Raw genomic sequence first — 72,089 nt, 5'->3', positions numbered from 1 at the left:
CTCTTTGGAGGGGTCCATTTCCTGCCATTTTATCCACCCTGCTACAGGCCCAGGTGGACCATGACTTCACCACAGCACAGTGAACCCGCTTCACAGGACTAAGGGGGCACTCCAGGTCCAGCTGCACAACACAAGGTGACCACCCAAAATAAGAAATCTGCATAGAGAGGACCCGAGGATAACCGCCCAGAGCTGACTAATCTACGCTCCAAAGCAGCCTGAGGAACTGAGAGTCCTCAAGGTAAGTGGGCTATGCTTACCTCCCTAGTCTTCCCACTGTAATGCTTTGCCCTGTCACCCTTCACCCCTCTGTTGTCATGGTCCTAGCCTTAATTTTTGCTTAGGATTAGCAGAGACTGCTCTGGCTGAGGGGCTCTGGGTTAAGCTTCTATTAGCAGTCTTGTACCTCCTCCTGACAGGGCTCCATGCTCTTGGAGATGTCTGATCTGGCTCCCGCTGTAGACTTTCGCTGCTCATCCTGTCACCCACACGTTCACATGACTCCATCAGGAGTCTGCACGGCCCCACTTTATCAGAGCTGCTCCTCCTGACAGGGACCGGTCTCAGGGACCTGCAGGTATAAGAAGACCACCTACTCAATCTGCCAACAAGGGGTCAATACATTTGTTTCCATCCACAGTGTATCCCAACAGAAGAATGGACGGAGGCAGATCACGGGAAGGGCACGTGGAACAGGCCCATTAATTTACAAAGTTCACCTCACTGATCTAAAGCAACCAGTGTCAGTACTGTTGTGCAAGTGGTGTCATGAGCGAGACTTGGGCACTTGTTGAGAGCTGTCATGTGTCCCCCACAACATGTGGAGACATATCTGGGGAGAGGAGGTAGAGGCTCAATGACAAGCCCATGTGCAAACAGCCTGCATGTGGCATGTGGTCCACGGGGGCTTAGTAAGCTGAGTTATTTTGTCCCTTTTGGAGTTGTCTCTCACGGGCCACTTGGCACAGTGAGAGAAAAACTGCCCCACTACAAAAGGGTGTCCCTACACCCAACTGTAATCCAGGAGCCTGGAACCCTTTCAATCTCACTATTCTTGACCCTGTAGATGGAAAAACTCACTGCCCAACTGCTGGACAAGGCACTGACCCCGGGACTGTCAGGTTCTTCAGAGGGGCCAGAGGGGTCACAACCTCGCTTAAGTCTTCCTGCCACCAGGGCTTTCCCTCCTTTTATGAGGAAATGAAGAAAAGCCCACCTCCTATCTCCACCACCACCAGAAACCTGTCCCTACCTTGGAGACTGCAGTCAACCTCTGAACGTCTCTTCTTGTTATGTGTGTGGAGGAACCAATGCAGGGAAGGCTGAAGAGCTGGACCCACATCAGTCCTATAGTAGAACCACGTCTCCCCATTCAACACTGGTGTTCAGTTCCTCAAAACCTCAATCTTGGAAAATATCTTCCTGCCTGAGAAGAACAAGAGTTTGATCATCTTGGTCCAGACTCTAACATGTCTGGGCCAAAAATTGTTAACCACCCAGAAAAAACAGCAGTGGCGATTCTTAAACCACACAGAACAGACCCCACCCCTTGTCACTTTTCTCTAACCTCAAACAGGCCTGGTCTAGAGTTGCCATAGAAATCGAATGACAGGCCCCAGGTGGACTCTACTGCCTGTGCAGAAAGGTCGCCCATGCTGAGCTGCCCCGATCCTGTGCCAGGGCTTGTGTACTGGGGACAAGTCGTCCTCCTTTTTCCTCCTTCCATTAGCTAGAGGGGACAATTGGAGGTCCCAGTACATGAAGACCAAGGGCCCCAAAAAGAGCAGTGAGCCCTAGCTATTGGTGACTGGAAAGAAGATGAACAGCCCCTGATAGCAGACAATTCATTATTATGGCTCAGCCACCTGGGCAAAGGCTGGGTCCTAGGGTAACCAAACTCCCACTGATGTGTTAAACTGTACCATCAGGCTACAGGCTGAGGCTGAAATCATAACTAACAACACCACACAAGCCCTGTTACTGGCCTAACAAAGTCCTCCAATGGGCAATGCTATCTATCAAACCACTTGGCTTTCGACTACTTGCTGACTTCTGAAGGTGGGCTATGTGGGAAATTTAAACTGAGCAATGTTGCTTACCAACCGATGGAGACAAGATCATAGAAGAAATTACAGATGGTATGAGAAAGATCGCCCACATCCCAGTCCAGACCTGGAACCCTGGAGCCCCAGGGAATTGGTGGGAGGATTCAAACTCTCCTAAGCATCGTGGTTTTAATGCCTGCTCCTACCTTGTTACTCCTGGTCAGAAAATCTGTCTCCATCCTCATGGAGGTGATGGTTGAAAGAAGGACGGCTGCACGCTTAACATTATGGAGACAGAAGCCGTTAAGTCACGAAGACACTCTTTGATCCCAAAGGGATCTGAGCATCAAAGGGGCTAGTGCAGCAGGTGCCCTCTTCAAACAAAGGCAGTGTGGCTCGGCCAGCACACAACAGCTGGATTTGACATGTCACAGCCAGCTCCTGTGTACCATGCACAGCTACAGTAACCATGTGTGCCTGCACCCATTGCCCAGACAAAGACAGGTATCAGTATTTTCTAGGCACAATTATAATTCTGCCCACACTCAGGAGGCATACACAACCATGCTGCACCCCATACCCTCTGCCCCCTGTGTATCTGTGCAGCTCTGCTGCAACATCCTTATGAATTTATAGTCTAGGAAAACATGTAAAAATGTATTTTTCCATATAAAGCAAATATATTTTTCCATGTAGACAAAGGGGCTGGCAGGGGCTATATAAGGCAAAGCCTTGCTGCATTTGGGGGCTCAGCCTTTAGATATAATCTCATGGAGTTCCTTGCCAGCACGAAATAAACACCACTTCCTATTGAAAGCCCAGTGCCCTGTCTCTCTGTTTGCAAATCCGACAACATCATTCTTACCAATGTAAATTGACCTTTTTGTTTTGGTTTTATGTTCTGTGAACTGAAAAGTCACTTGGATCATTAATTAAACTTATGAGTACTCATTCATAAGCCAATCTTGATACCACGTACATGATAATGGACACAAGCACATATGTAGATACACACAGGTGTGCACACGTCCATAAAACAGAAACAGAGATCCTGGAGCTTTTTTGCAGGTAGATCTCCTCAGGTAGGAGACAACGCTACAGACGTTTATTAAAAGTTCTATTAGATTTAACCCGTTAGAAGTTAGAACAGAGCCTATCAGACTCTCACACTACGACTTAAACACAGGGCAAGCTGCACAGCCAGAAACGTTAGGCACAGAGTCTGGCAGCCAGGGTGGACACCGACAGCATCAAACTGACTCCCATCGTCACGATCATGTCTACGCCCTCCTTAGGGCTCAGTAAAAGGATGTTTTTTCCCAATGTATTTGAGAGCTAACCCTTGAAAAACTGACCTCTGAATAGGAGAGAGCAGGGGGAAAAAAAGAATTAAAAACTACAGTAAGACAAAATAAGACCAATTGGAAATAATATACATGTATAAAGTAATTTAGGCACACAAAACCATAGGTGAATTTACCAGTAAAACTGACATTAAAAATTTTTCTTTTCCTCAAAAAATTAAACTGCCGTAACTACTCTAAGGAAGGAGCACACAGAACACCTTCATCAGATCAGCGAGCACGTCTGGGTGAGATTCCAGTCAGTCTAGATGCACAAAGAACATGGGAGCACGTGAAATCCTCAGGAAGAGGCTTCTTAACAAAGAAAAATTATTCATATAGGATTTTTCTGGATTTTTTCCTTGCGATCATCTAGAGAGAAAAGAAAGCCCCGGAAGAATTAGGGTGTCCCCTGATATTCCTGGGCCTTTGTGTTGGCTTCCTGAAGTTGGGTCCCTGCTGGATTGCCTCCACGTGGCCTCTGCAGTGCCCTCAAATGGCTTAGATTTGAGCAGTTGGCATTTTTAGATCCCTTTAGTAATTATTGAGAGCAGAATCCAGAGTACGAGGAAGTGCCACAGTGGTTTGGATTAAAAGGGACCCTTTTTCCCTCTGGTCTCGAAGTGCTCTGGGCAACTGCTCAGACCAGTTTAGCTGTAAGAGGGAGATGTAGGTCATGCTCCCCTCAAAAGTGCTCTCTCCCTGAGCCCCAACTAGTTTGGGGGCAAAGCTTTAATACATTAACCATGAGGCCTCTTTCCCCAGGGTTTCAAGGTCACAGGAACTCCATCTCAGAGTGCTGTGCCTGATGGCACGTGACCCATCTGACAAGGGGGAGAAGGCGTCCCTTGGCATCCCTCCAATGTCTGAGCCAGATCAAGGCATCCCTGACCCACCATGGACCTCAAAGTTGTTGGCGACCACCCCCTGAGGACTGACGGGACTCAGGTCAGTTGGATTAATCATCCCTCACTAATGCATCCCTCAAAGTCCCCTCATTCCAAGTTTTATCTCCTGTGATCCTCAAAATGTTCCAGACCACATGGTGAGGCTGGGCTAGGATTTGGGCAGGTTGGACTAACCCGCTCCTTACCAACAGATGACCAAAATCCCCTTTGTGTTCCTCCCCTCGCACAGGGAGAAACCCTGACTTCCCTGTCCTGGGTCTACCCTCACGTCAACTGCTCTAGGCATCCCAAAGGAGACAAGCCAGTGGCTTTTCTGCCATATTACTGAGACGGAGACAAGCTCCCAAGAGCCACACGTCCTGGGCCAGTTCCAAGCTTTCCCAGTGTCTGAACCTGCCAGTCTGCATTTGCCATCTTACTGATAATTAGAGGCACTAAAGCCCTGTCCTAGTTGTTGTAAAAAGGAATCTAATTTAGACAGCCAGTGATGATGTCCTCCCTGCAGAAGACCCAGTGTTTCAGACCCTCAACCTACCAGAGAGGGGGTAGTGGGGCTTTTCCCAGGGAAAATGGCATGATTAGAAATCTAGGGACCCGTTATTCTTCCAACTAGGATAAGATCATTTTTTCCTATAGTATGATAAAAGTATCAACTGGCAGAACCGAGTACTGGGACAGGACCTAAGCCCCAACTCCATTTTTCCTAAGGAGGTTTCTACAAGGCAGAGAAAGAGAACTCGCTTGCCCACAGGTAGATCGATGGGTGGGCTCTGCCTCAGAGCGGTCAGACCACACCGAGAAGTTACCTCAGCCGGGGAGCCAAGGAGCAACCGAGCTACCAAGCGAGGTATTTTTCATGCATCAGTTTACTGAATACTGTGATGTATCAATCACCTTGAACAACACGGCCTGTGGACAGGCCACCTCCCCTAATGGCTTCTGCTTCTGTAACACACTTCCTGCTACAGACCCCTACCCAAAGCCTTTGGTCAGGGGGGTTTTTTAAAGCCCCCAATGACAGAACAGGTCTGAGATGAAACCAAATGGCCTATCAATGTTGAGGAAACTGAATCGGTGTTCCGACTTTGGAGCAGAGACCCTCTGCGCCCTCCCCACCGCTGAGCGGCTGAGCTTTACCCAGCAGCTGTGCTATCAGTTTGTGACTGGCTGACAGTGTCCCGGTGACTATGATAGAGATGGTGTACAAGATGGTGTACAGGACCCCAGGAAGAGAGCAAAGTGACAGAGCACGCGTACGTCTGTTTCACTCACCCTTCCCGCGATCCCTCTGCAGGCCACCAGGAAGAAACCAGGGTTTCAAGATGAGCTTAGACCGCCCACTTCACCAATGTCCTCAGGGCTCCTGTCTCGAAAATTCTGAAGAATAAAATCTACAATCACTGAATAGAAAAGTAGTGGGCTGCCACTGTCGCCCTGTTCTCCAGGCGCCACTCCACTGCCACCAACCCACTTTCGCTCACCTGCCACCATTACTGCTGCCCCTGCATCCCAGAGGTCCACTGGCTTGGGGCTTGCAGGTTTGGTTGCACATGGCCACCTCCATCCTAGACATGGATCACTGGTCAGGTCAGTGCCTCGACGGCCAGGGTCTTCCAGCAGGTTTGCCACCACCACCATCTCAGGACGCAGTCACCTCTGTCGGGGGACACCAGCCAGGAACTGGAAGTCCAATGCCATGGGTTCCTACAGGTTTGGCTGCACTTGGGGTCTTCTTGTTGGGAAGGCTGGTGACCACCATCTCACTACTGCTTCACAGGGTCACTCCGTAGAGTGAGCATATCCCCAGTGATCTCTGCAAACTGGACCAGCACTGAGATCTTGCAAAGTGCCAAGCCTGGGGCATCTGAAACCCAGACCCATGGGCAGTGACTGGGTCTTCCTGGGCCGGTCTGGCTCTGGCAATCCTGTGAAAAGTCAAGACAGGCTGAGAAACTTTTCTACTCTGACAGGAACAGTTGTTTAGTGCTTCATCAGATTTTTCTTTTTTCTTCTAACATCTCTACCATATCTGAAACCATATATTTTTCATGCATCAGTTTACTGAAGACTGTGATGTATAAAATGGTATTTTTAAGTTTTGTTGTGTATTCTCATATTTTTAATTTTTGTTTCTTTGTACACATTTTTCCTCTTGCTTGCTGTTTTCCTAGATTCTGTCTTTTCTCCAGCTAATAGCCAATCTCTACCCATTCTTCTTCTACTTCCTATGGATTTTTACTTCTGGCTTCTCTCCTCCCTCATGGACATCAGATCCTATACCACTCCCCCACCAGTACAGAGGATTGAATGCAGGGGTGCTTAACCACTCAGCCACACCCCCAGACCACTATACCACTTCTGTCCTCTGTCCACCATTTGAAATTGTAAACCCTTTCAGCAAATTTACTGTATATATTATAGACAATAGTTGAACTCATAATTTATTGTAAGTAATCTGTGGACATCTTAATAGGAACTAGTGAGTTTGGGGACTATATTTTGTTTGGGTAGTGTTGATATTGGTCTCCCACTTAAAACAAGGCACTAGAAACCTTCAGGAATACTGTGAGTCTGTGCTGCCCCAGATTCATACTGCTAGGTGGGAAAACACAAACACGAAAACAAGGGGAAAAGCACCCCAAACAAACCAAGATGCCCCAATAACAGAATCCACTGACAACACAGTAGAAGAAATGCCAGAGGAAGGAGTTTAGAATGTACATAGTCAGACCAATCTGCAAAGTAAACCAGAGTATAAGGAGTGAAATCAAAGAGAAAATATAGAAAGTAAAAAATCATCTCAATAAAGAATTAAGGATTCTTTATTGAGATGATTTTTCATCTCAATGAAAAAAAAGCAGAAATCCTTGAAATGAAGGAATCAATAAACCAAATTATAAATTCAACAGAAAGAATCACCAACAGACTAGACTACTTGGAAGACAAGAACCTCAGGCAATGAAGACAAATATATAATCTTGAAAATAAAGCTGACCATGCAGAGAAGATGGTAAGAAACCATGAACAGAACTTCCAAGAATTATGGGATAACATGTTAAGACCAAATTTAAGTGTTATCAGGAGAGATGAAGGACCAGAGATACAAGCCAAGGGAATGTACAATCTTTTCAATGACAATATTTTCAATAATAATCAGAAAATTTGTACAATCTTTTCAATAATATCAGAAAATTTCCCAAACCTAAAGAACAACATGGAAAATCATATGTAAAAGACTAACTGGACCCCAAATGTACAAAATTACAGCAGACCCACACCAAAATACATTATAATAAGAATGACTAACACAAAAAGATAAAATCTTAAAGGCCATGAAAGGAAAAAATCAAATTCCCTATGGGGGAAATCAATTCAGATCTCAACTGATTTCTCAACCTAGACCCTCAAAGCTAAGAAGAAAGTCCTGCAATATATTTCAAGCTTTGAAAGAAAGTAGATACCAACCAAGAATTTTATGTCCAGCAAAATCTTCAGATCTTTAGATGAAATAAAAACATTCCATAATAAAAGTTAAAAGAATTCACAACTAGAAAGCCTGCACAACAGAACATTCTCAACAAAATATTCCATCAGAATGAAGTGGAGGGGAGTGACAACCAGCAAAGGGAAGAACTACACTAAAGGAACAGCCAATCAACAGAGAAACTAAACCAAATTTAAAGCCAGAAATAAACCAAAATGACCAGAAATACAAATCATATCTCAATAATAATCCTGAATGTTAACAGGCTAAACTCATCAATCAAAAGACAAAGACACATCAAAGAAAGAAAACTTCAGACTAATATCCCTGATGAACATAGATGCAAAAAATTCCCATTAAAATTCTAACAAATCACAGACCAAAAAAAAACGTTTAAAAGGGGCCAAGGTTGTAGCTCAGTGGTGGAGCACTTTCCTAGAATGTGTGAGGCACTGGGTTCAATCTCCAACACCACATAAAAATAAATAAATAAAATAAAGGTATTAATGCCATCTACAACTAAAAAAAAATTTTTTTAAAGATACTGCACCACGATCAAGTAGGTTTCATCCCAGGGATGCAAGGTTGGTTCAATAAATGGAAATCAATAATATAATTCATCACATGCAGAAAAAGCACTTCACAAAATACAGCACCCCTTCATATTCAAAACACTAGTAAAACTAGTTAGTAGAAACACACCTCAACACTGTAAAAGCTGTCTATGCTAAGTCCAAGGTCAACATCATTCTAAACAGAGAAAAATTAGAAGCATTCCCTCTAAAAATTGGTACAAAATAAAGGGCATGCCCTCTTTCACCACTTCTATTCCACATAGTCCTTGAAACACTGGCCAGAGCAGACTGGAGAAATGATACACCCAGGAAAGGAAGAAATCAAACTGTCACTATTTGCACCTATGACATAATTCTATATATCCAAAAAAATTCTACCAGAGAACTTCTATAACTCATGAAGGAATTCAGCAATGTAGCAGATTATAAAATCAACACCCATAAATCAAACACATTCCTGTGCATCAGTGATGAATATGTGCTGAAAAAGAAATGAGGAAAACAACCCCATTCACAATAACCTCAAAAAAAAAAGTACTTGGGAATCAATGTAACAAAAGAGGTAAAAGACCTCTACAATGGAAAATACAGAACACTAAAGAAAAATTGAAGAAAACTGTAGAAATGGAAAGAATATAGTCAAAATGGCCATACTACCACAGTGTAATACAGATTTTATGCAATTCCTATTAAAATCCCAAAGACATTCATCACAGAACTAGAAAAAGTAATCATGAAATTCATTTGGAAAAATAAGAGACCCAGAATAGTCAAAGCAATCCTTATCAAGAAGAGCAAAGCAGAAGGCATCACAATACCAGACCTTAAACTGTACTTCAGAGCTATAGTAAAGAAAATTGAATGGGATTGTTACCAAAACAGACAAGTAGGCCAATGGTACAGAACAAAGGACACTGAAGATAAATCCTTGTAAATAGTTATCTCTTACTAGATAAAGGCACCAAGATCATTCACTGCAGAAAGGACAGCCTCTTCAGCAATGATGCTGGGAAAACTGGAAATCCACATGTAACAACAAAATGAATTAAACCCCTATCTCTCACCCTGCATGAAAGTCAACTCAAAGTGGATCAATGACATAGGCATGAGAACAGAAACCCTGCGGGCTAATAGAAGAAAAAGTAGGCCCAATCTTCACCATGTTGGCTGATGATATGACTTCCTTAACAAGACTCCTAAACGGGGTGGGTTTAAACTAAAAAGCTTCTTCTCAGCAAAGGAAACAAGTAACAGCATGATAAGAGAGCCTATAGAATGGGAAAAAATCTTTACCACATGCACCTCAGAGAGCTCATTAATCCCCAGGATATATAAAGAACTCAAAAAATTTCACACCAAAAAAACAAACAACCCCATCAATAACTAGGATAAGGAACTGAACAGACACTTCACAGAAGAAATAAGACCCATCAACAAATGAATGAAAAAATGTTCAACATCTTTAGCAATTAGAGAAATGCAAATCAAAACCAAGATTTCACCTCACCCCACCTGGCATGGCAATTATCAAGAATACAGACAATAAGTGCTGGGGAGGGGGAGACACACTCATACATTGCTGGTGGGAGTGAAAACTGGTACAACCACTATGGAAAGCAGTATGCAGTAGTCCTCAGAAAACTTAGAATGGAACCACCTGACCCAGCTACCCCAACTCCTCAATTTATAGCCAAAGGACTTAAAATCAGCATACCACAGTGACACAGCCACATCAATGTTCACAGCAGCTCAATTCACAATAGCTAAGCTATCTTCAACAGATGAATGAATAAAGAAAGTGTGGCATATATACACACAATGGCATATAACCTTAAAGAAGAATGAAATTTGCCTGTAAATGGATGGAGCTAGAGAATATCATGCTAAACAAAATAAGCCAATCCCAAAAAACCAAAGGCCGAATGTTTTCTCTGATAAGCAGATACTAATTCACAATGAGGTAGAGGCTGGGAAAAACAAGAGTTCCTATAGATTAGGTAGAGGAGAGTGAAGGGAGGAGAGGCGGTAGGGATATAGGAAGGCTAGTAGATTGAATCAGACATTATTACCCGCTGTACAAACATAACTATATGACTGGTGGGTTTCTACATCATGTACTATCCAAATAATGAGAAATTATACTCCATCTACATATGATGTATCAAAATACATTCTACTATCACGTATAACTAATTACAACAAATTTTTAAAACTTGGTTAAAGCATTGTGTATTTAAAATTAAAAAAAAAAAAAAGTAAACAGAGCAGGATTTACTTAAGTGAGAAGTGCTAGAACTCCCACCACGCGGGAGGGGGCCTGATAGCAGAAAAACCCATTTTGGTGTGCCAGCTTAGGAGTGTAAGTATGGTTCTGAGTAGGCCACGGAGTAAAACATGTATTGAAAAAATATCAAGGCTTCCATCCAGGGTTCACCCCACCTTCCTCCCTGTGACTTCCATCTGGGTTCACCCTACCTTCCATTTTTCACCTCAGGGACAAAGGAGTTGGCTGGAGGTATTCCAGGTGAGCCTCAAGGTCTTTTTACATTTAAAATAGGCCTTGATGGTTCTTGTGTTTGAATAAGACTAACCATTGATAATTCACCATTTTCTCCCATCAGAAAATTTTTTTTTTTTTTTACAAAAACACCGCTGCGTGTAGGGACTGACGTATTGTCCTGATCAATCTATTGAAAGGAAAATGCATGCCAGCTTTACAGGCGAGACCAATGCAGTTGCACAGGGTTCCTGCTTTTAAAAAGGTCCTGTGCTTTAATTATCTGAGGTTCCTGATTTAAAATTCAGGAATTTACCAAAAAAAATTAGCTTGAATTAAGTTGCACTTGGTTTTATGTCTTATAAATGAAGTCTGATGGGAAAATGGAGGCTGTGCCAGGAGGCCTGGAGCCTGGGAACATGCAGTTTGACTTCCCCCACCCTAACTGGATGAGTGTTGACATTTATTTTTGGTTTGGTTTTGGTTTTTCTGACAGAAGATTGGATTTAGGAGTGCTTTACCACTGAGCTAGATCCCCATTCCTTCTTTTTTTTTTTTTAGACATGGGTTTCATCCAATTGCTGAGGCTGGCCTCAAAGTGTGATCCTTTTGCCTCAGCCTCCCAGAAAGTTGCTGGAATTAGAGGCATGTGCCGCCATGCCCTTGCAACATTGATTTGTTCTTTAACCAAAATTACAAACTGGTCATTTCAATCATTAACAAACATTAGAGCACCAACTATGTGCCCAACATTGTGGATACAACTGTAAAAACCCTAGTCCCTGCCTTCTGTCACACTTACAGGGGTGTAAAAAAAAACACCATATTTTAAACCATTTCAAAGTTTTAAACACAGGTTTTAGAAGAAACAAAGAACATGCATTGAGGCATTCAAAGTCTTAGCATATTACCAACATCACCTACCAAATCCACAGGGAGCAACATCAGTCGTGCACAAAATTTTAAAGCAGTTCTAACACCATCAGGGACAACACAGGTGACCTATGATCAGCCACCAACACAGTCCTCTAATCCCAAGTTGACTTAGAATGAAGGAAAAAATGCAAGGTCTAAATACTTTTTGACGAGAATTATGTTGTTATAAAGCCATAACAAAAACCTTAGCAGAGAAAGGGAAAACGGATGATGCCCCTCTGAAACCGAACGCAGCCTACAGGAAAGGCACGAGCAAAGTTCCCTGGAGGAACATCTCATCTGTGCACACTTGGGCCACCAGGAAAGCGTCTTGCTACTGCGTGAGAGGACTTTCGAGGTCCTCACGACAGAAAAAAAGGCTTAAAAGGAGAACCGGCTAGAGTGTACACTGCTCCTCTACACCGAAAACTATCCAAACCCTCCAGTGAACACGACAAACCCTCAACTCTTAAATGCAGTAACAGCAGCAGGACCCCGCCCTTCAGAGCACAGAGTCCCAGGGGCTGTGACCACCACCCCGGCTCCTCTGACAATAAGCCGTCTGGGAAGAATGGAGAAGCACTTTAGGCTGAGAAAAGTCCTCCCGAATAAGGAAAAGCCCGCTTCAGCACCACAGTCATACCCGAGAAGCAGACCTTCCTGCTGCGGTCACCCCGGCCCTCTGGTTCCCGGCTTCGGCCTGATCTCGGACCCAGCGAGGTTCAGCACACACCGGACCACGCACGGGAAAAGACTGGAGAACGTGAGCCCGAGCACCCCTTTTATAGGCTCTGTATTCAAATGAGGGCTCCTGGAAGACTCATTCTGATTGGAGGAGAGGAAGCTTACAGGTCTACTCTGATTGGATAATTTTCTAGTGCACCGACCAATCAGAAAATGAAAGATGAAGCTCCCTCGACCAATAATACCTTCGCTATGCCTCCGCCTGCCCCACTCCTCTCCCTACGAGTTAATTCTGACGGTTTTTTCAGATTTTTTCCCTCTTAATCCTTACTCAGCACAATTCATATAAACACAAGCATTCAAAAAAAAAATACCAAAATGTTGGAAGTGCTTTAGCCTCACTCAAATATTACTGCAAGTCATATGCTTTATGCTTCTGTATCTCTGCTATGATGAAATATCTGTATATAGAGTTTGCCTATTTTTATTTCTTTTATTTTTTTTTTCTTTTAGTTAGCTTTTAGGAATTCTTTGTACATGGTAGGTACAAGTCCTTTTCAGATACATGATGTCCCCTCACTTTCTCCTGAACAAACTTTCTCCCTTTTCCTTGGACATTGTCTGTTACTTTGTTATTTTTTAACAGAGTCCAACTATTATTTTTTTTTCTGTTGGGAATGCTTTGAGCATTGCATCTAAAACTTATTTCCAAATTCAAAGTCTTTCTTATTTTCTGTAGTCGTAAGGCTTTCCTACTCTGCTTTTAGGTATACAATTCATTTTGAAATGAAGTTCATGTAGGTATAAAAGAAAAAAATGTATGTATCTAAGTCTACATTTTTTTCAACTATTGTTATGGGGAGCCACTTCAGAAAAATCCGAATCAAAATCAAAGAGAGCTTTATTGACCTGGCCAGAGACTGTCACCCACCCATAGAGACTGAAGCTCTGTGGGACAGCAGCAACTTCCTGGCCTCTGTCTTGGGAATTTTAAGGATGAACCACAGCTCAGGGACTTTCCTTAGTGTCATGCAAGCAAGCCAATTGTAGAAGCTAAGCAACAATTAGCACAGCAACTCAAGATAGTCGCATCTTGGGTTTGAGCAGGTGTTACACAACCATATCCTGTGTTTGGGCAGGTGGTTAGTGGGGAGGAGAATCTACTAACCATCTATCCTGGGTTGAGTACATTTCTTCGGGTACAAAGTACAGAAAACAATATATGATAAGAAAACAGCTTTCATTTCAGTTTCTCAGAAACAGCTCTTATAACAGTTTTTTATAGAAAGCAGAAAAATGGAGTCTTAGGCCTGCCTATGACAGTTCTTGCTTTATAATTATCTCACTTATCAAAATCTTATATCTATAATCTATATTTTTACTAATCTATAACCTGTAACTTACACTCTTGTATCAATAAGAGTGTATTTATCAGTTCACACCACAACACTCTTAGGTATACAATTCAGTTTGAAATAAAGTCCGTGTAGGCATAAAAGGAAAAAAGGTGTCTAGGTCCACTTTTTAACTATGGATGTCCAGTTGTTCCAGGATGTGGATATTTATGCATCTTCAGCTGTGTTCTGAGATTTAACTTGACTACTTGAACACAGCTTGTCCTTTCCAAGTCTTCCTTTTACATTTTGATGGATGGGACTGGAGCAGCAGTTCATCTGGGAATAGTTTTTTCCCATTTTAAATCAGGACCCTCCTTCGTGTTCTCCCTTTTAATGCCCCATGAATGACGAGGGGTTCCATTATGGTCACAGGAGAGCGGGTTGTCCCAGCTCTTCTTGAGCTCTGAGGATTGCTCTCTCTGATTCTTGTGGGGTATTCCCCAAGCCCAGGGAGTTTCCCCCACTCACTGCTGACCAGTCCTCAGCTGAAACACTCAAGGCCCCTGCAGACCTGGACTCCTCCCTTCCCCTCTCTCCCTCTCTCTCTCCCTCTCTCTCTCTCTCTCTCTCTCTCTCTCTCTCTCTCTCTCTCTCTCTCTCTCTCCATCCTTCCCTGTCCAAGGCTCTGCAAGCTGCAGGCGCCTGTCCTTCCCAGCATGAAAACTGCGTCCGCTGTCCAGGGCCTCAGTCCCTGTGGGTGGCAGCCATTCTCCAGGGGTGAGCTGTGAAGACCATGAATCTCACCTGGTTTGTTTTCCATCTCTTGAGGGGACTTTGGTGACTGAGAATAAGAAGATAAGAATAATTGAGAGAATATGGAAAAGAATACATCACATTAGAAAAATAAATAAACACTAAGAACAAACATCAGAAATAAAATAAAATCATAGGAAGTGATGTGAATCTTTCTATAATAACACTGAATGTAAATGGCCCTAATTCACCAATAAAAGACATAGAATGGAAAAGTGGATTACAAAGCAAGCTCCAGTTGTATGTTGTCTCCTTTCAGGCAAAGACATGAATAGACTGAAGGTGAGAGAAAGGAAAATGATATTCCTTGCAAATGGAACCTGAAAATTAGCAGGAGTAGCTTGTTTTCTATGATCAGACAAAGCAAACGTCAAGTCAAAATTAAAGAGACATACAAGGTCATTACATAGAGGGGACGGGAGAATGAGAAGAAGATAAAATAATTGTCAGTATCCTCTGAATGTCAGGGCACCCAGGAACAAAACAAACATTACTTGATAAAAAGGGACTGATTGACCCCAATAAAATAAAAGTGGATGACTTCAACATACCATTCTCACTGACAGATCATACAGATAAAAAGTCAATACAGACACATCAGATTAAACTTCATTAAGACCAATTGGATGGGCTGGGGATGTGGCTCAAGTGGTAGTGCTCTCGCCTGGCATGCATGCAGCCCGGGTTCGATCCTCAGCACCACATACCAACAAAGATGTTGTGTCCGCCGAGAACTAAAAAATAAATATTAAAAAAAAATTCTATCTCTCTCTCTCCTCTCTCACTCTCTCTTTAAAAAAAAAAGAAAAAAGAAAGAAAGCCTCCACTCAATGATGAATAAAATTCCCTATTAAAGAGTATTGGCCATTTAAAAAAAAAAAACAATTGGACTTGATAGATACTTGCAGAATATTTCATCCAGCAGCAACTGAATATCCTTTCTTTTCAGCCATGGAATATTCTATAAAATTGATCATATGTTAGGTCATTAAGCGAGTCTTAGCAAATACAAAAAAAAAAAAAAAGAAACAAAGAAAGAAATACAGAAATTTATTCTTCACTTTTTTTCAGACCATAATGGAATTAGGTTATAAATCAACATGAAAAATGATAGAGGGGCTGGGGATACAGCTCAGTTGGTAGAGTGCTTACCTTGCGTGTGCACAAGGCCCTGGGTTCAATCCCCAGCACCACACAAAAATAAATAAATAAATAAGGAAAGAAAGAAACTACACAGATTTGTGGAAATCAAGCACTACCCTTTTACATGATCATTAAAGAAATTAAGGGAGAAATTTTAAACTTCTCATAATCAAATGAAAATGGAAATACAACATTTTAGAATCCCTCAGTCATTGACAGTCCTAAGAGGAAAGTTTATAGTATATATGTTTTTTTTTAAATCTCAAATAAACAGCCTTATGCATTTTAGGAAAACAAGGACAAAACATTCATAAAAATAAGAGGAAATAATAAACATTAGAGCTGAAATTTTAAAAACCTAACAGACATCTGTAGGATATTCCATCTATTGACAATTGAATTCACTTTCTTCTCAGCTGCACATAGAAACTTCTCTAAATACACCATGTTCTTGAACACAAAGCAAGTCTTAGCAAATAGGAAAAAAATAAAGACAATTCTTTTCATCTTTCATATCATAATGGAATAAAATTAGAAATCAATAACAAGATTAAAAACAAATCATTTTAACATCTGAAGATCAAATATATACTATATGTATATATGTAATACACATATAATATATATATATATAAATACACTTTTGAATGAGGAATAGATCATAGAATAAATCAGGGGAGAAGTGAAAAAAACTTTTTTTCCCTAGAAAAAACGAAAACAGAAAAACAATTACCAAAATCTCTGGGACAGGGCTGGGGTTGTGGCTCAGTGATAGAGCACTTGCCTAGCATGTATGAGGCACTGGGTTCAATTTTCAGCACCACATATAAATAAATAAAGTCCATGGACAACTAAAAAATATTGAAAAGAAAAAATCCTCTGGGACAATACAAAGGCACTTCTAATAGGAAAGTTTATAACGTTCAGTGCTTACATTAAGAGAAATAGATCCCCAATAAATAATCCAATGTTACACTTCAAGGCCCTGGAAAAGCAAGAACAAATTGATTCCAAAAATCAATGAAAGACATAATGAGAGCCAAAATAATGAGAACAGTAACAAAAAATATGCAAAGAATCAAAGCAGCCAAGAGTTGGTTCTTTGAAAAGATAAATAAGATTGCTAACCCTTAGCCAAAATAACCAAAAGAAAGAGAGAAGATCCATTGACAAAATTAGAGCTGAAAAAGGAGATATCACCATAGACACTTCATAAATCCAGAGATAATTAGAAATTATTTTGAAAATTTATACTACAATAAAATGAAAAACCTAGAAGATTCTGACAAATTTCTAGTCACTTATGACCTACCTAAATTGAATCACGAGACTGTAGTAAATCTAAACAAGCCAATGTCAAGTAATGAAATTGAAGCAGCAATTAAAAACCTTTCAACAAAGAAAAGTCCAGGACCAGATGGATTCTCAGTCGAATTCTACCACACATTTAAAAAACTAACGTCAATCTTTCTCAAATTATTCTATGAAATTGGAAGGGAGGGAACACTCCCATTTATTCTATGAAGGCAATATCATTCTGATACCAAAACCAGACAAAGACACCTCAAGAAAAGAAAACTACAGGCCCGTATCCCTGATGGACATAGATGCAAAAATCCTTAATAAAATATTAGCACACCACATTCAAAAACACATGAAGAAGAGAAGACACCATGATCACATGGGTTTCATCCCAGGGATGCAAGGTTTATTTGACACACAAATAAAAAACTAGAATTCATCACATGCAGAAGAATAAGGACAAGAATCACACTGTCATCCCAATACATGCAGAAAAAGGTTTTTGACAAAATGCTGCATCCATACATGTATGTTAAAAATGCTGGAGAAACTAAGGACAGGAGGAATCTACCTTAATATATAACATATATGACAAACCCAAGGCCAACATGATACTGAATGGAGATAAACTAAAAGCATTTCCTCTTAAAAACAGGATCAAGACAAGCATGCCCACTTTCACCACTCCAATCCAGCATAGTTCTTGAAACTCTGGCCATAGCAATCAGGCAAGAGAAGGAAATTAAAGAGATACAAATAGAGGAGAAGGTAAAGGAGAGAAGAAGCACAAGGGACTGAAACAGAACAAATTATCTTTCACACCTATGTGATTGTGTCGAAATGAAGCCCATTATTATGTACAGCTCTAATGCTCTAATAAAAAGAAGATTGGAATTGCAGCAGCTTATCTAGAAGCATTGTCATTGTTAAATTGTATTTAGTTTAGTCTAAAACTGTCTCCATACACATTTTGTTCATCCTTAAAGTTTCTCCATACATAGTGAGCTGTAAATCTAATTTATAAATGGTCTAACCTAGAAGTCACTCTCATAACAACTAGCCAAGACTCAGCCCATCACAGCAGCTGGACCTCCAGCCAGTCAGATGCTGAAAACAGATGAAACAGGACCATCTAAGGCAAATGCCAACCGCAGCCTCCCAGGTCACTCCTGTATGTCATTTCCTCTTCTCTGGTGATAAATACTGCCTGCACAGGACAGTGAGTTGGAACAGACTGAACCATTTTCTGGCTGGACTGCTGGTGGATTCTTGAAACATTTCTTTGCTCAAATAAAGTGCAAAATTCAATTTGTCTATAGTTTTATTAACACCTTTAAGATAGTGGCACATCTTAACACATGCAACAGAAAAAATATCAGTAACTCACTTGGAAGCATGTGTTCTACAGTACGGAGAACACCTTTCACTGTGAGCCTAGTAAGACATACAAATAGTTGATACAGAAACATTTTTCTACATATTCCCCAGATATAAAGATGTCACACTTATACCAGTAAGTCAGACACTAAGACTTGTGATTGTTACATATAAAGAGCAGCGGGATCTGGCTAAGAAACTGCATTTGACACACCTGGCACGAGATGCCATGGTGATCTCCTGCAGGCACACAACAAGAGGCCCGGGGAATCACGCAGCACTGCCAAGCTGCCCGTGGGTTCCTTTAATACCTCCCTCACGTTTGCCCACAGCGGAGCTTTGCTCAGTTTCCCCAGCACATATTTTCCCTGGGTAACACTGGCAGTGAGGATTCTCAGAATTCAGCAAAGGTGCTACATTACGGGTGAGAAAAATATCGAAATACTAATCCAATTCGCTAAAACATTTTACTTAAGTTTCCCAGAAAGACATCTTAAAAACGAAGACACAAAGAGACAAGAAGTCAACCAAGGGCTGGGGATGTGGCTCAAGCGGTAGCGCGCTCGCCTGGCATGCGTGCGGCCCGGGTTCAATCCTCAGCACCACATACCAACAAAGATGTTGTGTCCGCCAAGAACTAAAAAATAAATATTTAAAAAGTTCCCTCTCTCTCTCTCTCTCTCTCTCTCTCTCTCTCTCTCTCTCTCTCTCTCTCCCCCCCCCCCCTCACCTTCTCTCACTCTCTCTTTAAAAAAAAAAAAAAGTCAACCAAGCCTGTGTTTCATCTTCAGATGCCAGATGCCATACCCCATAAGGAGTCACAGCAGAATCCAAGAGGAAAGAGCATTGTTTAGGGAATATTGCCTTCTACACCCACATTAGGAGGGCGGCAGTGATCTCCATGATTGCTGGGGCAAAAATAAAAGTCCAGGAACAACTTCTAAAGGAACATTCAAAAAAATTGGATAGGGGCCAGGGCTGTATGGGTATGGTGGTAGAGTACCACATATATGCATAGGTGAATCCCCCGTACACTAGCCCCACCCCACCCCATACACATGGATAAAAGCTATTTTAGATCACAAAAAAACATACCTACTACATTCATGAGGATTATGTGCCACCATATCTTTATCCATACCAGGCTTTCCACGTGCCCTTGGGACTCCTGGCTGGCAGGCCTAGCTCCCCCTGGGAATCATGAGCTCTCTGAGAGCACAGTACAAGCCTTACCCAACTTTGTGGGGTGCACACCTAGCACAGCATCTGAAAGACGGCACATGCTCAGTAAACTGCTATTGAGTACTTATTAACTGATTGAGTATACAATTTGATCATCATTAGGCAGTAAACTTAATTAAACTTAATCTTCCTGAATTATATGATTGAGTTATATTGTTCAAATTCAAGTCAAGAGTCCTGGAGACATCACAGTTTCATATTCTAAGGTACCTCAAGAGAATGTTGTGAATAGGTGGAACAGATAATATCACCATTATTCTTTCACTTGGCTTCTCCTTAATTTTCCAACTGTGTTTCACTGACCTCAGATAACTTTCAACAATATTAAGATCCAATAATAGATTTATAAAGACAACTGGAAACAGAATTATTGACATTTTCAGTTTCCCCTTTGGAAAATCCATGTCTGCCAAGGCATCCCCGGCAATCAGGGCCCTTTCTTACACAGGCTTGAAGAAATCAGCCCTTCAGAAAGGCAAGAAACTTTCGGCTGGGCGCAGTGGCACACGCATGTGAGCCCAGTAGCTTGGAAGGCTGAGGCAGGAGGATGCCTCAGCAACTTAGTGAGGCCCTAAGCAACTTAGTGAGACCCTGTCTCTAAATAAAATATAAAAAAGGGCTGTGGATGTGATTTCGTGGTTGAGTGCTCCTGGATTCACTCCCTAGTACCAAAAAAAGAAAAAGAAAAAAGAAAGAAAGAAAGTCAAGAAACTTCATAAAATAAAAGCATATACTTGGCACCTCCACTTCCCCGCGGGGTGTTAAGGGCCTGACTCATTATGAATCTGCAGGACCTGCGTGTTGCTACCCAGGGGGAATTCTAGAACAGCACACTCTGCTCAGGGAACAGAAGTGATAACGCTAAACTTAAAGTCTACTTTTCTCCTTGTAAAAACCTCTGTTTCAAGTGGTCTTGAGTCTATTTGATCGACTTCAGTCACTGCCTTCCCTAAACCTCACTCCATGGTGTTGGAATAAGGCTCCCCTTACCTAGGTCCCGATGGGCACCTGGTGCAGAGCTGGCCAGGTGAATGGCACGTGCTACTGGGAGGGGCTGGTTCCAGGACGGTCAGGAAGCCAAGCTGGGTGACTGAGGGCAGAACCTGGGACTCTGGCTGAGCCCTAGGCAAGAAGTTTCCATCCATTCATTCAGCAAATGCAGGACCTCCCAGCCCCTGTCCTCAGAAAGGGGACAGACAAAGCCATATGTTCTGTAGAACTGGAAGTCACCAAGAGCAAGGAAAATGGTCATGTTTCTAAGCTAATTAACCATGTGCCGGGATCTGCTGTGTAACCGCTGCTCTACAGTGAAGCAGGGAGCCCACTGAAAGCAGGAAGAGCCGACTCCACGACAGGATTTTATCTCCTAAATCAGCCTTGAGCTCCCTCCTTCAATCAGAGAGGTGCTCACCCATTTCCTGCACCTGCCTGCCTGAGCCCTTGCACGCTGACTGCTGACTGCCCGAGCTGTGCCTCCTGCACTGAAGTGCCCTCTGCCCTCCTCTCTGCTCCTCCTTGGCCCTGACCTTAGGGCTCCACTCCAGCTCCAGCTCTGCCCTGAGCCCTCCCCCCCACCCCCACCTGGGTGCACACGGAAACGCTCAGGTGCATCTCATGCAGAACAGCTGCGCCCTGTGGAGTGGGAGCAGCTTCACCAGTGGGAGCCACGTGGCAGCCACGTGCAGCAGCAGGTGGGTGGACACACAAGGACCTCACTCCATAGAGGGCCCTTGCTGTGGTGACCCGGTGAGGGAGCGGCTGGCAGGACCAGGGGAGGAGCATCTGCTTCCTGGAGGACAGACAATCCTATGACCCACCCTGGGAAGAGATGATGCTTGGAAGAAGATTTCGGAAGCCTGTTTACCTCCTGTGAGTCAGTGGCAGGAAGCAGAATCGAGAGGAAGGGGTCCATTCTGTCATCCCCTCCAAGTGATGTGTCACTTGTTGAAGAAAAGTTGCTACAGGGATGCCGAATACCTGTTGGCACCAGCGTGTCCAAGTGACTTAGGGACCTGTGACTATAAAGTCATGAAGATTCATTGACTTTAACATTCTAACACCAAGGACTTTATCCTGTGAGGACTACAAAAGAAAATAAGTGATAAACCAGACGAGAGTGCACATAGACAAGCACATTAACTTCATGATCTAGTTTACAGTCATTTAAAGAAATAAATGCAAGCCCATTTAGATTGTGACTCTCACAAAATGGGAAATGCTATTCACAGCAGATAAATACAATGCCTAGATTTGAATTCCAGATACCAGCCGCAAAAGAAAAGGGACTCTCCTGTCAAAGTCTCGCTTCTCCACGCAACAGCACCCTGGGGGCTGCAGCTCCACTGACTAGTACGGCCTCATTGTCCCCTGCATGTCCAGAAGTCGGAGCCAGAGCCAGCGATGCACCTGTTCACCCTGTAGATACTGGGTGCTGATCACCTCCCGGGTGCTGTGCCAGGGGCTGGGGGTGGCAAACCACTCTGGAAGCAGCGTAGTCCAGTGGACATGGTGCCCTTTTTAAGGGATCCAGTGAGCTCGTGGTGAGAGCAGGAGTGTGGGGGACAGAGAAAGTATCGCACAGACAGTAAAGTCGGCTCAGGAAAAGTAGCAGACCATGCAAGGAAGAGGTGGGAGAGAAGAGGAAGGAAGCTTTAGGCCGAACGGAGGGAGCCCTGTATTGCAGGGCAGAATGAAGGGGAGGTGTTGTAGTCAGCTGTTTCACTGCTGTGACCACAAGACCTGACCAGAACAACTAGAGATAGCAAAGTTTATCTGGGGCTCACAGATTCAGAGGTCTGTTCAGAGGTGGCTGACTCCTGTGCTCTGGGACAGAAGTGAGGAAGAACATCTGGGCAGAAGGGTGTGGCAGAGGAAGCTCCTGGGACATGGCACCAGGAAGGGACTTGGGGGGAGCAAGCTATCCCCTCACCATGGATAGACCCAATAGACCAGGTCCTCCAGCCACACCCTACCTGCCCACAGTCACCACCCTCTTAATCCATTCAAGTGGACTAATGCACTGATTAGGTCAAGGCTCTCCTAACCCGATCATTTCACCTCTACACTTCCAGGCATTGTCCACACATGAGCTTTTGGAGGATACCTCATATCTAAAATAATTTCAGAATCATTTAAATAATTTATATATAAAATAATTTCACATACAAAAGAATTTCAAATATAAAATAATTTCAGTAATTTCAGAAAAAAATAAAGAGAGAGGCCGTGAAGATACTGGTTTGCTTTTCCTAGGAGCTTGGATTTAATTTTGAAAAAAAAAAAAAAAAGCAAAACAATGAAATGTAACATGAAGGCAAAACTTGCTTTCTAAATATGAATGTGTTAAAATTGAATGAAAACACATGCTCATTCTGCAGACAAGTGCACTATGATTGAAACCTATACTACGACCTGTCTAAAAGTGATAGGTAACATTTTAGGCCAACTCATTTCAGTATGTCAGAGAAAAAAAAAATTTTTTAAGAGAGAGAATTTTTTAATATTTATTTTTTAGTTTTCGGTGGACACAACATCTTTATTTTATTTTTTTTATGTGGTGCTGAGGATCCAACCCAGCACCCCGTGCATGCTAGGCAAGCACGCTACTGCTTGAGCCACATCCCCAGCCCTCAGAGAAAATTTTTAAAAGAGTTTATCTTGAGTTTGGAGCAAATGAAAAAGACTCCATCTTTTATGGTGCCCCATTCGACACTAAACTTGAAGAGTCTGTTACTCATCTGCAGATTCTTTTTCTTACTGGTATTACTGAAAGGTCCAAATTGAAGCATCTGCTGAAATAATTACCCTCCTATTGTATGAGACACCCTTGCTGAAGTATATCACCCTATCACATCCTGAATGGATCTCCTTGCTGAACCACAAGGTCGGTGCTAGGTTTTCCCTTCTTCTCCCAGCCAGGCTGGTGAACATGACAAAAAAGAAAAAGAAACAATTAAAAGGAAAAGTGTGTGTAGCTAAGCAATGAATAAATGAGTCCACTGAAAAGCCACACAGAAGGCTGTTACTCAGCGTTTTACCAAGAAGGATGCTCACGGTCAAAGGGAGCAGCCCGACTCCTGTTGACTCTGAATCTTCCATTGGATTCCAAGCAAAATACCATCAACAACTAATCCTGCAGGCTGAGTGCCATCGCCTAGGAACAGAACCAGGCAAGCTGGTGCGAGGCTCTCCTCTGGACACCACTGCTGGACTTTCCTCCAGGGAGGCTTCTGAAGCCCGCTAGTGAGTGGCAAGAGCGGCCTCTCGTGGCTGATGTTAGTGCTGCAGTCTACCGGCCCAGGGCTGGGTTGCTTTACTCCCCGTTCTGTAAAGAGTTCATTTCTCATTTCTGGATTTGTTTAAGCAAAGCAGCGGTTTCCATTGCAGGACCTAAGGAGTCTGATTTGACCTAAACATCCCTGATCAAAAAAAGACTTTCCACGAAATCAATTTGAAGCTGAATCTGAAACACGGTACAACATGTGACCAAAGAATCAGGAGCTCCTTCCTAGAGGAGCAGGAGAGCGTGGCCATGCAGGGTGCTCGGGCCACCTGTGCCAGTGTGTGCCCTGGTGTGAGGCTTCAGAGCAGGAAAACACTGAGCTGCGACAAACTTCTTGAGGGTGGCTCAGGCGAACCGCTGAAAGCTACCTCTGGCTTTCCTGCAGCAATCTGAATTTCTGAGCATAGCCACCAGCACTGATCTGCTCGTTTCAAAGGAGGTTTTGGTAGGAGAAGCTGGAGACTCAGACTGGGGAGATTCCAGTGAAAGAAAAATCAAAGAAAATTAAAGTGATTTTACTACAAGGAGGAAGATATTTTCAAAATTCTAATCTCTGGGCTGGTTTAAATTAAGAATGGAGGGCAGGGGCTGTAGCTCAGTGGTAAAGCACTTGCCTAGCATGCGTAAGTTCCTGGTTTCAATCCTCAGCACCACATAAAAAGTAAAAATGAGCAGAATAAAGGTATTGTGAAAAATTTTTTTTTAAAAAAATGGAGCTGGGCAAGGTGGTGCACACCTGTAATCTCAATGGCTGGGGAAACTGAGGCAGGAGAATTACAAGTTCAAAGCCAGCCTCAGCAACGTAGCAGGGCCCTAAGCAACTCAGCAAGACCCTCTCTCTAAATAAAATATAAACATGGGCTGGGGATGTGGCTCAGTGACCAAACACCCCTGAGTTCAATCCCCAGTTAAAAAAAAAAAAATGCCCTTCAGGAAGAGTTTTAATCCAAGCAAATAATTTAAACACATTTTATGTGTGATAAAATATGGGTTCTGAACTATTTTGAATATTATTCTCAAATATAACCCACTCTAGAACAAAAGCTTCCTAAATTGTTACCAAATCAGAAACAGACCACCCAATTACAAAATTTGAAATGTAAAACATCACATTGGATCTAATGTAAAATATTAGATCTAAGGTCACTTAAATAACTGGCTAAGTTTTATCTGTAAACAACTACTTTCTACTACGAGAAATGAAGTTCTCTATCAAGGGAGTGCCCTCCTTCTAGTCCCGTAGTAGTGGCCCCAGAGGTTATTAAATTTGGATTCTAAAATTTAGCTTAGGGCTGGGGCTGTAGCTCAGTGGTAGAGCACTTGCCTAACACGTGTGAGGTACTGAGTTCAATCCTCAGCACCACATAAAAATAAATACAATAAAAATATTGTGTCCATCTACAACAAAATAAATAAATAAAATTCAGCTTCACCTACAGGTGTTCCAAACCTGTAGCAGATGAGTTAATTAGCATCTTAACTCGGAAGCTGCTAACATCTTAACTGGATGTAATGTCTGCCAGTTGTTTTTCTTTTAGACTTGGCTCCCGCGGCGCTACAATCCTAAAAAATAATAAACAGCAGTATTTGTAGGCTAGTCCCTTACTGCCACGTTCCTTTCAGTGTTATAAAAACTCCTGATTTCTCGATGCAATTAGAATATATAAAGTCACATATGCATCATATATTTAGAGTCCTCCATGAAATAAAAGTCCATTATTGTAAATAAAATTCTATTTTTCAGGTTGCAATTGAATAGGTTTCTTCAAAGGTTCTTTATTTTCAGGAGCATGCCCTGCTAGTCCAAGTCCAAATATCCCCAAAACGTTTCCAGATCGCCTCGCGCACGTAGCAATGCGTTCGCTTCTGCCGAGCTCCAGGTCTGCGGAGGCAGCCACACAGGACCTGGAGGAAGGCGCGGGCCTTGCTCGCTGCGCTCGGAGCCCGGGGCTGCAAGGACAGCGGCGGCTTAGGTCGCCTGCGTTCGCGCCCTGAGCTGCCCGGGCCCCCGCGCTCCGCCGGACGCACCAGAGGCTCCTCCCCGCAAGGGCGCAGAGCCCCAGCCTCGCGCAGTCCTTTGCCTGCAGGTGCTCAGAGCCGACGCTACCACTGGACGGTTCATCTAAAGAGGAGAGCAGGGAACACAGAGGAAATCGTTCCTGTTCTGCTCAAAAGATGGAGCAGAGAGAACTCCGCAGCGTGGACTCCTGCGAACGCGCACACTAGGGCTTCGCTGGGATTCAGACTAGAATGGAAGCTCAGCAGCCAGCCAGGGGTGGACAGGCCAGTTAGGTCCTCAGTGCAGGATGGATGCTGTTTTCATCTAACATTTTGCTATTTTGTTCATCATGGGTTTTCATTTGGGGGTTTTGTTGGGGGTGCATTTTATTATTTTAATATTGCATTAAAACCTTATTTATCTTGATTACCGTTACTTAAAATTTGCACCGGAGACGAATGCTTACTCCCCTCACCCTAGCTCTAGCCTTTCTAGAAGTCTAACTGTAAATGTAGCTCCAGCCTTCCCTGCAGGAGCAGCTCATCCTGAGCGTCACGTGTGCCAGGGCAGGGACAGGAGGGACCAGGATCCTCCCCTTCCGGTGCTTCCTAAACTCACAGCCCAGGCAGAGGTGGGCACACTCCCTGGAAGTACCACCGCGAGATTCCAGAAATGAGTTACTAAATGTTTATAGGGTGTCTCAAAGGAATGAAAGCTGTGTGTACTTTTTGGTCTTCTTTTCATAAAATCATCTTCCAAATCACTCCTGAAAGCCTTTTTTCTTTATTAAAATGAACTCAAATGTCATAATCATACAGAAGAATCTTAAGAAGTCATTTGCGAATTATTAGATTTGCTTAAATTACCTTTGCACCAGAACTATGAAAATCACACTTCTTTCATTACAAAAAAAAAATTAATGTGTAAAATGTTTTTATTGGTCCACTAATGCATTATGCACCGTAGTGGGGTTATTTTGACATCGTATGTGTATGGAGTATAATTTGCTTCATTACGATCCTCAGTACTTCTACTCTCTTTTTGAGTTTTTAATTCATGCTCCATAGATATACACAGAGGTGGAATCCACTGTGGCATATTCATGTGTGTACACAGCATTCCTCAATTTCACTCTGCAGTTCCTCCCTGCTCCTGTTTCTCCCCTCCCCCTGCTTCCCCCTTCCTCTCCTCCACTCATCTCCCTTCTATTATAAATGTGAAATCTTTTTTTTTTAAAGAGACAGTGAGAGAGGAGAGAGAGAGAGAGAGAGAATTTTTAATATTTATTTTTTAGTTCTCGGCAGACACAACATCTTTGTTGGTATGTGGTGCTGAGGATCGAACCCCGGCCGCACGCATGCCAGGCGAGCGCGCTACCGCTTGAGCCACATCCCCAGCCCCAATGTGAAATCTTCATTGGTAGATTAACTGCTTTGAGTGAGATAAAAACAGAAATTGGAAGGCATTTTGTACATTGGACTCAGAATGAAACAACAAAATATCAACCTGCAATTTTTGCTTTTCTTCTTCACAAACACACACAACCCTGTGCGCGAGGTTGTGCGTCTTTTATTTCAATGTAATTTTGCCACGTGCTGATTCTCATTCTGCAATTTCATCTTAGTAACGTACCACATGCATTCCAATTGGAGCTGGAATCCATCATATCCTTCAACTTTCAGTTCTAAAAATTAGAATGAGAACACCAAAAACGTCAGTTTTCTTGCTGCTCTAATAGCACTTTCAGTGGGGGCTGCGGGTGCAACTCGGCAGGAGAGCGCTATCCTGATGGGCACATAGGCCCAGAGTTCCATCCCCAGCACAGGAAGGGGGAAAAGTCTGTCTACTCTTACAAGGATGCCACATCTCTAAGAATACTTTTTTCTTATATTTTTCCTAAGCAACCTAATGTGATATTAATTCAGTTTTTAAAATTACACTCCTGCATTTGTCAAGGTAGAAAGCAGAATCCACTCTGACGTTTTAAGTCAGTTTCCCCTTACTATCACAAAAACACCGGAGACAATTCACTTCTAACGAGGAAAAGGTTGGTTTTGACTCATAGTTCTAGAGGATCCAGTCCAGGATCAGGCAGTCTGGGTCTCTGGCAGCACTCACGGATGGATGGGGAGGAAGAGCAAAGGGTTCACATCATATAAGAGCCGAGAAGCAGAGAGAGTCTGGGAGACCAGAGTCCCCAGGATGACCCCCCCATCTTGTTCTGTAATGGAGGCTCAGCGGGTGGAGGGTGGAGGGTGGAGGATGACCTGAGTTCTGTTTTTAACTCAGGTGCTGAAGTCTTTCTGATACAGTGCCCACTTCACCTTTTGAATGTAGCTCTGAGGTTTATTAAAAGGGACACGTTTTCCTTTTCCTCTTCTCCTTCTCCCCCTTCCTAACTTGGGGACAGGGGACAAGACGACCTTGTACTATCTGCTCCACAGAGTTGTCTGCCAGAGGATCTAGGAAGTGAATGTCTCCCAAATCAACCAGTGAATCCTGACCCTCCACCAGGGGCCCTGGGACCCCCTACCTGACCACACGTGGAATACAACCTTGAAGAGGCCCTTTTACAAGCCCCTGTTCCTCCTGTGGGCAGAATCACAGCCTGCGGGACAGGAGTCCCCCGTCTGTCCTTTGCTAGCAAAGCAATAACATTTATTTTTCCTTTTTCTCAAAACCTTGTCCTCGTGATTGAATGGGCGTTGGGGGAAAGGACAGAGCGTACTATTCTACTTCCGAAATTGAATCAGAGCGAGGATATCAAATAGTCAGTCCTCTCTCTTCCTGCTTGTGTTCACAGGGAGGACCAACCGTGCTGAATATCCCGCTGGGAGTGGAGCTTTGAAAGGGGGAGATGCAAAAAGACAGTCAATAGACAGAATAAATAACGGGGCCAGGTCAAGGAGATGGGGGCTGGTTGGAAAGCCCTTTCCCCTCCTGCTCCAACCTGTTGCTAAGGCAACCTGCCACAGGGAGGGTCCCCCCTGCAGGGAGTTGTTAATTAATGCCTCCTGAGCTGTCCCTCCCTGCCCCCAACATTGCACCCTTTGGTCCTCCCCCTCCCCATTTTCTTGTCACCTTTTGGTTCTTGGTGAAGTACACAGGAAGGAGAGAGATAAGGGGGAGAAGAAGGCAGGAGAACAAAGATAATTGGAAATGTATAAAAGGGACAGGACACTCCCCTGGGGGTCCTCTTCTTCCGGGAGAAGTCTGTTTCTAGCTTTTAAATAAAACTTGCCTTCTACCCTTGCCTGGTGTTTCAATCCTAACATCTGGTCACTTGTAAAACTTTAACTGCAGCAACAGAAAGTCACCTGAGCCCACTTACCTCTCTTATTCTTCACAGAGCAGAGAAAGAGGAGGCCTCCCTCTGGCTTTCTGACATCCGTCAGTATTTTAAGAAAACAATCCTCACTTTCCCTAACCAGTTGGGAAAGTAAGTTGAGCTTCAATACAAAAATGAATACTCTTTATTAAAACATCATATGGATATTTTTTTTTCTGTGAAGTCAAATTAGTCTAAAAATCTAATCCTTCCAACGTTAAGAAAAGCACAAGCAAATATATGGTAAAGAAGTTGAAATCTTCCTCCCAGTTTCTTATCCCTGGCTAATTTGGAAGAATTTGAAAGGGGTGAGAGTAATAAACACTAATGAATAATTTGCCTAACCCTTCTATCGAGTCTTGTTATATATAAATTCCCTGATTTGACAATTATACAAATAATAGCATACTTTAACACGACTACATAAAAAGTACTGTAGGTGCCCAGGTTTCAAAGAAAGCATTCTCTCCAATGTTTTTTCATATAAAAAGGTAATTCTCACCCAAAATCTGGGTTGATCTTTTACATAGAAAGAGTACATGGGCACAGTTAGAATACGGTTTTGGGAACTAGAAAAGCCACCCTGGATTTAGTAAATCAGCATTCCACCACTGAGCTGGGCTAAGATTTATCATGAAATCTCTGTGGATGTCAGATCATTTCTTAATGTGGGAGACAAACTTTAATATAAGAGAGCTCAGCTGAATTGAGCCTGGGGATCAGGGGACAGAGGAGGGGTGAGCTAGGGACCAGGGAGGGTGAAGAAAGGGGCCAGTCAGATGTCAGAGATGAATTTATTCATGCTCCACTTTTGTCGGAAGTAAACTGACCTTCGGTTAGTCTCTGCAGAAGGCCATTCCCAGAAGACAGGAAGGCGTTGTCCTCGTGAAACGTCCAGCTGAAATAATGGCACCCTGCTTTGGGGACACCTTTTCACTCTGCTGACCGCGGCTCTAAGGAAACACTGCTCCTCCTTAAAGGAGGAGAATCAACGGACACAGACCTGGAGGAGCTTTCAGATCTGCCTGCATTTGTGCCCCAGGACTGGAGCAGCCGCCCTGCAGCCTGAGTTTCTGAGTCTAAAGGGGCTGAAGCTGTTCTGTCTGCAGCAGGGGCAGGGGATTCCTATCCGTCCCCAACCAGCTCTGAGTCTGGGGAACAGCGCACTTTGTGCTGCCAGCCAAGGAGCTTTGGGTGCCTTAGAGAGCCACTTGGACCCCAGGTCTCCGTGTGGTGGGGAGGACTGTGGGGTCGGCTCCTCCTGGGAGGACTGGCTGTGGCTTTCACACACACTACAGAGGCACAGTCTAGAAGCTGGCATTGAGTAGGCAGTAGAAGACGGGAGGACAGGCTGTGCACGTGGGGTCGGCCACACCTTCTGCTGTTGCACATCGAGGCAGAGACACAAGCGGGCACAAGGAGCACACTTAGCCTGATGCCCTTCTTTTCAGGGTCCAGGCGGCTGGCCAAGGTAAGGTGGTGGTTTCGTAAGGACTCAGGGCACGGAGAAACCTAGTCGTTACACAAAAACATGCAACTTTATTCTCAGTCCAATAATGAATGTGAGCACAAAATTCTCATAATACAAAATATCAAAGAAGGGGAAAGTTTTGTTCTCTGTATGATACAAAATGTTTTCGGCCAAGTCAGATAGCTCCAGGGGCTGTACCCAGGATGTGGGATCACATCCGACGTTCCTGGTGGTGACAGAGGGGACATGAAGGTCACCTGTAGGGAATTTCCTAAGAATATTAAATAAGAGTCTCTGCAGACGGCTTATCATAGGCATCTTCTGTCCCAAAGGTTAAAAGAAACTTCCCCTGAGTATAAGGGGAGGGGGAGAGAGAGAAAAGAGGAAAGATGAATAAACAAAGCAGCCCTGAGGTGACAGAATACTTGGTCGCACTTGATACTTAGGGACCCTGTGACTGGGGAATAAGATGGTCTGGAGATAAAGCACCAGAACTTTAGAAACCTGCTTGTCTCTCCTACAGCAAGACACTAGGTCTCTGTAGGCCTCAAATCTCATGTGTTTATGTCGAGCATCATTATATTTCTTTTCTGGGTAGTTTGTGAAGATTATTTGATTTTTTTTTCTGGTTGTTTTGTTTTGTTTCATGGTTCTGGGGATTGATCACAGCACCTAGGCAAGGACTGTACCGCTGAGCTACATCTCCAGCCCCATGAAGATTATCTGAGAAGAATTTATGCCAAGTGCTCACTGGCTATAATAAAGGTTCAATATATTAATGATATTGTCATTAATTAAAATAAACCCAAATCCTGCCACGCGGTGGCACACACCTGTGATCCCAGCCGCTTGGGAGGTTGAGGCAGGGGGATAGAGAGTTCAAAGCCAGCCTCAGCAGAAGCGAGGTGCTAAGCAACTCAGTGAGACTCTATCTCTAAATAAAACACAAAATAGGGCTGGAAAACTGGCTCAGTGGTCGAGTGCCCCTGAGTTCAACCCCCAGCACCCCCCCAAAAAGAACCCAAATAAAAAAAAAACCCTGAAATCCTAATAAAGACTTTTTTCAAAGGCTTATACTCATTTCTTATTACCAAATATCTTTCCATCCCACAAATCAAATGCATTCTTCTTTGATTCTAAAGGATATTCAAAATATTATTTTTCCCTGGAAAGGCTATGGTTAAACATTAGAGTCTGGCCTCCTGATGCTCTATAATTTCTTTCAGCTCTGTAGAATGAGGTTACGCTAACACAATTTCCACGTGAATAATGGATAAAGAGCACTATCTGTAGTTTCAAAGGGTTTGGGGCCAAAACATCTATTTTCTTGAATGTCCAATGTAGATTTATAAAATGTCAATATTCAACAATAACACCTAAGCATAATTTCTACAAAATATAATTCATAACCATGTTGTTTTGTTTCATGATTCGCTCTTATTTTTTTTTATTTTATTTTTTTTATGATTCGCTCTTATTAATTTCTTGTTTCTGTCGCAGATCTAATGAATTGCAATTCTTCAAGGTGCCACAGAGTTTTCCTTTCACTAGGAAAGGAAGAGCTACAGAATGTTCTCCAAAGAATAGCAAATAGGTTTTAAAACTCTACATGCTTATGCAAATTTCACCCTTAAACAAAAATTAAGACCATAAGGAATCAGTTTAGGGAGCTCTAAAGTTTTCTTATAACTATTGCTATCCTTCAATCAACTGTCTGATTGTTCATTATACAAGTTCTTTTTATTCAAGTACAAATCAGTTCATTTTGATGTATTTTATTTCCTCTTAAAATTTTTTACCCTTTTGGAGCTGGGGTTGTAGCTCAGTGGTAAAGCACTTGCCTTGCATGTGTGAGGAAGTGGGTTTGATCCTCAGTACCACATAAAAAATAAATAAATAAATAAATAAATAAAGGTTAAAAAAATCTTTTTTACCCTTTTGGTGTTATGGTGTGGATCAATGGAAGAGCCTCTTTCCTACCATATGCAAGGGCCTGAGCTCTATCCCCAGAGCTGCAAAAAAATAAAATAAAACTTAAATTAAAAAATTACTCATTTTACCTACCTTTCAACATGTAAAGTTTATGCCAAAGGCAGTTTTATTCACATGAACAGAAGTATAAAACCTCACATACACGTGAAAGAACATTTTAAAAATCTGACCATCAATATTTAACCATATAAATATTAAACTAGAAATTGAAAGCTTTTTGTTATTGTTGTTCTCAGAATCTATACTCATCTCATACCAAACTCTTGGAATTTTTAGGGAAAAAAAAAAGTTACTTGAGGTTTGTTTTCTTTGTTTTGTTTTATGTTCAGTATTAGGGGTCAAATCCAGGGACCACACAAGCTAAGCAAACCTTCTACCACTGAGCTATATTCCCAGCCTTGGAAATAATCAAATAAAATCAGGACAAGGTGGTGCTCACCTGTAATACCCGCAGCTCAGGAAACTGAGGCAGGAAGTTTGCAAGTTCAAAGCCAGTCTCAGCAACTTAGTGAGGCCCTAAGCAACCTAGCAAGACCCTGTGTCTAAATAGAATATTTTTAAAAGGGTTGGACGTGTGGCTCAGTGATTAAGCACCCCTGGGTTCAATAATAATAATAATAATAATAATAATAATGGAAGAAAAGAGATGATCTTTTCAAATGCCAAATAAAGAACATTGAGTATCCACTTGTTATGGCAGCCTCATTATAAAAGAGAATTGAACAAAGAAAAGGTCTCTTAGAACAAAATCCACAAAGACTTTATAGGACAAGAATTTCATTGTAAAGAATTGGGGTGATACAAATTCATTCTACATTTTATATAAAAAGCAAAGGTAAAATTTTAAAAGTATGGCAACTATCTGCCAATCTGCACCATGTAAAATGAAATAATATCGGTAACAGGTTACGGTTGGCTCTGGCACTGATAAGGAACAGGGCCTGGATTTTACTTGCTCACCTAAAACAAAACTGTGTCAAAATAGACGAAGCCACAGTTTCCCAGACATCAGACTCCAGGAAACAGAGGAGAGTGATCCTTGAAAGACTGGACTCAGTGAGGCGTGCCCTGCGGCTGCCCCAGAGGAGCTCCTGCGTGCGGCACAGGAGGAAGGACCCAGGCAGAGCCCAGAGCTATGGAGTTGAAGACAGGGAATGAGGGGTTGATGACGGCCAAAGGAAAGACCCCTCAAAGGAGCCGGGCAGGTGCACACCTGTAATTCTAGTGGCTTTGGAGTCTGAGGCAGGAGGATCACAAGTTCAAAGCCAGCCTCAGCAATTTAGTGAGACTCTGTCTTTAAATTCGGTATTTGTAAAAGGGCTGGGGATTAACTCAGTGGTTAAGCGTCCCTGGGTTCCATCCCTGGTACCAAAAATAAATAAATAAATAAATAGTTTATTTCGTGTGTATGTTTAGAACCCTCTGATTTGGGTGGACGATAGGAGAGTGAGGGACAAAAGAACTGATGTTTTCTGGTAAATTCTTAGGCAAGGTGGGGTTCCTGAAGGGAAAATTGGGAGAGTGTGGACTCCCTCCAATGCTCAGCCCTCAGCAGTCTCGGTCTTTCAGGCCCGACGTGTTGAGTCTCCAGCAAGCAGCCAGTTCCCTCCCCTGCTTTTATTTATTTATTTATTTATTTATTTATCTATCTATTTATTTATTTATTTATTTAGGGTACTTGGGATTGAACCCAGGGGCGCTTTACCACTGAGCCACATCCCCTAGCCTTTGTATTTTTTATTTTGAGAGAGGGTCTCACTGAGTTGCTTAAGACCTCTCTAAATTGCTGAGGCTGACTTTCAACTGGCCATCCTCCTGCCTCAGCCTCCCGAGCCCCTAGGATTACTGGCCTGTGCCAGGGCACCCAGCCAGCCAGTTGCCTTTGAGCACTCCTGCCCTTTGCTGGTATCAGTGAAGTTTCTGCTCCAGGTGAGCTGGGATTCCCTGTCTGCCGCCCCCCCCCTTCTCTCTCTCTCTCTCTCTCTCTCTCCATTTTCTAAGTCCTGGTTTCCCTGTTATGAAGCAGGTTAACTGATTACCAATCCAAGAGGGGACCAGCACCTCTGGAGAGCAGCTGAGATCTCCACCGTGCCCACCCCCTGGAACACAGCCTGGCCTTTCCCACCCACCCATTCTAGGCTACAGTGTTAGGTTGCCTGAGTCTGGTAGGATGGACCGTGCCGCCTTGCAGTAAGCAGCATGAAGTGGAGTTTGTACTTGCAGATAAGCAGCAAAAGCCAGAAGAGGCCCAGGAGTCAGTGACGAGGCCCTCCGGGGCTCAAGAAGCTGCCTGGAGCAGAGGCTCACTGCTCAGACTCTCTAGGCCAAGCTTCAAGGGGCAGCCTCCTTCAGAAGGAGACAGTGGCCAGCCCTGGCCGTGGCCTGTTTTCCCCAGGCCAGCATCCCCCAGGAGGACAGAAACAAGGTCCTGCCTCCGGTCACCACATTCCTAGCATGCTTCCCACTTGTTGGGAAAACTGCTATCAGACACTGTCCAGCACCCGTGACCCGGGTTCTCGGAGGGCCCTGAGAACTGCTGACCTTCAGGGAGTTTTGTTGTTTTGAGAAGGGGTGGGACCACCTGCCGCTTCTTCCTGTCAGCCTGGACACCCAGAAGTCCTCCCCCTCCACAATCTGCTGTCTTCTTTAATCTTGTTGAGGCCTTCGGGAATTTGTTGCCCAGAACAAATGTCAAGGCCAAGGACAAGCAGGAGAGGGGAGGCTATTGTCTCCTCCTGGGAGAAACTCCTTCCCCCTGCTGGTCCTTTGTCCCCTGCTCAGCACCCTCCCCTGATGAGGAGGCAAGATGACAGGCAGCCACGGTTCCCTGGGGACTCCTGCTCTCAGGCCCAGTTGGCAGTGGACCCTGCAGACCAGGTTCTCACCTGGAAGCCCCATCCCTTTCCAACCTCTTCCCTCCAGGTGGTCCTTGGTCCCTTCTGCTCCTGACCAAATGCAGTGGCTTCAGGTGTCAGTCCCTGGGCTGTGCTGCCACCGAGCACCTTACGTCCTGTCCCGGGGCCAGCGCTTTTGCAACAGCCATCAACGGCCACTCTGTCCCAGGAGCACTGCCCTGAGCAAGGCCTGCTGGGCTGCGTGTCCTGCCCCAGGGTCAAGGCAGAGCTCTGCTCGCATTCTGGAGGGGCTGCAGGGAAAGCCAGGGGAGGGCACCCTGCACCCTCGGTCGACCCTGCTCCCCCAACGCCCCACGGTGCATGTGGCAGGGCTCCTCCTGGCATGGCGGCGGGTGGGGCTGCAGGGATGACTGTGGAATCTACGCACAGCTCTCAGGTTCTGCTCAATCTGGAGCAGGAGACGCGTGGCCTGCGGAAAGACAGGACTTCAGGCATGCAAAGTTAGCACCCAAACCTAAACGACCTTCTCTAGTCCATCCTAAAGACTGCGTGACCTTGGGAAGGTGTGGGGGGCCTTCCCGCAGCACAAAGGCTTCTCTGTGCCTTCCTGGCTCACCCTCCCACGGCTTATTCTCTGATCCTGGTAATGGAGACTTTGAAGAGAGAGGAACAGTGACCCACCGACTAAGGCCAGCCCAGGCAGCAGTGACATAGGGTCGGGACTGGACACCCAGCCTCTCCCTGACCGTGAGGAATCAGCCGTGGGAAAGCCGGAGCACAGCACTGGAACTTTCTCCCTGGGTGGGGACAGCGGCCCTCCTAAGGGAGGTGGGACCCCCTCGAGGCAGCAACTGCCCCCGGACCAGAGCCCCCTGGAGGAGGGGACCCTCTGCCTCCAAACTCCCAGCAAGGTCAGCAGAGGGTGGCATGAGGGCAGAGCGCTGGCCCACGAGGAGGTCCAGGTGTGCTGTTGAGAAGGCCAGGTGCAAAAAGTGTATAGGGAGAGGGTCCAGAACAGGGTTAGGGAGAAAGCCCCCCAGCCCTTATGGGCAGTGGAGCTTGAGGAAGGTTCTGGAAGGAGCTGCCCCTCCTCTCCAACACCCCTCCCTTTGCTATCGCTCCTTCCCATTTTGTCTCCCTTTCTGTCTACACTGCTCCCCATCTGCGTTGTCAAGACCAGCGTACCCAGCGGGTGACCCCACCAGGCAGGTCACATGCATGAGGCTGGCTTTGGCCACACATCACGTGCAGATGCCCCACCCATCTGCACCCACCGCCCCCCGCGTGCCAGCTGCTCCTTCCTGCTTCCCCTGCTCCCAGGCAGATGCACCCCCACACCTCAGCCCTCCTGCAGCAGAGGCCAGCTCACGGGGCTCCTTTCCTCTCAGGCCTCAGGACTCCCTTCCTGTGCAGAGTGTAGGGCTCCTGGAGAAAGGCTTGTTATAAGGAATCAGACAGAGCTGGTGGGTCGAGTTCTGTCTCATTAGGGCCTGTGGGCTGGGCACGGGGCTAAGTGAAGACCCAGCCCAGGGGCGTCTGGGTTGAAACTGCACGTGCAAAGGCCCTGAGACTAGCTGATACTCCAGGTGTGTGGAAAACAGCAAGGACGTCTGGAGGTGGAGGCAGAGTAGGGGGAACAGCATTTTTGACCCCCGCAGCTCGCGGTGAGGACTTGGGATGGCATTGTGAGTGAGATGGGTGGAAGAGTCACAGGACGTGACGTTAACAGGAGTTTCTTTGGTGGGCTGAGAACAGACGGAGGAGGTGCAGCAAGTGGTACACAGAGAAAATTCCCTCATCCTTGGAATCTTCTGGGGTTCAGTTTGTGCGGGAAAAGCGGGGCTGTTTTTCACTCCTTCCCTTTGACTTAGCAATTGTGTTACAAAATCAGCTCCACGGCGTCCTCTTCCCGTGGCAACTCATGAACTTAATGTCATGGCTTTGTGAGTTTTCCACCCACACTGATTTGTTTCAGATCACTGCCGTCGCTGTTCTTATTCCTGCTCACGGGATCTCACGTTTGGCCACACAGAGCCTCCCTGCATTGGCCTCTGGGTCCTTTTTATACTTTTGGTACCAGGGATCGAACCCAGAGGTCTTTACCCACTGAGCCCCACGCCCAGCCCTTTTTATGTTTTATTTAGAAGCAGGGTCTCACCGAGTTGCTGAGGTCCTCACTATGTTGCTGAGGCTGGCTTTGATTTGCTTTGCGATCCTCCTGCCTCAGCCTCCCCAGCCACTGGGATCGTACGTGTGCAGCACGCTGGGTCTTTTGGACCCATGCCAGGCCCTCAGTGGGCTTCTGTCCTAACAAGACGTCCCGGCTCTTTCATGCATTCCCAGCCACAGACGGCAGAAAGCCATCCTTCTGTGGACCCCGACTTTCTTTTAGGTGGGAATGATGTCTAGGGCCCAAGTGCAACTGCGGAGGGCTCAGCTGCCTGTGGGTTTTTGTGTGCTGGGATATTCAGAGGAGAGAACTAGAACATTCATATGTTTAACTAAAAATTTAGTGTTGAACTCAGTGTCCATTCACAAGGGGTGGTAAGACTGGGCTGTTTACAGGCATCTGTGGGTCCCTTACTCAGCTTCTCCCAGTAGGAACTTGCTTCAGGAGCACATCAAGTTGCTGGGCCCTCGCGATTCCCTTCTTTAGCTACCACACTTTCCTCCTGCCCCCAAGCCCTCCTTCACCCCTGACAACCAACCACTCCTCTATTCTCCATGGCTCTGGTTTTATCAGCTGGTGTTATATAAGTGGAATCACACCACGTAACCTTTGGCCTCTTCCTCTCAGTGCAATTCTCTGGAGACTTACCCACTGGTAACATAACATGTTGCTCTGCATATGGATAATTTGTTCTTTTTTTATCCCATCCTCTGCATAGACCCCAAGTGGCACAGTCACATCAATGTTTATAGCAGCTCAATTCACAATAGCTAAGCTGTAGAACCAACCAGGTGACCTTCAACAGGTGAATGGATAGAGAGACTGTGCTATATAAATACACAATGGAATATTACTCAGCCATAAAGAAGAATGCTATTATGGCATTTACTGTCAAATGGATGGAACTGGAGACTATCGTGCTAAGTGAAATAAGTCAATCCCCCAAAAAACAAAGAACAAATGTTCTTTCTGAATGTGGATGCTGACACACATAAGTGGGGAAGGGAAGAACAGCAGGTCATTGGGTTAGAAAAAGGGGAAGGAAGGGAAGGAAGGAGGGATAGGAATAGGAAAGACAGTGGAATGGATTGGAGTGAACTTTCCTATACTCATATGTGACTACCCGACGAGCGTAACTCTCCTCATGCACAACCACAGGAATGGGAGACTGGACTCCAGGTATGGATGCTGTGTCAAAATGCAGTCTACGGTCATGGTACCTAAAAAGGACAAATAAAAATTATTTAAAAATCTTCGTTCTTCTTATCGCTGATGGCCAGCGCGTGGTTCAGAAGTACCCTGTCTCTTTGATCACATCTGGCTGCCTCACCGCTGGCTGTCGGGGGCACACCTGCTCTAGACACTGCTGAACAGGTTTCTGCATGTACACAAGTCCCCTTGTCTCTGGGACAATTACCAAGTGCAACTGCTGAGCTGTCTGGTAGCTGTATGTTTCCAGGTTAAAGAAACTCGGAGCAGCTGGGCCATTTGTCGAGCCCTTTGGAGGTACTTGAGGGGTCCCTTCCGTCTCTCCAGCATTTGGAGTCGTCACTATTTTATTGAACCCTCTGACGTGGGTGCTATTATAGCTCATCAGCTGTCATGTTCCGCTCCCTAATGGCCGGTGCATTTGGATATCTTCACTCCTGCTGGTTTGACATCTCTGGATGCTTTTTGGTGAGATTCATTATGACATCACTTGCATCTATCTCCTAAGTGGCTTCTTTTATTGTTGAGTTTTGAGAGTTCCCTGCTTGATCTGGATTCCAGACCTTCATCCGACGTATGCCTTTATCAACATTTTCTCTCAGACTGGAGTTTATTTTTTTTATGCTCTTAAATGAGTCCTTCATAAAAACACATTTATTTTTTTCAATTTTGATAATGTCCAGCTTGTGCAGATTTTTTTGCTTTTAGGATGTTGCTTTGGATGTAAAGTCGAAATAATTCTTTGCCTAGCCCTGGAGAGTTTCTAATGTGTACAGGAAGACGAAAAGGTTTATAGATCGACATTTAAATCCATGCTCCCTTTTGAGTGAATCTTGCATAGGGTGTTAGGTTTCTGAAGAGGATCATTTTTTACCCATTGATAAACAAATGCCCTAGTAACATTGGTTGGAAAACTGTCCTTCTTTAAGGGACTGCTTTTGGACTTGTGTCAGAAATCTATCATACTTGGGGATCTGAGTTCTCTCTTCTGTTTAGTTGATCGGATGTCCCCACTCACAAATGACACATTTTTTGATTTCCATAGCAATAGTAAGTCCTGTAATGGGGTAGATTGGCCCTCTAATTCTATCAGTGTCTTAAAAAATCATTTTAGCTCTCCAAGTTCTTTTGCATTTCCATGGAAATCTTAGAACCATCTTATATGTACCCACAGAAAAATACTGCTGGGATTTTTAATAAAACTGTGAAAACCCCATGAATTCAGAGAGAATTATCATCTTTCCTATTTGGGGTCTTTCAGTCTCTAAACATGATAAGTTTCTCCGTTTATTTAGTTTTTTTTCTTCTCATCAGCCTTTTTAGTTTTCAACATACATGTCTCATGACTATTTTGTTGAATTTAAGCCTAAGTATTTCATTTGGGTGCAATTATAAATGATGTTTATTGTATTTTAAATCTTTATGCAAATGTCCATAACACACATTTTTTTTTCCGTACGTCTATGTTGCATCCAGTAACCTGGCTGCACTCATTTACTAGTTCTAAGAGTTGTTGGACTTTGTTCCTTTTTATAGATTCCTTGGAATTTTCCACATAGCGAATCACGTTATCTGCAAAAATAAACACTTTTGTTTCTTCCTTTCAAATCTGTCTCCGTAGCCGTTTTCACACTTTACTGAACTTGCAAGAACTTCCTGCACAATACTGAATCAGCCTTGAGACCAGACCTTCCTGCCTCCCTCCCTTTCTTAGATGTAAACCATTCTTTTCTGACCATAAAATATAATGTTCACAGTACGAATTTTTATAACTCTCTCTCGGTCACGTTGAGGAAGTTCCTGTCTATTCTTATTTTTTCTCTAGGTTTTGATCGTGGCTGAGCATTGAATTTTGTCAGATGACTTTTCTGCATTGATGGATACGATCATGTGATCATGTGTTGTTGATACAGAGGATTGCATTGATTTTGCCACCATGAACAAGGCTTGTGTAATTCTCATGGGTCTTTATGTATGGCTGAACTCTATCTGATAATATTTTGTAAAAGTTTTGAGCCCAGGGGTGCTTAACCACTGAGCCACATCTCCAGCCCTTTTTGTTTTTTATTTAGAGACAGGGTCTCACTGAGCTGCTGAGGGCCTCACTAAGTTGCCGAGGCTGACTTTGAACTCATGATCCTCCTGCCTCAGCCTCCCGAGCTGCTGGGAAAATAGGTGTGTGCCACCGTGCCCAACATATTCTTCCCTTTCTTGCTTTGTCAATCTTGCTAAATGTTTGTAAATCTTATAGATCTTTAAAAAAAAAAAACAGCTCTTTGCTTCATTGATTTTCTCTATTTTTTTCTATTTTATTGATTTCCACTCATATTCATTATTCCTTCCCTTCTATTTTTTTTTTTTTGTGTGTGTGTGTGTGTTCTCTTTTTCCTATATTGTAGTTCTTGAAGTGGAAGCTTCATTGACCTGAGAATTTTTTCATTTTCTAACTCATACATTTAGTACTATAAATTTCCCTCTTGGGAAATTGGGCTTTAGGATGCCCCACAAGTGTTGACGTACACATTTTCACTTTCTTTCAGTTCATAGTTTTTTTGGTTGTTGTTGTTTTGATCCTGGTGATTGGACCTAAGGGTACTTTACCAAAGAGCCACATCCCCAGTCCTTTTTATTTATTTACTTACTTTTATTTCGAGACAGGGTCTCACTAAGTTACTAAGGCTGGCCTCAAACTTGCAATCCTCCTGCCTCAGCCTCCTGAGTCACTGAGAATTACAGGCATGCACCACTGTGTACCTGGCTAGTTAACAGTTGGTTTTTTTTTTTTTTTTTGAGACTTTCTTTTCACCTGTGGATTATTCAGAGTGTATTGTTTTGTCTGCAAACATTTGGAAGTCTGTTATTTTTCTGTTTTTGATCTGTAATTTGATTCCATTTTCATCGATGAACATTATTATTTGAATCCTTTTAAATTTTTTGGATATTTGTTTTATAGCCCAGGCTGTGGTCTATCTTAGATATGTATTGTGCGATTACTCAGAAAGAACATATATTCTGATGTTGCTGGGTGGAGTGTGTAATAAACTTTGACTCACAGTGTCTGGTGGTTGTTCTGTACCTTTGCTGATTTTCTGCGAGTTGTTCCATGCGTTATTGAGTGAAGAGACTCGAGGCCTCCGCTATAACTGTGAACTTGGCTATTCTTGCAGTTCTATCAGGGTTTGGCTCACATATTTAAAAAAAAAAAATTCATGGCCATCTTTGAGTGATTCTTTTACCCATTGATAACTTGGAGATCATTCTTCACTGAAGTGTGCAGAATTTTCAAATATTAATGTCACATCATTAATTTCATTCAGAAATGTTATTAAGTTTCCAGAAGGTGTCAAGCTCACTACAACACACACATTTTCCAAAGTTCTCATTTTTTTGCTTAAAAATTTGAATTTTATTACTGGCAAAAGTGATGGGCTTGCTTCCATTTTCAAAACAATTATCTTCTGGGCTGGGGAGATAGCTCAGTTGGTAGAGAGCTTGCCTCGCATGCACAAGGCCCTGGGTTCAAATCCCACTACCAAAAAAAAAAAACCTTCTAAAGTCTTAAGTCTGGCTGGATTCTCTCTCTTTATTTTTATTATTATTATTATTATTATTATTATTATTATTATTGGTACCCAGGATTGCACCCAGGGGCACTTTACCACTGAGCCACATCCCCAACCCTTTTTACATTTTATTTAGAGGCAGGGTCTTGCTAAGTAGCTCAGGGCCTTGCTAAATTGCTGGGTCTGGCATTGAACTTGTAATCCTCCTGCCTCAGCCTCCCAAGCTTCTGGGATTACAGGCATGCACCACCCTGCCTGGCTGGATTCGCTATTCTGATGTACTTTCCATTTGTCAGCTTTGCATGAGCACATAACGATCACACTGTTGAAATTACTGAAGCTATTCTAAGTTTCAACGTTTTATAAATGTGAGAACCAAATCACTGCCCAAACCTATAATCCCCAGCCACTCTGGAAGCTGAGACAGGAGGATCACAAGTTTGAGGCCAGTCTGGGCAATTTAGTGAGACCCTATCTCAAAATAAAAAATAAAAAGGGGTGTAGCTCAGTGGTAGAGCACGCTTGGGTTCAGTTCCTAGTACCTTAAAAGAAAAAGATTAGAAGCAATATTTCTGTTTCTACAAACAATATAAGTTGGGGGTTTGATAGGGGATTGTATTAAAACTGTAGATCAGTCTGGTAGAAATTGACATTTTTATAATATCAAGTAGCATTATCACGCCACTGAATTGTATTCTCTTTAATTTATCCGAGAAATGTTTGGTAGTGAATCATGCTATTTGTTATATTTATTCCTAAGTATGTTATTCTTTTGATGTTATTGTCAGTGAAACAGTTTTATCTCATTTCCCAAAAGTATATGTAGCTCTTTTTAAAAATTTTTTATAGTTATAAATGTACAGCATGCCTTTATTTTAATTATTTTTTTATGTGGTGCTCTCCGTCGAACCTAGTGCCTCACACATGCCAGGCAAGTGCTCCGCCACTAAGCTACAGTCTCAGCCCTGTATAGCTTTTTTATACAACAGGACTGATTGTATAAACAGGACTTTACAGTGACGACTTCTTGAGCTCATTTTGTTTCTTAGTGCTTCTCGCATCCACAATCAGGCCAGCTGCACTTAGAAGTCTTACCTCTCACTCTCTAAGCTAGGAACATTTTATTCCATCTTTTCTCTCATTGTACCTGCTGGGACCTGGGAGCTGCAGGACAATGAGATATTCTTTGCTCCATCCCTCTTAGGAAGTAAGTATGGCATTAGCTGTAGTGGGCTTCACGGGAGACTTTTAAAAATCATATTGAGGAAATTTATTTCTACTTCTGTCGGGGTTTTTAACCCCCCTGTTCCCTCCTGACCTGTGGGAGAGATTGGGGGAGCACACCCCGGCCAGGACAGGCCAAGAAAGGTAAAGGTCGACTGGCTGCTCGTACCCAGCCCTCCCTCCCAGGGGACAATCAGAGGCCAGGGAGAACCGTCAAAGCAGGATCTCATTTAATGAGAAAACACACACAGCTCATATAATGTACAGCAGCCAATCAGGGAAAGGTCAGCAGGTGGGGAGTTCACGTGTGCACCCATCCTACAGGCAGTAATGGGAGACTGGAGCGTCCGTGTGGGCAGAAGGGTTCTGAGCCTCTCCTAGAGGTGGTCCCATTCTTCATCACAACCCGCGGCAATGCCTTCTGGCTAATCGCCAGGTGCTTTCTTAGCCACCTGTGGCCCCAGGACTGGGAAGCGGGTAGCAGGCAGCAAGTTAAGTTTCCTCTTTTCTGATGCAACATGCCCCGCGTTACATCATGCCCTGCATACTTCTTTTTGTTGAACATGAATTCCTATTTTGTTATCATAAATGGGCATTGAATTGTATCAAAATGTATGTGTGTGTTTATTCTGTGGTTTCTTTATTCTGTAAACGTAATTGGTTGTTTTTACTGATTTTTATTTTTTTCTTTTTTTTTTCCTTTCCCCTTTTTAAAAAGAGAGTGAGAGAGGAGAGAGAGAGGGAGAATTCTTTTTTTAATGTTTATTGCTTAGTTCTCGGCGGACACAACATTCCCATTGGTATGTGGTGCTGAGGATCGAACCCGGGCCGCACGCATGCCAGGCGAGCTCGCCACCGCTTGAGCCACATCCCCAGCCCCTTTACTGATTTTTAAATGTATTAAACCAACATTGCTTTTCTGGAATAAATCCCACTAGGCCATGATAGATTGTACTTTTAAATTTCATTTCTGTGTTTTTATTAAAAGTTTTTGCATCTACATTCATGAAGAACATATTTTCATATATTATTCTTGCGATATTTTGCTACGAAGCTTACAACTGGTCCTATAAGTTAGAAAGCACTCACTCTTTTGTTTGAAAAGACACTTTATAAAATTGATGTTTCTTCCTTAAATGCTTGAAGAATTCACTGGTGAACGTCTGTCGTGAGCCTGCTGTTATTCAAACCTCTATTCACTTTTATGTCTCCCAAGTTCAGACACCTTCACTGACGTTTAAAATGCTATTTAAAAGTAAAAAAGCAAAATAGTCCTCTCATGACTTAGGAACAAAATATGAGAACAAGTGTTAGTATTAATCACTAGAATGTATTAAAAGGAATGATTCCACCCCAAATAGCAATGCAGATATGATATTTTAGAAATAAACAGAGATAAACACACAGATACCAGATAGAGGGACCAAAAGCTTAGAAAATGATCTAATAGAAACTTTAAAATCCTAGGAAAATATACAGGTAAGACTAAAAAGATTAAATTTTGAAAAGCTGCTAAAGGTTACCAAGTTGAATTTATTAATATAATTATAATCATATTATTAATAACTTATCAAAAGATACGCTAAAATTCATCTGGAGTCATAAATGGGAAGCATAAGCAATAAGTAATATTTTTAAAATTTTTTTATTTTTTTTTAGTTGTTGATAAACCTTTATTTTATTTATTTATATGTGGTGTTGAGACTTGAACCCAGTGCCTCACACATGCTAGGCAAGTGCGCTACCCCTGAGCCACAGCCCCAGTCCAATAAGTAATATTTGAAAAGTTCATTGTATGTAAGTTGCAGAAAGGTTCATTCTTTTAAAAGTCACAGAATGTATACGTAACAAATTCTATACACGTAGCAATAAAGATTATCTTAAATAATAAATAACTTTTAAATTTTGGAGCAGAGAAATAAACTAATAAATAAAAGAAATAGATATAGGAAAAAAGCATCATATTATAAATAAAAATTAAAAACATGATATTTAGCTGGGCGTGATAGTGCACACCGTAATCCCAGCAACTGGGGAGGCTGAGACAGGAGGATCGCAAGTTCAAAGCCATCCTCAGCAAAAGCCAGGTGCTAAGCAACTCAGGGAGACTCTGTCTCTAAATAAATACAAAATAAAGACAAAGATGTGGCTCAGTGCTGGGGTGCTCCTGTGTTCAAGTCCTGGTACCCCAAAACAACAACAAAAACCCCATGATATTTGGTAGTATAATTTTGTAGGAAATAGAGAAAAACTGGCTGAAAGGTGTTGTGGAAACTAAGTAATTATTTTGAGGCTATAAAGTTGTTTCCAGTCTTACCATGTAAATAAAATAAATTCCAAAATACTTAAACAACTGGTAGAGTTATAACGAAATTTCATATTTTCTGGAAAGGCTTTATAAGTAAACTTCAAAAATTAAGAAAAATTAAGTGGATTAAATGACAATTTTAAAAATCCCTCAGGCATAATAAAGCATATTTTAAAAGAAAAAAACAACCTAGGAAAATATCTTAAAATATATGAGAAATACAAATTATTTCATGAACTACGTATAAATAAACAAAGACAGAATTCACAGAAGTAAAAAATGAACATATGAAATCAGTCGCAATTTCAAATCAAAGTGTGATCATTTTATAACTCTTTATGTCAATTTGGTAAAGTAACATTTTAATCTTGAGCCTATTGATAAAATATGGTAATATGATCATCCATTTTTTTTTTTAGAGTTGGGGGTTCCTTTTTTGTGGACTAATATTTTCAAAGTGCCATACACCCACTGATTCCCAAAATTCATGTGTTGAAACTTAAGGGCAGTGTGACAGCATTAAAGGCATGGCCTCTAGGAAGTGAAGTCTAAGGGCACAGCCCATGTGGCTGGGCTCAGGGATTCACAAAGGTTGAGCAAGTGAGACCCTGCCTCCAAATAAAATATAAAACAGGGCTGGGATGTGGCTCAGTGGTTAAGCACCCCTGGATTCAACCCCCAGGACCAAGGAAATCCATTGCTTCCCAAAGTTCTCTCCCTCCCTAAATAGTTATCATTATTATTAAACAGTCTTAACGTTTTAAAACATATTAGAATTTATTTCACCAGCATATGAACTAACCTGGTGAACATTTCATATGCACTTAAAAGAACATGTCTTCTAGTGTTTTTGTGGCATAACATTTTATTAATATCAATGAACAGATTGACTTACAGTATTAGATCAACCTTCTTTTATTCTTATTTTTCTTGTTTCTTTAACTAGAAATTGTGTTGGCAAATTTCCCCACTCGGTTCTAATAAAATTCGCTTCATGTATTTTGAAGCTCTTGTTACGGGTGAATGCACACTTAGAATTGCTGAGTCAGTTTAATGAGTTGGCCTTCTCTCATTATGAAACATCTTTTTCTATTGCAATTTTGGAATTAATTTCAAGTTTCAATTGAATTAATATAAGAAAGCTCCAGCTTCCTTATGCTTATGATTGCGCAGTATCTGGTTTCCATCTCCTTATTGTCTAACATATGTGTGCATTCATATTCAGATTGTATGTTTTAGAGAATATATGTGTAGGTCTTGCTTTTTACTCTAGGAGTGTTCATCTTATTTACTTTTTTTGGGGGGGAGCAGGTACCAGGGATGGAACTCAGGAGCACTTGACCACTGAGCCACATCCCTAGCCCTATTTTTGTATTTTATTTAGAGACAGGGTCTCACTGAGTTGCTTAGGGCCTCCCTTTTGCTGAGGCTGACTTTGAACTTGTGACCCTCCTATCTCAGGCTCCCCAGCTCCTGGGAATACAGGCATGCACCACTGCACTGCCATTTATTTACATATGTGATTATTAACGGATCTCAGTTTAGAGCTATCATCTCACTATTCATTTTTCTGTCCCATCTCATCAAATCCCAGGAATTCACATGGGCTCCTATCTTTGCTTCTTTTCTGGAAGCTTTTCTTCATGAGTTTGGAAAATTATATCTTTATAGGATATTAATGGCTGATCTATGATATAGACTGGAAATACTTTTTCAATTTTCAACTTTTGACTTTGGTTGTTTGGCTATATGCAGAAGATTTTTATTTTATGGTAGCCAATTTTATCAACTATTGCATTTATTTTATTGGAGATTTTTGTCTTAGGCACATTATTCTTGAAAGTAGTTGGGAAAGAATTCTTCCAAGTTTTCTTCTGACAACCTCTTATATGATTCTAGATAACTATAGAAAGAGCCTTATTTTTTAAAAAATTGCCCCTTGTTCCATGTCTCGATGCACTTTATTTACTTAATCCATAATCAATAGGCTCCTTCTAGTATTTTTGCTTATTATTTATATTTATAAATATAACATTTCACAATGCACAAGTATACTTGGAGGCGCAATCTCTAAATTTGAAATTGTTGATTTAAAAAGGAAGAGTAAATGTACCTTCTTTTTAAGGAAATGTATAAAAGTGTCCTTTATCCCACAATTTCACCATCAAAAATTGTAATCATAGTCCTTGTAATAGTCAAGAAAGTGAAATTATAGCTTTGGTTTCATTTACCTTAGTGTAAGTGTGAAATTATTTTTCTTTGTGTTAGAGCCTTTTGTAAGTTGTTTTGTTGTTGTTGTTTGTTTGGGGTTTTGTTGTTTTTGTTTTTGTTTTTGTTTTTGTTTTGTACTGGGGATTGAACCCAGGGCTGCTTAACCACGGAGCCACATCCCCAGCCCTTTTTATTTTTTATTTTGAGACAAGTCCCCACTAAGGTGCTGAGGCTAGCCTCAAACTTGCAATCCTCTTTTCTCAGCCTCCCAAGTCTCTGGGATTACAGGCAAGCCAGCAAGCCCTGCTTTGTAATTTTTTTTTCCCTAGAAACTATAACCTCATATCTTTGCACAATTTTTATTGCATATTTGGTTTATATCTTGGTCATTTTCAGGATTCAGTGGAATATTTAAATTAGCCCTTTGTCTCTGGTCTGAATCGCAAAGTCTCCATTTGCTAATTGTAGCTCAGTGGTAGAGCACTTGTTTTGCCAATGTGAGGCACTGGGGTCAATCCTAGCACCACCTAAAAACAAATAAAGGCATTGAGTCAATTCACAACTAAAAAATAAAAAGAAAATACAGAAGATAAATGAAGGAGTAAAATGAGGTCGTGAGGTCGCCATCTGTCAAATCCAGATTGCAGGAAATCCTACAGGATTGAGTGACAAGATACCTTGAGCACGTTGATATCACAAGCAGAGAGCCCAAGGGCACAGTCCAGCAGGCCTGCGGCTCCACCCTAAGGAACAGTGACCTGAAGGGCTGGGGATGTGACTCCGTGCAGAGCACTGGCCTGGAGGACCAGGCCCTGAGTTCAACTCCAAGTCCCCCAAAGGCGTGGGGTGGGCAAGGCAGTGGGGGAAACCCCTGAGGCAGCTGTTTCCAGGTTTTAGAAAACAGCACCAGGGCTGAATTCCTAAGATGCTGCAAACAGCTGTGAGCCCAGGGTCACCAGGGCTCACTGCCTGGGGACACTTTCCAAACATAGAACAGAGGTCACAGGGGGTGAGGAGAAGGCATGTGTGGTCTCTTTTGAAGTGGAGGGATGGTATGAGGCAACCAGAGAGGAAGAAACACACAGGGCAGGAGCCTGGAAGCTGCGTGCTGGCCAGGGGCGGTCTCTGGTACAGGGCCAAGGCTCCTGCACAGGTGCAAGGCCCGACCCTGACAGCCCAAGGGGTGACTGAGTGGGGGAGGAAGGGGCGCAGCTGGAAGGAAAGTTCTAGAAGGGTCCACTCCCAGAGTTCCCAGCAGGAGCAGCCAGGACAGGGAGACCCTGCGTTGTGAAAAACGGGCCCCAGTTTCCCAGATGCCCATACCATGTCCCAAAACTACTGATGAAAAGTCTCTTTTTTTGTCCCAGTGATTTGAGACATGAACTTTATGATTGACTAGTTTTCCAAAACTTATCAATCAAGTGTTCTTGATTTTAGGTCTATTTCATTTGTTTATTTGTCCAGGGGTTTAACACTATTTTTTTTTTAATATTTATTTTTTAGTTCTCGGCGGACACAACATCTTTGTTGGTATGTGGTGCTGAGGATCGAACCCGGGCCGCACGCACACCAGGCGAGCGTGCTACCGCTTGAGCCACATCCCCAGCCCTAACACTATTAATTGTTTTCAGTAGACAACTTTTGCAGTGCCGTTTCATACTCTTTAAATCACTTTTCTGAAGAGGCCAGTGGAGAACCCCCATCAGTATTATAAGGAAATTTATTATCTTACTGGAGCCTTTCTTTTTTGGCGGATTAACTTGAAAACTCTGCAAACTGGTAAAAGGATTTGTTTGTATTGATTTAGTAACTAAAAAGATGACATTTTTCTTGTTTTGGCACACTTACGGGGTTCTTTGGGATTTTTCACTCTACACAACACATGTCCTAGGCATGGCCCAGGCGCTCCCTGCCAGCCCCAGGAAAACAGGTGGGGTTTAATCAGGAGAGAGATCATTTTTAATGTCGCCTGTCATCATGGGCTTCTTACAACTAAGCCGTCAATATCTTCATTTTCACCACCTTAATTACTACGGATTCAACATGAAAACCTGTTCCAAAAGGAGATGAGGGCCTCCAGGAGATGGAGCGCAACAACCCACTCTTCAATACGGAATGTGCGTTATGATCTTCTGCCAACACCTCGGCATGGAAAGGAGAATAAAACAGTGATTTTGCAGTTTTTGAAGAAGAAGGATGAACATTTTCTCTGGTGACCAAAGTCAATACCAACAGTGGTCAGTCAAGTTGACGGCGTGCACCTTGCTTATCATCCTATCGTACAAGGGATAAGAATGTCATTGTACCTCTGTGGTTTTCCTCCCCCAAAAAAAGCAGGCCCTGCAAGCCCCACTTGGCGCTCTGTCCTCCATGTGGACTCTGCTCCTCACTATTCCCCCTGGGTGTCCGTGAGACGGGTCTAGGCTGAAGCTTCCCAGACATAGATGAAGGACCCTGACGTGACCCCACCTGTCTAGACGTGCACCTGGAGAGGATTGGGAGGGGGCGTTCAAGGTCAGCTTTGAAATGTTGGTTCCTCTGTTCTGTGTGTGTTCGCTGAGTACAGCAGTGGTGTATCCTGCGTCTGCTAATGTATGAGTCCTCAGGGCCTGTTGAGCATCGCTTGTGCAAATACGATCACACACCGAGTAGGTGCCTCAGATCTTTATTGAATAGAGTCCTGCTCGCTTTGTAAATGCAGTATCATTATTATTATTATTATTATCATTATTATTATTATAAAAAGCACATGTGAACACGCATTAGACTTTGACCTTATCTCTGGCTACCAACTCAGGATGCTCAAGCAGGAACCGTAGAAATCATCCTTAACTCTTTGCCCCAGATCCCCCAAAGGACGGCTGGCTCTTTTCCCTTTTAACCCCTAGATAACCAACACATGTCCCTCCTTCTCCTGTCCGTGAGGCCATGAGCTTATTCCAGCGACTCCAGGACTCACTCAGAACCTTCTTCCCTGCCTCTGAGGGTCCTATGTCCTCTGGTCCACTGTCCATGCAACAGGGACTTACTCTCACTTTCACCTGCAGGTAACCGAGGGGCAGCCACCTGCAGGCTTGAAGATTTGGCAATCGGCCTCTATTTTGCATCTATTCCCTTAGCTATGAGTCACCTGAAATTCCAGGAAAAACAGGCCTGATCCATAAACATCTAGTGATGAGTTGAAACTACTCCCTGGCAACAGCTGCTTTCTTATCACGGGAGAAGCCCTGCCTGTCTTATCCTGGGACGACAACAATGAAGGACACTGGCAGGAATGCAAGCCCTCACCCCTTCCCCTGCCATTCTCCTTTCAGTCACTGTCAGCCCCTCCAAAGGGCACAGATCTCTCTTGGTCAACCCGGGATAGCCATGCTGGTTAAAGTTCCTTTCCTGCTTTACACCATTACTTTTCCCATTTTTTTGTTTGGTGCCAGTGGCCAGACCCCATTCGTTAGACCCCTCTGAGTGGGCTTCTGGTTGGGAACTCTGCTAACGTCTGCACAATAGCCACAGTGATTGTTCAGGGCTCAGTACCTGGAACTTCCAATCTGCCCAACTTAGTAGCAGGCCCGGCTGCCTTCACCCAAAAGAACAACCGTAAAAATCGACAGAACTGTGAAGCAGCCGTTTCCAGGCATTGCACAACAGGCTGACGTGGGCAGCAGTCCTTCAGGAGACTGACGCTCTCGAGGGAGGAGAGATCCAAGATTGCCAGCCCTCCATCCTCTATCTTTCTGTTCTGGGAACATCTTCCTGCAGGTTACGTTCAAACAGAACAATGGTCTTGAGCTAACTGGAACTTGGCCCAGGACATTCAAGGGATGGAATCTCTAGCACGTGGGGAAGAGATGTGTGTCAAAGGTTTGCTTGGGTTCTGTGCTGTTTTCATTCACAACACTTTGGATACCGAACGCGTGGGTTTCTTTTTTTCTTACACCCATCGACGATCCAACTCTCCAACACCAAGTGGGTGTCCTACAGTTTCACTCAATTCTGACACTAACTGGAGGTAGTTGGCATCAGACTCCACAGGCACAGGGCTCAGTCCCACAAGACTGCCTTCACTTCAGATGCCACCCAAAGCCTTGGTTCCCCAAGGAAGCAACATTTCCGTCTGGGGTGGCTACAAATCAGGGGAGTCTCAGAAAACACCTGGCCCCTCTCAAGTATGATAATTTGCTACAACAGCTCACAAAACTCAGGAGAGCACCTTATTCAGTGTTTACCAGTGTATTTGAAAGGAACAACTCAGGAACTAAAAAAGATGCATAAGGAAAGTGTAGAAGGTACACAGAGCTTCCCGAAGACTGTCACCCTCTCAGCAAGCCAGTGCATTTACTCCCCAACCCGAAAGCTCTGAGTCTCCAGCTGCCCACACCTTCATCCCTGGTAGCTGGTAGGTGGGGCTGGAGGTTCCCAGCCTCTGGACCCTTGGTCTTTCTCTTGGCTAATTCTGGAATTAGGGCCGCCACCTGAGCCAAACTCAAGTAGCTGAAACTCAAGTATGAGGAAAGACCCATAATGAATAACAAAAGGCACTCCCGTCCCCCAGGGAAGCCCAAAGGTTTTAGAAACTTCCAGGAACTAGGGACAAAGACCAAATATATAAATACCACGGAATTTAACATGGAATCTGGAGTGGGCAAAAGTCTAATCACACAGGGAAAATATTTCATGAGGCCCGGAGGTTGTCTGCTATGAAACGGAGAAAGAAATTGCTGCAGCAGATGCTCTCGCTGAGAGCCACGAGGACTGACAGACAGGAGAAGGCTCCGTGCTCACCCAAAGGGTAAGGACTCCATCCGAGAGAACAGACCATGCCCTAGGGTTAAGGAGAGGGTAAGAGTTAGCCCAAATACTTAAAGAATGTGGGAGCCTGGGAAGTCCTCAGGCAAAAAGTTTTTAAAAAAAAAAAAATAATAAGACTTGTACACACAGGATTTTCCCATTTTTCTTCCGTGTGCCCATCTGGAGAGAAGAGAAAATCATTTAGGGAGGAATTGATGGAAAGAGCAAAACTCCCCGAGTACAAGAGAAAAGAAAACAGTATGATTTGTCCCACAGCAGCTTGGAATCGAAGGTGACATTTTTTTCCCCCTCTGGTCTCAAATTGATGTGGACACTTGCTTATGCAGCTTACATTCCAGATGGGTATCAGACAGGCAGATAAGGAGCAGAGAAACTGCTGTTTTGATAGTGAGAGGCAAAAAGCTTATCCTCGGGCAATTTGGCCATTATTTTCCTGGTCTCCTAGTAATTTTTTCAATGAGTGGCCATGGAACAAGATTGAAGCCTGCCGGACTATCTGCTCTAACCACTGTGGCTTAAAAGCCTATGCAGGAGTATTTCCCCTCTGTAAGATGAAGCCAGAGTCTGTCCATACCCCAGACATCCCTCAGCAGTACGGACGTCCAAGAGAGATGGACGTAGGAAGGCGTCCCTCCCCTACACTCCATTCTGAACCCAGAACCAGGAGGTGTCCCTGCCTTGGTTCCCGAGAACGTGGTGTGGCATGCCTGTCCAAGCCAGCGACTCATGGCTCACTTGCTGAACCCTCTGTCACTCAGGCTTGTAATCTAATTTGAGAAACATCTTTAATAACTTGGGGAGGTGACCCTTAATCCTCCTGGTTGCATTTTAAGAGTAGTTTAGACTGGACAATGAAAGTGGGGGGGAGGCTTTTGTGTCACTATGTTAGAAACAGAGCAAATGACCACAGGACAAGTGCCCTAACAAAGAACTAGGATCATAGTAGACAGAGGTGATGGCTTACGTACCCTCCAGATTCTGAATATAGCTTCTCACATAAGCCTGTACAATGCCCATTCCTAAAGCGAGTCAGGTGGACACCATAAGGCAGCAGCCAAGTGGTGGAGATGGCCCCTCGCCTCTGAAGTGGCCCTGATCAAAATCATTAAAACGCTGCAAGAAGCAAGAGAGAGTAGAAGCCTACATGCCCCCAGAACAGATAAAACGTCGCTGCAGCTGTTGACTGCATAAAAATGAGCAAAAGCAACAAAATGACATATGACAGACAGAGCCTATGGGCACCACACACTGGGGAGCTTTGAGCAGAAGAAAATGCACAGAGAAGTCCAAACTTTATAAGTGAAAGTAGAGTAAAAGCAAATTGAGATTCAAGCAGAGAGCACGAGAGAGAAAGAGGGGTAGAGAGAGACAGAGAGAGAGAGCATGCTATCTCTGAGCAGAGAACAACAAAGGAGACAACGCTGTCCCCAGTTTTATTACTCTTGGATGTTTACCAGGAGATCTGGGGACCCCCTTCTGTACTCTTGGCCAGTAAGGTGTTTGGTCACCTCCTCCTTCTTCACGTCGGGCAGTGGAGATTTTGACCTCAGCTGGTCCTCTCTGGAACTGTCCTGGTGGCCATCCTGTTTAAGGGGCTCCCTCTACAAGTCAGGCCCACGATAATGTGGGTACTGGGGTCCATAGCTGGTGAGAAGTCACCTTAGTGCGCTGCACTATGACAGGGATCTTCCTTCCCAGACCCATGATGACAACTTCAGCCACAGTTCCTAGCTTCACCTCAACATCACCGGACCTGTCAAGAGTTAGTCTCATGACTCCTTTTCTTTTGATGTATTTTCCCGTTAGCTCCTTTGCTTCTGTTTATTTTCTACCAATTAACTATCACCCTTTGCTCTCTGTCTGCTTTGAAAGTAGTTTAAAGACAACCCTGATTTAAAGAACACCTGGGACCTTGTCATGCCTGTCACTGCTCGCTGCTAGCTACTACCCAGAACTGTACCAAATAAATCTTTCTTCATTACTATGTCTGCATTATTCTGCTGTACAGCACAATTTGTACTAAGACACACACACACACACACACACACACACACACACACACACACAATTGATTCTCTTTTCTGGAGAATCCTGACTGATAGAGGCCTAGTTGCCTGGTCACATACCAGAGTAGATGTTGCTGTGAAGACAGGTATTTTTGTTTTGGTTTTGTTTTGTTTTCAGTGCTGGGGACTGAACCCAGGTGCTAAAGACTCTATTTCCGATAGGAAAGAGTGTGACTTCATGATATGACACTAGAGACACATGATGTCACCGTGCAGTACTCTTAATTGCAAACTTATAAGAGGCAAAGTACACGGTGACTGTGTATTTAATACATCAGGTCACTTTTGTCCAACTAGCGAGTATAATGAAATCTGCTCATTGCTCCTAAGGGAGCAAAACAAAAATGGGGGGCAAAAAGGGTCAGCTTTGGGCCACATAATTAAGCTGAAATTTTTTCTATTTACCTCCCAGAAACCCTCCTATCCTGCAGCCACAGGGCTAAGATGGCTGAAAATCAAATGCAGAGTCTCATTCTGCAACTGGCTAATGACATCACAAGTTAAATCCCCAACTTCATGAGGTTTGTGCTATTAAAGCGAGGACACCGATGGAGAAGAAATGGGATCCTGACAATCGGAACAGGGACGGCACGAGGGAGGGAAGGTGGGCCATTGAACAAACGATGGCATTACTCACCCAAGACCAGGTGTTCAAGGTCACCATAACGGACAGACCTGGGACACTGCAGGTTGGTCAGCCCGGTTCCTTGAAGATGGGAGATCTAGAAGCAAAATTTTACTGGATTTCTATACATGAGCAAAAATCCAACTTGAATAGAGAGAAAAAAAAAAAAAAACAGTCCCAGTCCCATGATCAATTCCCAGGCTTGAGGCCATTTACAGATTTACAGCTCCTGGAATACAGAAGAGGCACCTCTTGAGGGAGGAGTTTGCTGCATTGCCCAAACTTGATGCTGTCAATCTCTGCCTTTTCCAAAGAACTCGTCGTCTTTCACAAGAGTGGTAATGACTTGTGACCCACTGACTCAGTTGCTTACTCAGCAAAAGGCAGAATCTCCACGTGGGCACCCTGACCTGTAAGCCGAGGTTTATTATAGTGGAAAAGGCCCACAGGAAGCCACTAGAACTGCCTCTGCCTGGGAAAATAGTCACCCAAAGCAATATAGCTGGAGAGATTGTACAGACCAGTGTCACCACCAGGGACATGAGAGATGAAAGGAGGATCCCCACCAGATTCCCACTGAACCCACCTATTTGACTTGCGCAGAAAACAGAAGGATATTTCCAAACGGCAACGGTCGTGAGTTTAACCCAGTCGTGATCCCACAGCTGCTGCCTACCAGATGTGGTTCCACGAATTGGGCAAATTAACCTATCGCCTGGTACTTTCCATGCAGCAACTGGCGTGGCAAACGCTTTTCTCTCCCTATCTGTCTCTAAAGACGGTCGGAAGCAGTCTGTATTTAGCTGAAGGGGCCAACCACACACCTTCACCATCCTGCTTCAGGAATATCAACTCTCTAGCTGCGGGTCACAATTTAGTTTGCAGGGATCTTGATTGCGTTCCTTCCCATATGCCATCCAAGGGACCCACTACATTGATGACCCTATGCTCTTGGGTGATGAGAAGTAGCAACTACACTGGACTCATTGGAAGGACAATTTCATGTCAGAGAATGGGAAATAAATCTAACAGAAATTCAGGGGGCCTTGGGCTGGGGTGTAGCTCAGGAGTAAAGCACATGCCGAGGGTGCACAAGGCCTTGGGTTCTATCCCCAGCACCCAAAAGAAGTTCAGGGACCTTCTACCCAGTTCATTTTCTAAGGGCCTAATGATTGAGATGTTCCTTCCTGAGGCTGGGGATGTGGCTCAAGCGGTAGCGCGCTCGCCTGGCATGCGTGCGGCCCGGGGTTCAATCCTCAGCACCACATACCAACAAAGATGTTGCATCCACCAAAAAAAAAAAAAAAACCTAAAAAATAAATAAACTTAAAAAAATGAGAGAGAGAGAGACGTTCCTTCTAAGGAGAAGCTTAAGTTGCTGTGTCTGGCCTCTCCTGCATCCAGAAAACCAGCCCAACACCTCTGGGCCTCTGGGTTCTGGAGATAACAGGTGCCTCATCTGCATGTGCTACTCCAACACGTTTACCAAGTGTCACGCAGAGTTGTTAATTTACAGAGGCTCACAAAACAAGAAACAGGTCTGTAACTGCCCCAGGCTGCTACGCAAGCTGCTGTCACTTGGGTCACATGGTCTAGCAGACTCGAGGGTGCTGAAGTGTTGGTGCAGGTACGGCTGAGTTCCGAGCTTTCCATAGGCTCCTGTGAGTGAACTGCCACGCGGGCCCTTAGGAGCCTTTGAGAAGCATCGTACCAGCAAAGGCTTCAGATAACTGTTCTCCCTCTGAGAAATAGCTCTGGGTTTGCTCCTGGGCCTCAGTAGAATCTGAATGCTTCATCATGAGCCACCTTGTCACCTTGCCACCTGAGCTGCCCCTCATGAACTGGGCGCTCTCTGACTCACCGAGTCATAAAATCGGGCTTCCACAGCAGGGCTTCGTTATCAAATGGAAGTGAAATACATGAGATCAGTCCTCGCAGGCCGCGGAGGCAGGGTAAGTGACAGGAGGAAGTGACCTAAGGCCCACGGTTCCCATTCCTGCTGGGTGAGACTTTCTCTCAGCTGCAGCTATGGTCTCGTGGGCAGTTCTCCATCATCAGTTAAATGAGAACGAGAAAACCTGGGCCTGATCTTCGAGGGTTCTGCTTAGCGTGCAAGTGCCGCCTGTAAGTGAGCCGCAGCCACCCAGCCCTCTCCGGGATGTCTTTGAAGGCCACAGATGCAGGGTATCCTCCCTGTAGGGACTTCTTTTTTTTTTCCTCTTTGTGAATATGTTTAATAAAAACAATTATGAATGTTTTATACCTAATTCCTATATCAACTAAATATTTTTTTTACTTAAAAATTTTTTTATTGACACATGATAATTGCACGTATTTATGAGGTACTAAAGATTATTAAAATAATCTAAAGCATTTAGATGCCCTTGGAAAGTAATATAATGTACAATAACATTTCTCCATTACCTTTTCATAGATATTATTAAAAGGAATAGTAAGTTACATATTATTTCATTCAAAATATAGAAAACTGAGCTGGGAAGAGAGCGCAGTGGCACAACATGTGCTCTGCGTGTGCAAGGCCCTGGCTTTGATCCCTAGCACCGCACACACACAAAAAAAGAAAACTGAAACAGTGAAACAAAATCGACAAAGTTATAATTGGTTTGGGTTGGATTTCACCTCAACTTTCATACAATGACTTTTACTTTTAGTACATAGTACATACATTTGAGGGTATAAGAAATGTGTTTTTCTTAATAGTACACATTACTTCATTACAAAATAAAATGTATATAATCTTTAAAATATGGTTTAAAAGGCTTCTTTAATGATCATCAAGTGAATAAACAAGGATTTTTCAAATACTTGAGTGGAAGGATGGTAGAAAGCAGGACAGAGTGACTGAGCTCCAGAGTTTAGGTGACTTGACAAGGTCATCTGATTAGCATGTTGCAATTATTTGCGGGACCCAAGATTTTCTTATCTGAAAATGCTATACATTCGGATATTCAAGAGACAAAAGGGGAGAAAATCTAATTATAGTCCAGGTCATTTTATACCACAAAATAGGTGTAGGAACTAACTTTTAATTTCTCAAAACTCAATTAGGTGTGTGTATGGTCCATGGGAATCCAGCTTTAATACCTGCCTGTTCCCATAAGTGCCATGTTCCACTACAACCCCAGCTTCAGTGCACTTACTGTTTGCAGCTAATTCTTTTTCACAGAGAGATACAAATAGGGAATGAAGTTCTAACCCTTCTTCTTTTCCACAGTTGGAGTGATAACTGCATATTTCTTCCTTTTACTCTACCACCAAGGGTGGCTTGAGGGATGATAAGAATATCTCCAGGTAGATCCAGTACAGAGACGTGCTTGCCATTTTCTGTCTCACTGAATTTCACATTTAATAGTGTATTAACCATTTTTGGAAGTAGTTCTTTATCAGCTCCCTTGCAGAAGCACACATAGATCACTGATCCTCTCTGAACCTCCACCCACTGGGCCGCAGCGTCCCCCTTAGGTGGCACGTGCAGGCACTGCGGACTACGCCCCGCCCCCGGGGAACTGGCAGGAATGGCCCCTGTAGGGACTTCTTAAATGTGATCGCTGATTCATTTCACTTAGAAGGAAAAATGGTGGCCAGGCACAATGGCCCACGCCTGTCATCCCAGCATCTCAAGAGACTGAGGGAGGAGGATTGCAAGTTCAAAGCCAGCCTCAGCCACTTAGCGAGGCCCTGAGCAACTCAGCAGGACCCTGTCTCTAAATAAAAAGTACAAAAGGCTGGGGATGCGGCTCAGTGCTTAAGGGTCTCTGGGTTCAATTCCTGGTACCAAAAAAACACAAGAAGGAAAGATGGTGGAGCATGTGCTGGTGTACCCATGCGGGGGCGGAGGCTGGATGGTGAGAGACTCAGAAGGGACATGGTTGTAAAACTAGTGACAGAGAGGTCTGGAGAAGAGGTATGTGGACAGACTCTCTGAATGAGCAAAAAAAAAAAAAAGAAAAGAAAAAAGAAATGTGAGTCATGTGCAAGGAGAAGGTGATGCATGAGCTCAGAAAAGTGGCCTTTGAGTCACCAAGTCAGCCCTGGCTGCTACCATTGCTGACACCCAGTCTGCCAGCAGTCGAGACCAGCCCTGAGTGCCCACCCAGTACCGGTGATTCCCTGGAGTGATCTGCCACCTCTCTAGTGGCAGCCCAATAATACTGGGCTACTTCAGTCCTGAATAAACCCCTAATCTGGAACAGACACCTGCTCTGGACACGGACTCAACCTTCCCCACATGCACGACTTCTCAGGCCATGCTTTCTACACCACCATGTTCCACGGGGCCTTCTGATCCCTTAGCATCAGCTGAAGGTAGCTTTGGGCCTATGTTTGTGAAATTCAGTTCTTACCACCCTGCAGCGTCTGGCTCGACCAAAGAGTGGAACAGCTTTAGCCAACTCAGTTGGGCACCTCCTGGGCAGGGCTGAGGCCAGCCTCCTGAGAAGGCTGTACTGCTGTGAATCAGCATCAGTGCATGACGCTGTTTCTCCCCTGGCCAGGACTCAGGGGTGGGCATGGGAGCACCATTAGCAAAGGTTCTGCTTTTGCCCCTGCCACCTCCCGTTCTGCTCCTCTCCAGGTCTCGACAGGAGCAAGTTAAACAGCCACATGGCCAACGCGGGTTCTGCAGACCTCCCAACCAACAGGCAAAGTGGTGTGTTACTGTGCTGGTGGGTTGGGCACCACTGAGCCTAATTATCAGGAGAGAACCAGACCTCTGCTCCACAGTGGCGGTAAGGAAGAAGGTGCCTGGGATGCAGGAGGTCCCTTAGGGGTACCTCAGTATGACCACGCCCTGGGATTAAAGTCAATAGGAAAACACAACAATTTAGGCAGGATTACTAATGGTCAGACCCTTGAGGAATGAAAGTTTGAGTCACCCTCTAAAGATCCACAGCAGCTGAGGTGCTTGCTGCAGGCAAAGAAAATACCAAATGGGTAGCAGAAGAAGGTAGTTATAGATAGCAGTAAGACCCTGTGATGGCTAAAGAAACAAAGACTAATTGTTATGGGAGGTTCCTCATCATTTTGTGATGAACATGCTTGTGTGTGTGTGTGTGTGTGTGTGTGTGTGTCCATCATCTCTTCTCCTCCCTCTCTCATCCTTGATTATGTAATGTAAGATGGATTCACTTTACATAATAGTACTTAAGTTCCAGGATCGCAAGGAGGAGGGTGAATGTCGCCAAGAATCTGGATCCTTTTCTGGGAAAGAGGTTTGTGGCCTTCAGGTGTATGAAGGGGACTCCTATCGTGGGAGGCAGAGCGTGACCCTGCTATTCTCTCTATTTGGAGGATGAATGGGATTTAAGGAAAAGCGTATGGAGGGCAAGTCAGCAAAGGGTGAATATTCTATGTGTCAGCTGAGTCAGGCAGCGGAGCCTTGTGGTTGGGGAGACTCCAGGCTAGAGGTTGCTGTGGAGGCTTTCTTTTTTTTTAAAGATGCAATTAACATTTAGATCAGCATGATCCAGTTCCTTAAAATGAATCGCTACATTTCTATGACTAAACCCTACCCCTCTCTCAGTAATTGACATAACTAGACAAAAAAAAAAAAAAAGTCTACAAGGAAATCAGACTTAAAAATTGAACCTTCAGCCAACTTGATCGAAGCATTATTTGCAAATGAATGTAAAAGATTTACAAAGATAGGGACCTTCTAGGCCATGAGAAATCTCAACAAATTTCTAAGTATTAAAATATTAGTGTTTATTTTCTGGTCGCAATGAAATTGATTTAAAATTCTATCATCGTGTGTTATTGGCTGCTAGGTTTGGGGTGTCAAATGCATTTTTATGTGATCTTTCATGGAACATTCTCTGGGAAGTTTCTTTCTTTTTTTTTTTTTTTCCTTTTCTTTTGGTGTATTTTAATTTTGCAGAAAGAATTTCATTGCAGCAAATTTGTACATGCAAATAACATACTTCTGTCATATCTACCCCATTATGTTCCCTTCCCTCTATCCTGGTCCCCTTCCTTTTCTCTTAAAATGTCCCTGTTACTCTCATATCATCTGTGATATAAAAAAATGTGATACTCATCTTGTTTCACTTTAACATGATGCCCTCAGTGTTAGTTATTTTCCTACAAATCACATGGTTCTAGTCTTCTTTATGGCTGAATAATACTCCACTGTGTATAGATACCAGAATTTCTTTCTCCCTTTATCTGTTGATGGACACCTACGCTGATTCTATAACTTGGATATTATGGATTGTGCTGGGACACACAGGGCTGCGCAGATGTCTCTATAGTTTGCTGACTTTAATTCCTTTGGATAAATACCTGGTGGTGGTACAGCTGGGTCATATGTTGGTTCCAGTTTTAGTTTTTTGAGAAACCTCCATGCTGATTTCTATAGAAGCTCTACTAATTTATATTCCCACCAACATCGTAAAAGGGTTCATTTCCCCCACATCATCTCCACGGGCAGTTTCTTGATGGAGGAGCTCATCCTGGGAAAGAAGAACCACTCTGCAGAATCTCCAAGCGAGCACAGCCCTCTCCCAAGAACAACAGCACCCTTGCATCTCTTTGAAAGTAAAAAAATAAAAAGTCTATATCCAGAAGCCTCATTGCCAGTGACCAGGTTGTGTCCCAAATCATAACTAATATGGGAGGCTTAGAGAAGATGACTCTGTATGTAAGCCTTAACTCCAAGGACAACCCCGATTCCTTCTCCACGTCTATTTCCAGGTGAGAGAGGCTTTACGGAGGCCCAGCTACAACATCTGCCTCCTGTCCTTCTTGGAGGACCATGGGAAAGCCAAAATATTCCTGCTTGAAGACCCTTCAGGGTCCTGGGGACATGATTTCCTAAAGGAACTGATATTTTAGAGTATGCCACACTCTTGCTTATAAAACCAGAGAGATCTGCTGCTCTGTTCCAAAGGAGAATAGTGGATGGGACCAGAAATCAAACTATGAACTCCTGGAATAAAATGAATTGAAACGTCTGGGTTGAGCTACAGAGATAGGAAATCTGCCGGTGGGTTCCCGTGATTATGTGAAGCAAAGCACAGGTTCTTAGAGAGAAGGGTCTGGGGTGTCTGAATTAGGAGGGGAGGGTAGTGACAGGGGGAAGGTGGCAGAAGCCTGCTTGGATTGAAAAGGCATCCGAACAATATTACAACGTCATTTTGTACTTGACAAAAGAAAGAAAGAAAATCGGCATGAACCTGAACTTAGAAATCTGCACATAGAACGTCTCTCATAGACCTATAAGAGGAGTGCCCTATTTATTGTATGTCCCTACCCTAAAGAGTTGAGTGAATGTACTAGAATATTCAGTAAATCCTAACAATGCAGGAGACAGCAAAACAGAAATGCACAGAAACCAGAGGAAAGAGGAAAAAGTCCATTTCCAAGCAACCTCTGTTCAAGTTCTGTTCCTCTTAGCATCACCCCTGGAGACTCATGTCCTCCTCCCGGACAAGGGACCCGAGGGACCCGCATCCAGAGAGAGAGAGAGAGAGAGAGAGAGAGAGAGAGAGAGACATGTCCTGGAGAGACAGCTGCACTCAGCTGTCTAGGGATTTCAGCTTCCTGCCCTGGCCTTCTGCTCCCAGGGGAGAAGGACTATCTACTGGCTTTAGGGACCACAGTGCGGGAACCAGGCCTCCCACCACAGCCGTATTAAACACAGCGGAGAAGTCCTCACCAACCAGTGCGCACCCAGGTCCCCACCCTTAGCTCTGCCCGGGTTATGGTGTCTGGGCCCATCTGAGGCCCTCACTGTAAGAATGCACCGTCGTCACCTAAGGGCCAGGACCAAGCATCAGAGGGTGTCTTCGTCATTCAGGCTGCTGTAACAAAACGCTTTCGACCATGTCAGTTATAAACCAAAGTCACTTAGTCACAGTTCTGGAGGCAGCAAACCCAAGAGCAAGGTGCAGGCATGTTCCGTGTCTGGTGAACCGCATCTCATGCCCACGGCTGGTGCCTTTAGTCGCTGTGTCTTTGGATGGCAAGAAGGGACTCTGATACCGTTCACTGGTGATGTCAGAGCCCCCGGGACATGATCACCCCCTGAAAGGCCCACCTCTGGATGACCTTGGGGTTACGTTTCAACATGTGAATTTTGGAGGAACACAAACATGCAGAACATAGTGGATGGTAATTTTCCATTTTTAAAAAATATATATTTATTTTTTTAGTTGTAGTTGGACACGATACCTTTATTTATTTATTTTTATGTGGTGCTGAGGATCGAACCCAGGGCCTCACACGTGCGAGGCAAGCGCTCCGCCGCTGAGCCACAACCCCAGCCCTAATTTTCCATTTTTTCAAAACCTGTGTTTTGCTTATATGTTGTGGCTTTATTTTGGGTCCTGTTTTTAAGGGTATTTTAAAATTAGTGGCAGAGCTATGGGCTTAAAATATCACAATAATCTTCCTAAATCTAAACTCTTTCTAAACAGCTACCTAAATCCTAACATTTCCTAAATATCTACCTGTAACACAATTCCGGGTTCATCCCCATACAAATCTCTCTCTCTTTCCCTTCTTTTCTATTTCTATGGCTTATGCCTGGTCAAGGGCCTCATTACTTGTGCCTGAACTTTTCCAGTTACCTTCAAATTCATATACCTTATATTCTTTCTCCGAATTAGCTTTCACTTTGATAGTCTGATAGGGTCTCACTGAGTTGCTTAGCGCCTCACTTTTGCTGAGGCTGGCTTTGAACTCCTGAGCCACTAGCACCTGGCACAAGTTTTATCATTTTAAGTCTAATTCATACATTTCTCTTAGAGGTCCTCTTGCATCTGCCTTGTCAAGACCCTTGGTTAGCCAATTTACGTTTCCCCTCTGTCCTACACCCTGCCTCCACAGACACCTCTCACAACATATGCACTTGGGGAACTTCACCTTAAATTGGCATCATCTAGCTGGGTACCGTGGCTCACACCTGCAATCCCAGCAGCTTGGGAGGCCGAGACAGGAGGATCACGAGTTCAAAACTGGCCTCAGCAAAAGCGAGGTGCTAAGCAACTCAGGGAGACCCTGTCTCTAAGTAAAATACAAAATAGGGCTGGGGATGTGGCTCAGTGGTCAAGTGCCTCTGAGTTCAATTCCTGTTACCCCCACCAAAAAAAAAAAAAATATATATATATATATATATATTGGCATCATCTTTGGCATGTTGCTTGGTATTACACAGTTAAACATGTGGACTTTGAAGCTGGGAAGGATGGGTTGAAACCATAATTATGACATGAGCTGTGCTTACAGGAAAATGGGTGAGCCGTGGATTTGTCACACACCATCTGAGGATGATAACTCCTTAAATGATCATGGAGAAATTAAATGAGATGGCAAGTAGCAAGTCACTAGAACAATCCCAGGCACAGAGCAGATGTTCAGTAAAGAGCCAGTCGCTTCCCTGGAATGGTGCATCTGTGAGCCAAACCACACCAGGAATTACCTATAAGTACCAGAGGCTGGGAGAGGCAGGAAGGAGTTTCCCCTCCGGCCATTAGAGAGGCACCTCCGCCCACACCTTGACTTCAGCCAGGCAGCTTCTCTAACAGTGAGACAGTAAACCCTGCCCTTGTAAGCCACGCAGCCTTAACATTTATTAAGTCAGCTCTAGAAAATAATATGGACTCGTGGACACAAATACCATTAACAAATTTCCCAATCCCAAAGCCAGTTTGTGAGAGGAGGAAATTCCCAAATTCCCAAGATTACATCATTTGAAAGCATTTTTCTTTTTTTTTTTATTATTAGTTGTTCAAAACATTACAAAGCTCTTGACATATCATATTTCATACATTTGATTCAAGTGGGTTATGAACTCCCATTTTGAAAGCATTTTTCTTAAGTTTGATAAAAATGAAAGCAAAACCCAGGGAAACCTATATGTACTTAGGAAGTATTACAACTCAACTATATGCAACATTACATTGTATGGCACTATATTATATTAATATATATTATATTATACATTTTTATATTACTTTTAAACTAGTTTAAAAATTCTACTGAGGAAAAGAAATTTAGATTTTAAAACTATCTCTAACATATACATTGGGTTATTCTTTCCTGGTACTTATGAGATCCCTGAAGGGATATGATTGAAATTTTTTTTTAAACAATCTATGAACATCATATAAGTCTAAGTATTTCTCCAAAAGAAGGTGCTTTAGAGAAAGGGCTGGGTCCGAGTCCCCAAGATCACCCCCAGGCTCAATGATTCACTAGAGAGCCTCACAACCCCACGCCCACCCGCAGCTGTTCTCGTCAAGGTTAATGTTTACTGCCGTGGGCAAAGGAAAATCAGCCTCAAGAAGGCAAATAAAGGAGTTTCAGAGAAAATGAAACGCAGGTTTCCAGAGTCTTCTCCCAGCATGGGTCCAGGACACGCATCAATCCCTGAGCACGGCATCGGTGTGGCCATCCGAGGTAGCTCAGGAGGAACTTGGTGGCTGGGGTTGGGACTGCTGGCACAGGCAATCTCTCTGCCTACCAGCTACAAAAATCCCAGCCTATAAAACACATGATTGTAACAAACAGTTTAGGTGCAATAGATCACCCGTTTCCGTTAAAATTGGTGATAACCGTGCAAAATCTACATTCCCGGATGCCAGCCAAGGACCATCCTTGCCAGCAACATTTCTTTGTTTCCATCCCCAGGGGGGATACCAGGGATCGAACCCAGGGGCACTTAACCATGGAGCCACATCCCCAGCCCTTTTTATTTTTTATTTAGAGACAGGGTCTCGTTAAGTTGCTTAGGGCCTTGCTCAATCACTAAGGCCGGCTTTGAACTTGTGATCCTCATGCCTCAGCCTCCTGAGCTGCTGGGATGACAGGTGTGCACCACCGTGCCCAGCAGAGCAGCTTTCGAAGGAAGACATTTCAGCCTGCTGTGTGAATTCTTTGTCGGCACAGTTCATCTCCTTGCCTCTTGGCCAAATGGTAACCTGCCTTTGTAGAGAAAAACTGTTATTAGTAAGACCTCCCTGCAGCAGAATAAGACCAACCTTCAAGTGATCTCAGATACAGAATTAGAACAAACGCCATGAATTACACAGCTCGATTTAGAAAGCCAAGTAGATTTCTACTTAAGTTCCTCAACAAAACTTTTGTTCCTCTCTATTGTCCTGGAGACCAAACCCAGGATCTCACACGTGCTAGGTGTGTACCTCAAACTGGTGAACCTCCTGTCTCAGCCTCCTGAGTCGCCTACACCACCACACCCAGTTTAAAACTCTTTACCTGAGGCATCAACTCAGACTCAGAATAACCCTGGCCAGTAAACTGGAGCTGATCTGAACATCTTCCCGGGCCAAGGCCTTGTGGTGGTAGTTAGGGATTCCCAGATAAGCACAACCCCGGTGGGCACCCCCACTGCATGCCCCAAGCCAGACAGACATTAGGAGTACAGGTTAGCAATGCCCCAGGAGGACTTCCAGCTCCGTCTGAAAATTTTAACTGAGTCCATGGTCTTAGCAGAGTGCAAGAAGACAGTTTCAAACTAGCTGAGACCAAGTTCACCTGCCCCAGGGAGCGTGAACATCCAGAGGGGTTCTGTAAGGAAAATGCAGGAGCTGGAATCGCTCTGTGCTGTACAATCACCAAGACTCTCCTTGACGCAGCTCCAGTCTGGCTCTGCTAAACCCTGAGCTGCCAACCCTGGGCTCTGCCCTCGGCCGGGACCGGTTTACACAAGAATCCTGCTAAGTCAGTTTAGCAGAATCCCTGTGACCTCTGATGTTTCCTCTTAGTAATTTCCCATCCGCTGATCCCCTCCCTCTCCCTCGGTCATAAATATCCGCTTGCGCTGGTATTTGGAAAGCAGCCCGCTTGTATTCTGAGGTCTCTTCCCCTCTTGCAACAGTTCCTGAACAAAACTTCCTTTGCTGCTCTAACTGGGGCCCGACTCTGCTTTTGTTTGACAGCCGTCAGCTCAGATCAGTGTGATCTGCCTTCAGTCAGTCTGGGTTCAAAACACTCTCCAGGCCTGGGGGAGGCTGCCTGGGCGGCTTCTCTTCAGGAAGAGGGAATTTTTCAGGAACAGTTTTGAAAACAAAGTTCACTATTGCTTTGCCTCTTTCCTGTGCCTTCCAGATACTGGGTTGTTTGATGCTTGCTTTTTTTGCATTTTTTTTTGTAGTGAGGATTGAGTCCAAGGGTGCTGAGCCACATCCTCAACCCTTTTTATTTTCATTTTGAGGTAAGTTCTCCCTGAGTTGCTTAGGGCCTCTCTGAGTTGCTGGGGCTACTCTCAAACTTGTGATCCTCCTGCCTCGGCCTCCTGAGAGGCAGGGATGGATGACAGGCGCGTGCCACCACACCTAGCTCTAAATTGGCATTATTTTTAATAATCATTATTTTTGATAATTAATCTTTCATGCAGCTATTTCATCAGGAAGGGTTGTCTGCAGGAGGACTAGAAACACTGTCACAGAAAAGCCTGTTCACACAACTTCGCCAAAAGAGACACCTCATGTCCTGGAAATGGTCAGGACAAAAATACTGAATTTTTAAAAATTTCGAAACGTGCTTACACAGCCTCCCAGCCTTTCATCTTCATGATTCATCCAGCGGCTGGCTGGAAAAGAGTAATCCTTTGTCAGAGATGGCCGCACGTAATGTTACCAACTTGCTTTACTAAAGTTTGTGCACCAGGAAAAGAGGAGAAGAGCACAGAGTTGAACCGCCTGTTGTTGCAAACTGTAACTTAATCCCGAAAGCCAAACAGAGGCCAGGGACAGCAGCTAGACAGACATCCTCAGAAGGAGGTCAAGAGTCCAACCTGCCGGCAATGGGCGGGAGTTCACAGTCCCCGTGACAGGACGAGCCAGCCAGCCTGAACTTGTAGAAATCACAAGGTAGGAACGCAATTAGATTTTATGTCAGAAACACAAGCTAAGTCAGAAGCCTGCGTGCGGCTGATTCCGTTAGAGGACAAGCCCTTGCTTGTGGGCATGTACGTGTGACCCACACAGTCCTGCCAGGATCCAGATGTCTTCTGTGTTTGTCCCCCACGCGGGCATGTCCTAAATCTGCGGCGATTCCAAGTTCTGAGCTTTGTTTATCGCCGCGTCCGCTTTGGGTCCGGCACAGTCTGTGCTAAATGCTGAATTAGCCGGGCTGTGCCGTGTCAGGTTCCAGGACAGAGGCACCTCCAGTGTGTGAACCAGGATTCCCCAGCAGAGCCAGCTGCTTTGGTTCTGCTGTGGCAAAGGCCAGTCCTGAGAGTCAGGCAGCTGCGTTCCAAGACCAGGCCACGGGCCAGGCTTCCCCAAGCCGGGTTTGCTTGCTATTCCTAGAGTCCCAGTGAACGGCTGAAAACCAGGCCCAGTGGCCAGAAAATGATCAACAGCTAAGGTTCAGGCAATTGATTTACAAGAGCTCATTAATAACCAAAAAACGCTTCCTAAAATCTCCAAAGTGCATCTCCACCTGGGGACAGCCTCTCTTTCGTGTCTGGCTCCCTCAGAGGCTCCAATAAACAAAAGTTACGCCCCAAACACTCTGTGGTGGGAACTTATTTTGTTTTTCATACTCAAAGACTTGAATTTTCAAATCACTCACCAGCAGCTGGAACAAGCCAAGAAGCTGAGCACCATTTGGGTTTTTTGTTTGTTTGTTTGTTTGGGGGGATTTGGGGGCAGCTTTCCTGATCAGGATGATCCCTTTGGCATTTATGAAATTGCAAACAGAATATTTTATATTAGCTTTGATCACTTACCCAGATGCAATAGCCACTACACACAAGACCATTTCTTTAAAATTCCCTTTCCCTGCAAATATTTTAAAATTCCCCCGTCTATTGCTGTTGGACTCCAGCCCCCGCCCACCCCCACCCCTGCAGCAAACAGCACTTCCAGGGTTCTCATTATGGCTGCCAAGAGGTGCCTGGAAGCAGGGTGGGTGTGGACCACCGGAAATGGACTTCTTTCCTTTTTGTTTTTTGTTGTTATTTGCTGCAGCCCTGGAAACTGGTTTAATTTTCGGTAGACAAGAGCAACACAAACTTTTAACATTTGGGGCCCAAAGTTCATTTTTGGAAGTGTCTGGGTCCTTTCTTTTCTTCCCCAACTTGGAAAAGAAACAAACAAAAAAATCTAGATCTGGGCCTTTCTTCCCCCTACTAAAACTACTAAAAGGTTCAGGGTGTTATGCTCGAATTCGGGACCCCCAAAAGACCAACAGAGACCAAGATCGATGTAAACAGCAAAGAGGTGTTTATTGTGAGCTAGCTCGGTCCTCCGCTCACACAGCAACTGGTGATGCTGAGAGGCCCCGAGCCCAGGGTTTGCAGCAGTTTATACATTTTTTGGAGAAGGCAGGGACTTCACATACATCATAGCATCCCTTAGCAAATCATCACACATCTCGGGAAAATCAAATAACAACTCTAAAACATGATTAGCACATTCACTGGTGGGAACAAGTTGGGTAGGGGTGATTGGTTATTACAACAGGGGATTCGTTTGAACCCATTGGTTTAAGCCAAAAGGGGTGTTCGTGCTGAACTACATGGTTCCCCAACACGTTATCAACCACCATAAACTACTGGAAGGGTCCTCTGGCATCCCAGGTATTTCCCCGTCTCATGCTGATTGGTGGCTGCTAGGGGGTTGCTATGGATCCCCACCTAGACTAACTGAGTCAGGGACACCTGGCGCAGCAGATCTCTCCTGTTATTTGTAGATAACCAACTTAGCAGGGTGGGAATGTGCCTAGGAGTGCTCTGTGGGTCTTTCCAAGGACAAAGGTGATGTCCCTCCCTTGGACAGACTTTGCTCTGAGGTAGAGGCTGGTTTTTCAAGGGGTGTCTTGTTTTGGTTTTTGTTTGTGTGATATAAGGGATCAACCCAGGGCCTAGTGCATATTAGATAAACGCTCTGCCTGAGCTACATCCCCAGCCCCCTGTGTTTTTTCTTTGGACTGTAAAATAAACTTAACATGAAATTTGCCATTGTAACCTTTTTTTTTTTTTTTCTTTCGGTACAGGGGATCGAACCCAGCTGCACTTAACCACAGAGCCACATTCCCAGCCCTTTTTTATTTTTTATTTTGAGACAGGGCCTCAAAAAAAGTTTTGCACAGGGCCTCTCTGAGTTGCTGAGGCTGACCTCAAACTTGGGATCCTCCTGCCTCAACCTCCGGAGTCATTGTAACTATTTTGAAGAATGCAACTCAGAAATAGGAACTGCAGGGATTTTCACTATGCTGTACAGCCATTGCCACTGTTTCCATTAAACAATAACTTTCCACTTTCCCTCTCTCCCCAGCCCCTAGTAAGCTGTTTTACTCTCCCTGTCCCCTGTGGATCTGCCTATGGTACATCCACCACAGGAGTGGAACCGTCTCACACGGTGACCTTGTGTGCCCGGCTCATTTCCCTTAGCAGAAACTGAGCGTGATATTTTCAGGTCCACCTATGTTGGCACATGTTACAGAACTTTGTTCCTTTTCACAGCTGAAAATATGCCACTGTGTGGCAAGCTCCTCTTGTTCATTCATCCAGGTGTTGATAGACAGCTGAGTTGTCTCTGCCTTCAGTGAATACGCTGCCCTGGCCTGAACCTCATGCGAACGTGTCTGAGCGACTGCTTTCAGTTCTCTTGGAGATATATATATATATACATGTGGAATTTCTGGGCTGCCGTTGTGTCTCAGCGGTAGAGCGCATGCGCAGCAAGTGTGAGGCCCTGGTTCGATCCTCAGCACCACATAAAAATAAATAAAGGTATTGTTTCCAACTACAGCTAAAAAATAAATATTAAAAAAAAAAGTGTGGAATTTCTGGGTCCCCAAGACTGTCCTCAGCCTCAATGATTGACTAGAAGGATCCACTGGACCTAGAAATTGTTATATCCACATTCACTGGGGATTTTGTCGTTGATGATGTCATTTGGGGTGCGGGTGGGGGGTTGAACCCAGGGCTTCCTGAAAAGTGAGCAAACATGCAGGCTCCACTGCAGAGGCACCAAGCTGCCCCCACACGCCCCCGTGGTTACCGTTTATTGCATCAAAAGAATGCAGAGGAAAATTATCCAAGGAAAAGGCCCGTGGGAAGAAGTCCCAGGAATCCAGGCACGAGAGTCCAGAAGTTCTCTTGTTTTGAGAGGAGACAGAGGCAGATCTGGACTTGACCAAATTTCTCGTTGACCACCCTTGAGTGTCTGTTCTCTGTCCCCATTCTGCATGGCTATGTAACCTTGAACAAAGCAGGTGTCACAGCCCCAGTTTTCTCCACTGTGAAATGGTAAGTAAAGACTGTTATTGATCACAGTCCTTTGCAAGGATCTTTCTGAAGCAGTCTATGTCAGCACTGACC

At 44.0% G+C, this 72,089-nt stretch overlaps 3 long non-coding RNA genes across 4 annotated transcripts; 1 reads left to right on the top strand and 2 right to left on the bottom strand.

Annotated features, from left to right (window-relative positions):
- Positions 1 to 5,575: 5,575 nt before the first annotated feature.
- LOC144370210 (uncharacterized) lies at positions 5,576 to 12,506 on the bottom strand. Its single transcript, XR_013430105.1, has 3 exons — positions 12,411 to 12,506; positions 5,778 to 6,221; positions 5,576 to 5,673 (listed from the first exon to the last, which is right to left on the bottom strand). It is a non-coding gene; the product is annotated as an uncharacterized LOC144370210 (long non-coding RNA).
- A 17,618-nt stretch (positions 12,507 to 30,124) lies between these two features.
- LOC144370004 (uncharacterized) lies at positions 30,125 to 57,946 on the top strand. 2 transcript variants are annotated; one of them, XR_013429907.1, is made up of 3 exons: positions 30,125 to 30,745; positions 49,781 to 53,066; positions 55,565 to 57,946. It is a non-coding gene; the product is annotated as an uncharacterized LOC144370004 (long non-coding RNA). The 2 variants fall into 2 exon arrangements; XR_013429906.1 differs by lacking the exon at positions 55,565 to 57,946 and having other exon boundaries at positions 49,781 to 55,070.
- Positions 57,947 to 66,423: 8,477 nt separating this feature from the next.
- LOC144370003 (uncharacterized) lies at positions 66,424 to 68,298 on the bottom strand. Its single transcript, XR_013429905.1, has 2 exons — positions 67,292 to 68,298; positions 66,424 to 66,721 (listed from the first exon to the last, which is right to left on the bottom strand). It is a non-coding gene; the product is annotated as an uncharacterized LOC144370003 (long non-coding RNA).
- Between the last annotated feature and the right edge of the window lie 3,791 nt (positions 68,299 to 72,089).

Source organism: Ictidomys tridecemlineatus, chromosome 13 (genome assembly GCF_052094955.1).
Source record: "Ictidomys tridecemlineatus isolate mIctTri1 chromosome 13, mIctTri1.hap1, whole genome shotgun sequence".
In the NCBI taxonomy this organism is placed as follows: Eukaryota; Metazoa; Chordata; class Mammalia; order Rodentia; family Sciuridae; genus Ictidomys; species Ictidomys tridecemlineatus.
Note: the sequence above shows the minus strand (reverse complement) of the source record. Positions and strands in the feature narration are given on the sequence as shown.